This window comes from Triticum aestivum, chromosome 2D (assembly GCF_018294505.1).
Source record: "Triticum aestivum cultivar Chinese Spring chromosome 2D, IWGSC CS RefSeq v2.1, whole genome shotgun sequence".
Classification (NCBI taxonomy): domain Eukaryota; kingdom Viridiplantae; phylum Streptophyta; class Magnoliopsida; order Poales; family Poaceae; genus Triticum; species Triticum aestivum.
In genome coordinates, this window is record NC_057799.1 from 393,453,341 (window position 1) to 393,514,288 (window position 60,948).

Genomic DNA, 60,948 nt, shown 5'->3' on the forward strand with positions numbered 1-60,948 from the left:
GTGTGTGTGTGTGGACATGGCGGCCGGGGCAGGAGCTCACCGGCGAGGCGCGGCGACGGGGGGCTGCGACGGGGACGGAGACGGGCGGTGACGACGGGGATGGGGACGGGGCGGCGACGACGGGGACGGGGACGGGCCGGGCGGGGACGACGGGACGACGGGGCGGGGCACGGCGACGGGGACGACGGGGACGGGGACGGCCGGTGCGACGGACGGCGACGAGGACGGTGACGGGGGCGGCGGTGACGGGGCAGAGGAGAAAGAAGCAGAGGGAGAGATGAGAAACTAAATTTTTTTGAAGTGCTTTCTTATATAGAACACCCCTTTAGTACCGGTTGGAGCCACCAACCGGTACTAAAGGTCTGTTTTGGCCAGGCCAAGCGGCGGGAAGCGCACACCCTTTAGTACCGGGTGGTGGCTCCAACCGGTACTAAAGACCCCCCCTTTATTACCGGTTTGAGCCACCACCCGGTACTAAAGGGGGTGCGCTGGAGCAGGTGCAGTGCCTCATGTTTAGTCCCACCTCGCTAGCCGAGGGGCGTCCGCACTGGTTTATAAGACCCAGTGCGGTAGCTCTCTCGAGCTCCTCTCCAAAGCAGGCCTACTGGGCCTAAATGTTCTGTGCTGCCCTGTGGGCCTACTGGGCCTTTGCGGGCCTGCATCCTGGCCCAACAACAGGTTGGGTTTCTAGTCGTATGTAGGCCGCTGTGGCGCAGTAGGCGGGATTTTTTATTTTTTTATTTTTTTGCTTTATTTATTTTTGTTTTATTTATTTTTGAGTTGTTTTTTGCTGTATTTAGAGTTTCTTTGTGAATATTTTTGCTTTAGGTACAAAAAATTACAAACTTTCTATTAGTGCCGATAGTTTACAAATTTGAATAGTTTACATTTTGAATTATTTGAAATTTCTGTGAATCACTAGTTTGTGAATAACTTAACTTTGAAAATAGATTTTTCAGTGATTTTTTTTTATGTTTAATATTAGTGTGTTTTATCATTATATTCAATTTGTTAATGCTTAGATTATTTAAAAAATGAAATGCCTTTTGTAACGGATGAGTTTTCGTCCGAAACCCTAATACTTCGAAAGAGATTGTCCATTTTGTACACGAAGTGCATCCAGTTTTTGCGGTAACCCTCTCTACTTTTTTGCACATGCTATGTGGGTGAAATTATGATACCATGCCAACTTTCAACCTTTTCTGAGTTCATTTGAAATGCTTTTCAATTTCAGGGTCATTTAGCTGAAAAAATCAGTAAATGCATGAAATAATTTCTTTGCACATAAAATTTCTTCGCGTTTCAAATGCCAAAACACATAACTACCCTAACTATTACAGAGATTCCCTCCTGGGTGCGAAACACAGAAGAAAGTGATTATAGTGAAGCCGATCACATCCCAGACCTTTGGGTGTGAAACTTTTTCTTCGCGTGTGTCCCTTTGCGCCGTAGCCATGGAAAATCTTCATCATTTAACCGGATGCTCGGGTCAATATTCACTGTGAATGGAGCAATTTCATCAAACTTTTCATAATCTTTTGACATGTCTGTCTTGTCATCCACTCCCACGATGTTTCTCTTCCCAGAAAGAACTACGTGGCGCCTTGGCTCATCGTATGATGCATTCGCTTCCTTATCTTTTCTTTTTCTCGGCTTGGTAGACATATCCTTCACATAGAAAACCTGTGCCACATCATTAGCTAGGACGAATGGTTTGTCTGCATACGCAAGATTGTTGAGATCCACTGTTGTCATTCCATACTGCGGGTCTTCCGTTACCCCGCCTCGTGTCATATTCACCCATTTGCACCAAAACAAAGGGACCTTCAAACCACGTCCATAGTCAAGTTCCCATATCTCCTCTATGTAACCATGATATGTTTCTTTTCCCGTCTTGGTTGTTGCATCAAAGCGGACACCACTGTTTTGGTTGGTGCTCTTCTTATCTTGGGTGATCGTGTAAAATGTATTACCATTTATCTCGTACCCTTTGAAAGTCATTATATTCGAAGATGGTAACTGGGACAGCGAGTACATGTCATCTTCAATAGAGGCGTCATGCATGGTACGTGTCTGCAACCAGCCGGCGAAACTCCTGGTTTGTTCACGTGTAATCCAGTCATCAGACCGCTCCGGGTGTTTGGAGCGTAGAAAATTCTTGTGTTCGTCCATATACGGAGCCACCAAGGCAGAATTCTGTAGAACTGTGTAGTGTGCTTCAGTGAGAGAATGTCCGTCCATACATATTTTTTGATTCCCTCCTAGCATGCCTTTTCCATCCGGTCTGCCCTTATGCCGCGATTCAGGAACACCAATCGGCTTAAGATCAGGAAGAAAGTCAATACAAAACTCAATGACCTCCTCATTTTCATGGCCCTTGGAGATGCTTCCTTCTGGCCTAGCACGGTTATGAACATATTTCTTTAAGACTCCCATGAACCTCTCAAAGGGCAACATATTGTGTAGAAATACAGGACCCAAAACGTTAATCTCTTCGCATAGGTGAACTAGGACGTGCGTCATGATGTTGAAGAAGGATGGTGGGAACACCAACTCGAAACTGACAAGACATTGCACCAAATCATTCTTTAACCTTGGTATGATTTCTGGATCGATTACCTTCTGAGAGATTGCATTGAGGAATGCACATAGCTTCACAATGGCTAATCGAACGTTATCCGGTAGAAGCCCCCTCAATGCAACCGGAAGCAGTTGCATCATAATCACGTGGCAGTCATGAGACTTTAGGTTCTGGAACTTTTTCTCTGCCATGTTTATTATTCCCTTTATATTCGATGAGAAGCCAGACGGTACCTTAATACTGAGCAGGCATTCAAAGAAGATTTCCTTCTCTTCTTTGGTAAGAGCGTAGCTGGCATGACCCTGATGTATGCCGTCTTTTCCATGCATACGTTGCTGGTCCTCCCGTGCCTCAGGTGTATCTTTTTTCTTCCCATACACGCCCAAGAAGCCAAGCAGGGTCACACAAAGATTCTTCGTCACGTGCATCACATCGATTGCAGAGCGGACCTCTAGGTCTTTCCAATAGGGCAGGTCCCAAAATATAGATTTCTTCTTTCGCATGGGTGCGCGTTCGTCAGCGTCATTCAGAACAGGTTGTCCGTCAGGACCCTTTCCAAAGACTACCTTCAAATCCTTGACCATATCATGTACATCAGCACCAGTACGGTGGCGAGGCTTCGTCCGGTGATCCGCCTCACCTTTGAAATGCTTTCCTTTCTTTCTTACGGGATGCCGGCTCGGAAGAAATCGACGATGTCCCAGGTACACATTCTTCTTACAATTGTCCAAATATATACTGTCGGTATCATCCAAACAGTGCGTGCATGCGCGGTATCCCTTGTTTGTCTGTCTTCAAAGGTTACTGAGAGCAGGCCAATCATTGATGGTCACGAACAGCAAGGCCTTTAGGTCAAATTCTTCCCCCATGTGCTCATCCCACACACGTACACCTGTTCCATTCCATAGCTGTAAGAGTTCTTCAACTAATGGCCTTAGGTACACATCAATGTCGTTGCCGGGTTTCTTAGGGCCTTGGATGAGCACTGGCATCATAATGAACTTCCGCTTCATGCACAACCAAGGAGGAAGGTTATACAAACATAGATTCACAGGCCAGGTGCTATGATTGCTGCTCTGCTCCCCAAAAGGATTAATGCCATCTGCGCTTAGACCAAACCATATGTTCCTTGCGTCATCTGCAAACTCCTTCCCGTACTTTCTCTTGATTTTTATCCACTGCGACCCGTCAGCGGGTACTCTCAACTTTCCGTCTTTCTTACGGTCTTCTCTATGCCATCGCATTGCCTTGGCATGCTCTTTGTTTTGGAACAAAGGTTTCTACCGTGGTATTATAGGAGCATACCACATCACCTTGGCAGGAATCTTCTTCCTGGGGCGCTCGCCCTCGACATCACCAGGGTCATCGCGCCTGATCTTATAGCGCAATGCACCGCATACCGGGCAAGCGTTCAAATCCTCGTACTCACCGCGGTAGAGGATGCAGTCATTAGGGCATGCATGTAGCACCTCTAACCCTAGAGGGCAGACAACCTTCTTTGCTTCGTACGTACTCTCGGGCAATTCATTGTCCTTTGGAAGCATATTCTTTGTCATTACCAGCAACTTTCCAAATCCCTTGTCAGATACACCATTCTCTGCCTTCCATTGCAGCAATTCCAGTGCGGTGCCCAACTTTTTCTTGTCAACTTCGCAATTCGGGTACAACAATTTCTTGTGATCCTCTAACATGCGCTGCAACTTCTTCTTCTCCAAATCACTTGCGCAGTTTCTCTTTGCATCGGCAATGGCCCGACCTAGATCATCAGCGGGCTCATCTGATGCCTCTTCTTCAGCTTCTTCCCGCATTGCCGGCTCAGCTTCTTCCCCCATTGTTGTATCATCGTATTCAGGGAACTCATGGCCAGGATAGCTGTCGTCGTCCTCTTCTTCTTCATTGTCTTCCATCATAACCCCTCTTTCTCCGTGCTTGGTCCAAACATTATAGTGGGGCATGAAACCGGACTTAAACAGGTGGATGTGAATGGTTCTTGATGTAGAGTAACCGTGATCATTCTTACAGACTAAACATGAACAGGGTATAAAACCATCCGCCCGCTTGTTTGCCTCAGCCGCAAGCAGAAAAGTTTGCACGCCATTAATGAACTCGGGAGAGCATCGGTCATCGTACATCCATTGTCGGCTCATCTTCATTACACACACCGAAAAGACCAAATTAATACAAGTTCATAGGTAAAGTTCATACAAGACTTAAATGCAACAAACAAATAACTCTCTAACTAAAGCATTTAAATGCAACAACAAATGCGATCAAGATCGCAACTAAGGTAACAATTGATCCAACAACATAATGATACCAAGCCTCACTGTCAATGGCATATTTTCTAATCTTTCTAATCTGCAAGCGCATTTTCTCCATCTTGATCTTGTGATCATCGACGACATCGGCAACATGCAACTCCAATTCCATCTTCTCCCCCTCAATTATTTTCAATTTTTCTTTCAAATACTCGTTTTCTCTTTCAACTAAATTTAACCTCTCGACAATAGGGTCGATTGGAATTTCCGGTTCACAAACCTCCTAGACAAAAATATCTATGTCAACTTAATGGGCATAATTTGTCATAAACACGAAATGCAACAACTAGTTTTAAAAGAGAATATACCACATCCGAATCATAACAAGGACGAGGGCCGACGGGGACGGATATCAAAACCATGGCACTATGTATAACAAACAACGTACGGGTAAGATAATTATACGAGTAACTATATATCCAAATCACACAAACATTAATTTGGTAATGTAAAACATTCATGAACAAGAGGCTCACCACAAGGTGGTGCCGGCGACGGAACGGTGCGGGCGATCGACTGTGGTTACGACGGAGATTTAGAAGGCATTAAGTAAACCACACCTACATATGCAAACTAAGTGTTATTTTTTTACCTCAAATTGCATATAAATCAAATACTAGCACATATATTTCCTCCCAAATTACTAAACTCATAAATTAATCACTATACAAAGCATTGCAAGAGCTAATCTAGCAATGAGAGATGAAAGGACAAAGTTGCTAACCTTTGTGATCATTTGAATGGATGGGGGCCTTCAAATCTTGACAAATTTTGGGCAAAATGTGTGATGAGCTCGAGAGGAAGAGGGGAAGAACAGAGAGGAGAGGGGAAAGGGGAAGAACAGAGCGAGCTCGGGTGGACGAAGGGTTTATCTAAGACGACCTTTAGCACCGGTTCGTGCCACGAACCGGTACTAAAGGTGCTGGAGGGGCCCCAGACTGACAACATCCTGCCACCACTCATTTTAGTACCGGTCCGTGGCACGAACCGGTGCTAAAGGTTGGCCACGAACCGGTACTAATGAAAGCGGCCGGCTAGCCGTTGGAACCGGCACTAATGCACACATTAGTGCCGGCTCAAAAGCAAACCGGCACTAATGTGCTTGACATTTGACCCTTTTTCTAGTAGTGTACCCTCAAACCTATGTAAGGGGCGGGCCGTGGTCAATTTAGGACAAGGAGAAACACGCACCCATAACCATTAGCACTACTTCACTCGAGCACCACCAGAAGAAGATAACACACAAAGCGTAGAGAAGTAGAGATAGGAGTGCTCGGACACTCAAACTAGAACTTCGACCACCACTGGTCACACCCCGAGCCCCCATTTGTAACACTATTGCAGTTGTATCTCTCACTTTCATATCAATAAGAACAAGACGGAGGATTTACGCTATCAATGGCGCGTGAACCCGTCTAAAAATCCATGTGTTTCTTGCAATCTTCTCATAAGGAAACAAAGCGTTTTAACCCGTGACCAAGCTCAAAAATACAGGGCATCCTTGATCCTTGATGTCCTAAGTTTACATTCAGACAGTTATAGCGAACATTATTTCTAGCACGGTGCTGTGTGTGCAATGTAACTGATCAATTGCCGTTCCACTGGAACCGTTGCTCGCGTTTTCCATAATTTCTCGAACGGCGCTCTTCATCTGGCATCATTTGCTGATGATACTCGAAAGAGACCGGTCAACAAAGCTCAGCAGCAGAAAGGAATGTTTCGTCCGAAAGGAAAAAAAAAAAAGAACTTGCCCCATCTAGAAGATAGATACGTCCATGGGACCGGGCCGATCAAAGATGAAACCATTGGATAAACTACTAGCCCAAACATGCGGCACCCTCCACACGTGCATCTCAATCTCATACCTTCCGCTTGCTGCTGCATCACCTAACCTGAACCATATCCTTCACGGAGAAACGAACGGGGCCGTTACGCTTCAGGATCCACTGGTCAGAATGCGAGAGCCCGGCCACACCACATGGCAAACGTGGCGCGGTGACTAGTACCTCACACACACACAAAAATATTACTCCCTCCGTCCCATAATATAAGAACGTTTTTAACACTACTGTAGTGTTAAAAACGTTCTTATATTTTGGGACAGGCGGAGTAGAATGATCCGAGAGATCGAGACTGCAGTTCTTCTTTCAGAACGATATGCGACTGAAAGTTTTCTTCAGAACGTTCTGATAGCGGCTCTGTATCTGGTCCGGTAATTACAGCAGCGCAGACTTTGAACCGTCTCGTGCTACTGCTAGCTCGGTCATTCATGAGCTTGCTTGCTTGATTGATTGCTTGATCCGATCGAACTTTGAATCCTACTACTCCAGTACGTGCTCCGAAGCTGTTGCTTTCTGCTGACTACCACACTTGGCATCGAACTTTTGATTATCTTCACTGGGGCACTCATTATTTTCCTTTTTTGGTGTGGTTCCAGTAGCCAAGAAGTTAACTCTTAACTCGCTAGGGTCCAACACAAGAGCTTTTGACAATTGGGTTTACCTCACGATCCACGATAACTTTTCCGTTTTCTGCACGCCGATCTGGTCGGTCTCCCGGGTTTTTAACGCGGCCGGAGACACGATTTGAAATGACAGGGAGGAACGCACTCGCAAAATGCAGTAAGTTTCAGACTTTCAGTAGATTCATTGGACAAGTCAAGCACGTAATATGGTTGACGCCAAGTAGATTCATTGGAGTAATTTTTTTTTAAAAGACTATACTGTATAGTATATTTCAGTAAGTTCACGAGCATTACCACGAATTGAAGTATTTGCCTGCGGAACTCTTGCGTTTCAAGCATTTTTCTTAGGGACGGTTGCGTTTCAAACATGCTAAACGGAAAACAAAATTTGTGGTGGACGTCAAATTGTCGCTCCAGTGTGCGGTTGGGGTTGTGCAGTCCAGTCTTCGAAGTGTCGGCGTTGGCGGTAGTAGAGTTAAAAAAACGCGTGGAGTAACATTGCGGACGACAGACCAGCCATTCGTGCGTATATCCAATGAAAACGACTGACAAATACTGTACTTTACTTCTATTTTTCTTTTTGCTATTTGGTCTTAGAATTGCTATTTGTGGACAAGAGTGATCAAGAACCACCACGGAATAGTATCCGTCCGTGATAAGAGTGATATCTTTGCGCAGGTGCTCAGCTCCTCCCCTTCGGATGTATCATTTCGACTTGATATAGTTGACACCCATTTTACATCATGGCAACATCTATTACCCCGTTTGAATTTAGTTAAACTGGCACATGAACGGATGTATTTCTTTGGAATCCCACAACATCCAGACCATTCACAGTTGATTATATGTATTGTGCCCTTAACAACTCAGAGATTTATGTGGACAATAATAATAATATATGAAGATCAAAGATATTTTTAAAATTCAATATTGTCATGTGGTATCTTCATAGGAGAGGTTGAGATCTACTTGTCTCTCGAAATAAGCTTTCGCTCCGCTTTATAAATAAAGCAATCAACACATCCATACAACGAGTAGCGAAGCACTGAAATAACAAGCCTGTTGGGGCATCAGCACAAGCAAGCCCAAATACAACATAAAAGAAAGGCATAAAAAAGACCACCAAGTGAGCACATCATCAGGTGGACGCCGGCGAAGCGAGGCGACTTGCAGTGCCATGTAGCGCATCTAACATCTGCCCCAGCCGGTCGCAGTCCCGCTGCCTAGCCAGCGGGTGTGAGTGCTGCAAGAACGCAAGAAATTTGAAGAATGAGTCGGAGGCCCACCAAAGAAAGATCCACTCAATCACCATCTGATTACGCGTCTTCCAAAGTGTCCAAGCTAACACCGCAAAAACTAGCTAGAAGAGGCGCCTCTTCCTAGCAGTCTGGATAGCTCTGACTTGGAGGAAGCCGGCTAAGTCTGGAGCCTCCCAATCAGGCCTGAGAGCCTCCCTGACAAAACTTCAAAGCGCGCGACCCACTGTGCAAAAAAAGAGGATGTGGATCCCTGTCTCCGAAACTCCAGAGAGGGGACATGCCCATTACCCGGGTGATGGTGTCCTACATAGGGGGGGGTGCTAACCACATCGGCTCCCAGACATGGGCTGGGCCAAGGACCCCCAACCAAGGAACCAGTGGGCATGTTCGTCAGGCCTCATGGCGTACTCAAGATGGAATCTTCCGAAAGATTTGGCGTATACTCCAAGGCACAATGTAATCCTCGGCATGATTATCCCCAGATGTAACTGACCTAGGTGTAACCCTAGGTACCCCGGTGTCTGTATAAGCCGAGGGGTTTAGACTGTAGAAGTAGATTCATTCACACATACGATCTCGAGGTAGATCAACATGTACCCAGTACCCCATCCATAATCAATACAACAAAGCAAGACATAGGGTTTTACCTCTTCGAGAGGGCCTGAACTTGGGTAAAGATTGTATCCTTTCTTCGTCATGTTACCATCGTGCCAAGATCACCAGCTCAGGACCCCCTACCCGAGATCTACGGGTTCGACTCTCTCATTGGCGGCCCATACATGTCCCTCTGTGTGGTCACAGTGGCTTGATGGCTCACCTTTAGAATGATGACATCGTTGGTTGAGGCATGAATTTCTTCCCGACGCAACTCTTTGTCTTCGGGGGCGTCACGCTTTATGCCGATTCAACTGGCCACCTCGCCCAGATCGAAAACTTCGCTCAAGGGTAGACCATCAGATTTGGGAACCTGGAGTACGCTGTGGACTCCCACGGCGCGCTTGCGTTTTTGGGTTGGGTGTCAGATCAGGCCGAGGACCGCATCGATGCCTCCATCCAGATCCTGGATTCAATCCCAGACCAGGACCATGGCAGGAATCATACCTCGGATCTGTCCTTGGGCTCATAACCGAGCGCTACGACGATGGATCAGGCATCAAGCTTGACTGGCGAAGACCCCAAGACCATGTTAGATTGGATCTGGGGCAAACTCTAGCTGAGCCCAACTCTTAATCAAAATATGGGTGAGGCCGACAAAGCGCTTCTGAATGAGATGTTCGACCGGATTCAGAACCTGGCTATCTTGGACGATCACAATTCGTTTACGATCAGATTTTGGAAAAGCCCGAGGAAGCTAGAATTTTCAGCCCGCCCACCACCCACCTTGCCGCTACCGCCGAGGACTTAACCGACGTACTAGCCAGCGCCTCCGAGGAGGCAACCAACGTGGATGACGATGTCGGTGAAAATTCAGACACCACCTCGCCACCTATCGTCACCCACACCGGCAAGTGTGTCGCTATCTCCACCTATGATGTCTACATGGTAGACACCCCCAAGAACGGAGGAGGTGGAGGAAATTCAAAGCACCAACGCAAGGGCCGCCGAGCAAACGGGGGCATCGCAACGATGACGCAAGCAATTGCGCCACTGGGAACGAGGACACCGTCATTGGAGAGACGGCGGACAATGGCGTCGGTAATGATGGCATCAACAATGATGGCACTGGTAATGGCGGCACCGTAATAACGGCGCTGACAAGGTCGACGGGGACGACGACGTCCCTGACAACGATGACTATGACCCGGAGGTCGAGGAGGAGTGAAGCCTCTACCCCGACGAGTATGATGCTTTCGAGCAACCCCTTGAGGCGCCTTAGCTCGAGACCAACGCGTAAGCAATTGGCGACTACGTCCAAAAGCATCCAAAACAAGTCTCGGCGTCTTAAAGACAAAGAGGACAAAATAAACGACCGGTGGACCGAGCTCCTACGGGCCGAAAAGGCGTTCAAGGAAAAGCTACATCAAACTGGCGCGGCCGGTCTTACCCCCACATGAACTTGCTGGCCGAGATCGACGCAGAGGCCAAGGATAGTTTGTTATCTAAGCGTGAGTTGGGCAGAAAACCTCGATCGCCCTCCTCGAGGCTGAGACGGCCGACGGGCGAAAACAAATACATTCCCGAACTCCTTGGGCGCAGAGGCAGAGTAAATCCACCATGGACCTCCACGAAGTATGACGTGAAGGAGAAGCGGCCTTTAAGGCGAGAGGCTCCACCTCGATCAATCTACAAATCCAGGCAACGCCCACCTACTGGAAAGGCGGGATACCTAACTTGGTTAGCCAAAAATGGCGATGTACGTGATTATACGTGTGATCTCAATATGACCTCATCCAACGTGCGTCATGCTACTACTAGGTTCCAAGGAGCTGCCATCCCAGGTGCTTCATGGACGAGGTCATGAAGTACCAGTTCCCCGTTGGGTTTAAACCCACTAACATCAACCAGTATGATGGAACAATGGATTCGGCAGTCTGGATAGAGGATTTCCTCATGGTGGTACACATTGCAGGCGCAGATGACCTCCACTCCATTAAATACCTGCCATTAAAGCTCAAAGGCTCAGCTCGACACTGGCTCAACAGCTTTCCTGAGAACTCGAGCGGCGTCTGGGAAGACCTTGAGGATGAGTTCTGTGCCAATTTCCAAGGCACTTATGTCAGACCCCGGATGTCGATGACCTCGCGCACGTCATGCAAAAGCCGGAAGAATCGCTCCAAAAATTCTGGAATCGGTTCTTGACCAAAAAGAACCAGATAGTGTTGGGAATCGTTGCATGGAAAACAAAAAAATTCTACACACACGCAATGATCTATCCATGGAGATGCATAGCAGCGAGGGGGAGAGTGTGTCTACGTACCCTCGCAGACCATAAGCGGAAGCGTTTCTCAACGCGGTTGATGTAGTCGAACTTCTTCGCGTTTCAACTGATCAAGTACCGAACGCACGGCACCTCCGCGTTCTGCACACGTTCAGCTCGGTGACGTCCCTCGCCTTCTTGATCCAGCAAGACGTCGAGGTAGTAGATGAGTTCCGTCAGCACGACGGTGTGGTGACGATGATGGTGAAGTGATCCTCGCAGGGCTTCGCCTAAGCACTACGAAAATATGACCGAGGGTGTAAACGGTGGAGGGGGGCGCCGCACACGGCTAAACGATTGTCTGGTCTATGCTAGGCACGCCCCCTCCTCATATATATAGGTGCGAGGGAGAGGGGAGAGGCCAAGGGGCGTCCCAAGTAGGTCCGAAACCTACTTGGGCTGCTGCCCTTGGCCGCACCCCCCTGCCATGTTTGTCGGAGGGGGGATGAAAGAGGGGGGGGAGAGGAAAGGAAGTGGGAATCCTAATTCACACTTACCTTTCCCTTCTCCCCTTTCCTTCTCCTCCTTCGGCCGGCCCATATGGGGGGCACACCGGCCCCTTGTGGCTGGTGTGTTTCCCCTCTTGGCCCATAAGGCCAATATCTTTTGCCGGGGGTGCCCGGAACCCCTTCCAGTGACCCGTTAAGTACCCGGTACCCCCCGAAACACTTCCGGTGTCCGGATACTATCGTCCTATGTATCAATCTTTACCTCTCGACCATTTCGAGACTCCTCGTCATGTTCGTGATCTCATCCGGGACTCCGAACAACATTCGGTCACCAAATCACATAACTCATATAATACTATATCGTCATCGAACGTTGAGCGTGCAGACCCTACGGGTTCGAGAACTATGTAGACATGACCGAGACACCTCTCCGGTCAATAACCAATAGCGGAACCTCGATGCCCATATTGGCTCCTACATATTCTATGAAGATCTTTATCGGTCGAACCGTTATGACAACATACGCGATTCCCTTTGTCCATCGGTATGTTACTTGCCCGAGATTCGATCACCGGTATCTTCATACCTAGTTCAATCTCGTTACCGGCAAGTCTATTTACTCGTTGTGTAATACATCACCTCGTGACTAAATCCTTAGTCGTTTGCTTGCAAGCTTATGATGTGTATTACCGAGAGGGCCTAGAGATACCTCTCCGATACTCGGAGTGACAAATCCTAATCTCGATCTATGCCAACTCAACAAACACCTTCGGAGATACCTGTAGAGCATCTTTTTGATCGCCCAGTTACATTGTGATGTTTGATAGCACACAAGGCATTCCTCTGGTATCCGTGAGTTGCATAATCTCATAGTTGAAGGAATATGTATTTGACATGAAGAAAGCAATAGCAATAAAACTGAACGATCATTATGCTAAGCTAACGAATGGGTCTTGTCCATCACATCATTCTCCTAATGATGTGATCCCGTTATCGAATGATAACTCGTGTCAATGGTTAGGAAACATTAACCATCTTTGATCAACGAGCTAGTCTAGTAGAGGCTCACTAGGGACACAGTGTTTGTTTATGTATTCACACATGTATTTAGGTTTCCGATTAATACAATTCTAGCATGAATAATAAACCTTTATCATGAATAAGGAAATATAAAATAACAACTTCATTATTGCCTCTAGGGCATATTTCCTTCAGTCTCCCACTTGCACTAGAGTCAATAATCTAGTTCACATCGCCATGTGTTTTATCACCAATAGTTCACATCGTCATGTGATTAACACCCATAGCTCACATCGCCATGTGACCAACACCCAAAGGGTTTACTAGAGTCAATAATCTAGTTCACATCGCCATGTGATTAACACCCAAAGAGTACTAAGGTGTGATCATGTTTTGCTTGTGAGAGAAGTTTAGTCAACGGGTCTATCACATTCAGATCCGTATGTATTTTGCAAATTTTTATGTCTACAATGCTATGCATGAAGCTACTCTAGCTAATTGCTCCCACTTTCAATATTTATCCAGATTGAGACTCAGGGTCATCTGAATCGGTGTCAAAGCTTGCATCGACGTAACCCTTTACGACGAACTCTTTATCACGTCCATAACCAAGAAATATTTCCTTAGTCCTCTTAGGTAAGTAAGGATAATTTTTAACGTTGTCCAGTGATCCACTCCTGGATCACTATTGTATCCCCTTGCCAGACTCATGGCGAGGCACACACAATAGGTCTAGTACACAGCATGGCATACTTTATAGAACCTATGGCGTAGGGAATGACTTTCATTCTCTCTCTATCTTCTGCCTTGGTCTGGCTTTGAGTCTTACTCAACTTCACACCTTGTAACACAGGCAAGAACCCTTTCTTTGACAGATCCACTTTGAACTTCTTCAAAAACTTGTCAAGGTATGTGCTTTGTGAAAGTCCTATTAAGCGTCTCGATCTATCTCTATAGATCTTGATGTCCAATATATAAGCAGCTTCATCGATGTCTTTCATTGAAAAAATTCTTATTCAAGTATCCTTTTATGCTATCCAGAAATTCTATATCATTACCAATCAACAATATGTCATCCACATATAATATTAGAAATGCTACACAGCTCCCACTCACTTTCTTGTAAATACAGGCTTCATCATAAGTCTGTATAAAACCATATGTTTTGATCACCTCATCAAAGTGTATATTCCAACTCTGAGATGCTTGCACCAGTCCATAGATGGATCGCTGGAGCTTGCACACTTTGTTAGCACCTTTAGGATCGACAAAAACCTTCTGGTTGCATCATATACAACTCTTCTTTAAGAAATCCATTAAGGAATGCAGTTTTGACGTCCATTTGCCAAATTTCATAATTATAAAATGAGGCAATTGCTAACATGATTCAGACTGACTTAAGCATCGCTACGAGTGAGAAGGTCTCATCGCAGTCAACCCCTTGAACTTGTCGAAAATCTTTCGCGACAAGTCGACCTTTGTAGATAGTGACATTACTATCAGCGTCAGTCTTCTTCTTGAAGATCCATTTATTATCAATGGCTTGCCGGTCATCGGGCAAGTCCACCAAAGTCCTCACTTTGTTCTTATACATGGATCCTATCTCAGATTTCATGGCTTCAAGCCATCTATCGGAATCTGGGCTCATCATAGCTTCTTCATAGTTCGTAGGTTCGGCATGGTCTAGTAACATGACCTCCAGGACAGGATTATCATACCACTTTGGTGCGGAATGTGCTCTGTTCGACCTACGAGGTCCATTGTAACTTGATCTGAAGTTTCATGATCATCATCATTAACTTCCTCTCTAGTTGGTGTAGGCATCACGGGAACGGATTTCTCTGATGTGCTACTTTCCAAATTGAGAGAAGGTACAATTAGCTCATCAAGTTCTACTTTCCTCCCACTCACTTCTTTCGAGAGAAACTCCTTCTCTAGAAAGGTTCCATTCTTGGCAACAAAGATCTTGCCTTAGGATCTATGGTAGAAGGTGTACTCAATTGTTTCCTTAGGGTATCCTATGAAGACGCACTTCTCCGCTTTGGGTTCGAGCTTATCAGGTTGAAGCCTTTTGACATAAGTGTCGCATCCCCAAACTTTTAAGAAACAACAGCTTAGATTTCTAGCCAAACCACAGTCCATACGGTGTCATCTCAATGGATTTAGATGGTGCCCTATTTAACGTGAATGCGGCTGTCTCTAATGCATAACCCCAAAACGATAGTGGTAAATCTGTAAGAGACATCATAGAACGCACCATATCTAATAAAGTACGGTTATGACGTTCGGACACACCATTACGCTGTGGTGTTCCAGGTGGCATGAGTTGCGAAACAATTCCACATGTTTTAAATGAAGGCCAAACTCGTAACTCAAATATTTGCCCCCACGATCAGATTGTAGAAACTTTATTTTCTTGCTACGATGATTCTCCACTTCACTCTGAAATTCTTTGAACTTTTCAAATGTTTCAGACTTGTGTTTCATCAAGTAGATATACCCATACCTACTCAAATCATCTATGAAGGTCAGAAAATAATACTACCCGCCACGTGCTTCAACACTCATCGGACTACATACATCAGTATGCATTATTTCCAATAAGTCATTAGCTCGCTCCATTGTTCCGGAGAATGCAGTTTTAGTCATCTTGCCCATGAGGCATGGTTCACAAGTATCAAATGATTCATAATCAAGTGATTCCAAAATCCCATCTGCATGGAGTTTCTTCATGCGCTTTACACCAATATGACCTAAACGACACTGCCACAAGTATGTTGCACTATCATTATTAACTTTGCATCTTTTGGCATCAATACTATGAATATGTGTATCACTATGATCGAGATTCAATAAACCACTCACATTGGGTGTATGACCATAGAAGGTTTTATTCATGTAAATAGAACAACAATTATTCTTTGACTTAAATGAATAACCGTATTGCAATAAACATGATCAAATCACATTCATGCTCAACGCAAACACCAAATAACATTTATTTAGGTTCAACACAAAACCCGAAGGTAGAGGGAGTGTGCGATGGTGATCGTATCAACCTTGGAATCACTTCCAACACACATCGTCACCTCGCCCTTAACTAGTCTCTGTTTATTATGCAACTCCTGTTTTGAGTTACTAATATTAGGAACTGAGCCGGTATCAAATAACCAGGGGCTACTATTAATACTAGTAAGGTACACATCAATAACATGTATATCCAATATACCTCTGTTCACTTTGCCATCCTTCTTATCCGCCAAGTATTTGGGGCAGTTCCGTTTCCAGTTACCATTTCCTTTGCAGTAGAGGCACTCAGTTTCAGGCTTGGGTCCAGCTTTGGGGTTCTTCATGGGAGTGGCAACTTGCTTGCCATTCTTCTTGAAGTTCCTTCTCTTTCCCTTGCCCTTTTACTTGAAACTAGTGGTCTTGTTAACCATCAACACTTGACGCTCTTTCTTGATTTCTACCATCGCTGATTTCAGCACCGCGAAGAGCTCGAGAATCATTTTTGTCATCCCTTGCATATTATAGTTCATCGCGAAGTTCTAGTAGCTTGGTGATAGTGACTAGAGAACTTTGTCAATCACTATCTTATCTGGAAGATTAACTCCCACTTGATTCAAGCGATTGTACTACCCAGACATTCTGAGCACATGCTCACTGGTTGAGCTATTCTCCTCAATCTTGTAGGCAAATTACTTGTTAGAGGTCTCATACCTCTTGACACGGGCATGAGTATGAAATACCAATTTCAGCTCTTGGAACATCTCATATGCTCCGTGGCGTTCAAAACGTTTTTGAAGTCCTGGTTCTAAGCCGTAAAGCATGGCGCACTAAACTATTATGTAGTCATCATATCGAGCTTGCCAAACATTCATAACGTCTGCATCTGCTCCCGCAATAGGTCTGTCACCTAGCGGTGCATCAAGGACGTAATTCTTCCGTGCAGCAATGAGGATAATCCTCATATCACGGACCCAATCGACAGCATTGCTACTATCATCTTTCAACTTAGTTTTCTCTAGGAACATATAAAAAATAAGGGAGCTAAATCGCGAGCTATTGATCTACAACATAGATATGCAAAAACTATAAGACTAAGTTCATGATAAATTAAGTTCAATTAATCAAATTACTAATGAACTCCCACTTAAATCAACATCCCTCAAGTTGTCTAAGTGATACATGACCCATATCAACTAACCCATGTCCGATCATCACGTGAGATGGGGTAGTCATCAATGGTGAACATCTCTATGTTGATCATATCTACTATATGACTCATGTTCGACCTTTCGGTCTCTAGTGTTTCGAGGCCATATCTGTACATGCTAGGCTCGTCAAGTTTAACCCAAGTATACCGCGTGTGTAAATCTGGCTTACACCCATTGTATGTGAACGTAGAGTCTATCACACCTGATCATCACGTGGTGTCTCGAAACGATGAACTGTAGCAACGGTGCATACTTAAGGAGAACACTTTTACCTTGAAATTTAGTGAAGGGATCATCTTATAATGCTACCATCGTTCTAAGCAAAATAAGATGCATATAAGATAAACATCACATGCAATTAGAATATGTGACATGATATGGCCATCATCATCTTGTGCTTTTGATCTCCATCTTCAAAGCATCATCATGATCACCATCGTCACCGGCTCGACACTTTGATCTCCATCGTTGCGTCATGGTTGTCTCGTCAACTATTGCTTATACAACTATTGCTAACTCACAGCGATAAAGTAAAACAATTACATGGCGTTTGCACTTCATACAATAAAAGACAACCATAAGACTCCTGCCGGTTTCCTGATATCTTACAAAACATGATCATCTCATACAATAATGTATATCACATCATGTCTTGATCATATCACATCACAACATACCCTGCAAAAACAAGTTAGATGTCCTCTACTTTGTTGTTGCAAGTTTTTACGTGGCTACTATGGATTTCTAGCAAGAACCGTTCTTACCTACGGCAAAAACCACAACGGTGATTCGTCAAGTTTGTGGTTTTAACCTTCTTCAAGTACCGGCCGTAGTCAAATTCGATTCAACTAAAGTAGGAGAAATAGACACCCGCCAGCAACCTTTATGCAAAACTAGTAGCGTGTCAGTCGGTGAAACCGGTCTCATGTGCATGGCCATGTAAGGTTGGTCCGGGCCACTTCATCCCACAATACCGCCGAATCAAAATAAGACGTTGGTGGTAAGCAGTATGACTATCACCGCCCACAACTCTTTGTGTTCTACTAGTGCATATCATCTACGCATAGACCTGGCTCATGATGCCACTATTGGGAATCGTTGCATTGAAAACAAAAAATTTCTACGCACACGCAATGATCTATCCATGGAGATGCATAGCAACGAGAGGGAGAGTGTGTCTACGTACCCCCGTAGACCGTAAGTGGAAGCGTTTCTCAACGCGGTTGATGTAGTTGTACTTCTTCACGTTTCAACTGATCAAGTACGGAATGCACGTCACCTCCGCGTTCTACACACGTTCAGCTCGGTGACATCCCTTGCCTTCTTGATCCAGCAAGACGTCGAGGTAGTAGATGAGTTCCATTACCACGACGGCATGGTGACGGTGATGGTGAAGTGATCCTCGCAGGGCTTCGCCTAAGCACTACGAAAATATGACCGAGGGTGTAAACGGTGCAGGGGGGCGCCGCACACGGCTAAACGATTGTCTCGTCTGTGCTTGGCGCCCCACCTCCTCATATATATAGGTGGGAGGGAGAGGGAAGAGGCCAAGGGGCGCCCCAAGTAGGTCCGAATCCTACTTGGGCTCATGCCCTTGGCCGCGCCCCCTGCCATGTTTGTCGGAGCAGGAAGGAAAGAGGGGGGAGAGGGAAGGAAGTGGGAATCCTAATTCACACTTACCTTTTCCTTCTCCCCTTTCTTTCTCCTCCTTAGGCTGGCCCGTATGGGGGGCCCACCAGCCCCTTGTGGCTGGTGCGTTTCCCCTCTTGGCCCATAAGGCCCATATCTTTTGTCTGTCCGGAACCCCTTGCGGTGACCCGATAAGTACCCGGTACCCCCGGAAACTCTTCCGGTGTCCGAATACTATCGTCCTATATATCAATCTTTACATCTTGACCATTTTGAGACTCCTCGTCATGTCCGTGATCTCATCCGGGACTCCGAACAACATTCGGTCACCAAATCACATAATTCATATAATACTATATCATCATCGAATGTTAAGCGTGCGGACCCTACGGGTTCAAGAACTATGTAGACATGATCGAGACACCTCTCCGGTCAATAACCAATAGCGAAACCTGAATGCCCATATTGGCTCCTACATATTCTACGAAGATCTTTATCGGTCGAACCGTTATGACAATATACGTAATTCCCTTTGTCCATCGCTATGTTACTTGCCCGAGATTCGATCGTCGGTATCTTCATACCTAGTTCAATCTCGTTACCGGCAAGTCTCTTTACTCGTTCCGTAATACATCACCTCGTGACTAACTCCTTAGTCGTTTGCTTACAAGCTTACGACGTGTATTACCGAGAGGGCCCAGAGATACCTCTCCGATACTCGGAGTGACAAATCATAATCTCGATCTATACCAACTCAAAAAACACCTTCAGAGATACCTGTAGAGCATCTTTATGATCACCCAGTTACGGTGTGACGTTTGATAGCACACAAGGCATTCCTCCGGTATCCGGGAGTTGCATAATCTGATAGTCGAAGGAATATGTATTTGACATGAAGAAAGCAATAGCAATAAAACTGAACAATCATTATGCTAAGCTAAAGAATGGGTCTTGTCCATCACATCATTATCCTAATGATGTGATCCCGTTATCAAATTACAACTCATGTCAATGGTTAGGAAACCTTAACCATCTTTGATCAACGAGCTAGTCTAGTAGAGGCTCACTAGGGACATGTTGGTTGTTTATGTATTCACACATGTATTAAGGTTTCCGATCAATACAATTCTAGCATGAATAATAAACCTTTATCATGAATAAGGAAATATAAAATAACAACTTTATTATTGCCTCTAGGGCATATTTCCTTCAGATAGTGGACTACCCAGACGTCGAGCCCATCGCAACTTTCAAACACAATATCAGTGATGAGCGGTTTGCCAGAGAACTTGGACATGAAAAATCACGGACGATGGCGGGCCCTACGTAGCTCATGACTTGATTTTGCGTTGCTGTGTACCAGATCTATTGTATACCCTACACTGATTTTGGCAAGGGAGTACAATAGTGATCTAGGAGTAGATCACTGGACAGTGGTCAAAATTATCCTTACTGGAATAAGGATATGTTTCTCGATTATGGAAGTGACAAAAGGTTCGTCGTAAAGGGTTACGTCGATGCAAGTTTTGACACTAATCTAGATTACTCTAAGTCTCGGTCTAGATACATATTGAAAGTGGGAGCAACTAGCTAGAGTAGCTCCGTGCAGAGCATTGTAGACATAGAAATTTGCAAAATACTTACGGATCTGAATGTGACAGACCCATTGACTAAAATTATCTCACAATCAAAACATGATCACACCTTAGTACTCTTTGGGTGTTAATCACATAGCGATGTGAACTAGATTATTGACTCTAGTAAACCCTTTGGGTGTTGGTCACATGACAATGTGAACTATGGGTGTTAATCACATGGTGATGTGAATTATTGATGTTAAATCACATGGCGATGTGAACTAGATTATTGACTCTAGTGCAAGTGGGGGACTGAAGGAAATATGCCCTAGAGGCAATAATAAAGTTATTATTTATTTCCTTATATCATGATAAATGTTTATTATTCATGCTAGAATTGTATTAACCGGAAACATAATACATGTGTGAATACATAGACAAACAGAGTGTCACTAGTATGCCTCTACTTGACTAGCTCGTTGATCAAAGATGGTTAAGTTTCCTAGCCATTGACATGGATTGTCATTTGATTAACGGGATCGCCTCATTAGGAGAATGACATGATTGACTTGACCCATTCCGTTAGCTTAGCACTCGATCGTTTAGTATGTTGCTATTGCTTTCTTCATGACTTATACATGTTCCTATGACTATGAGATTATGCAACTCCCGTTTACCGGAGGAACACTTTGTGTGCTACCAAACGTCACAACGTAACTGGGTGATTATAAAGGTGCTCTACAGGTGTCTCCAAAGGTACTTGTTGGGTTGGCGTATTTCGAGATTAGGATTTGTCACTCCGATTGTCGAAGAGGTATCTCTGGGCCCACTCGGTAATGCACATCACTATAAGCCTTGCAAGCATTGTGACTAATGAGTTAGTTGCGGGATGATGTATTACGGAACGAGTAAAGAGACTTGCCGGTAACGAGATTGAACTAGGTATCGAGATACCGACGATCGAATCTCTGGCAAGTAACATACCGATGACAAAGGGAACAACGTATGTTGTTATGCGGTCTGACCGATAAAGATCTTCGTAGAATATGTGGGAACCAATATGAGCATCCAGATTCCGCTATTGGTTATTGACCGGAGAGGTGTCTCGGTCATGTCTACATAGTTCTCGAACCCGTAGGGTCCGCACGCTTAAAGTTACGATGACAGTTATATTATGACTTTATATGTTTTGATGTACCAAAGGTTGTTCGGAGTCCCGGATGTGATCACGGACATGACGAGGAGTCTCGAAATGGTCGAGACATAAAGATTGATATATTGGACGACTATATTCGAACACCGGAAGTGTTCCGGAGAAGTTTCGGATAAAACCGGAGTGCCGGAGGGGTTACCGGAACCCCCCGGGGAAGTATTGGGCCTTAGTGGGCCTGAGGGGAGAGAGAGGGCAGCAGCCCAGGAGGTGGCGCACCCCCTCCCATGGGGAGTCCGAATTGGACTAGGGGAGGGGGGCGCGGCCCCTCTTTCCCTCTCCCTCTCCCTCTCTTTCCTTCCCCCTTCTCTCTTCCTAGTTGGACTAGGAAAGGGGAGTCCTACTCCTACTAGGAGGAGGACTCCCCCCTCCTTGGCGCGCCGCAAGGGCCGGCCGGCCTCCCCCTTGCTCCTTTATATACGGGGGCAGGGGGCACCTCTGAACACACAATTGATATACGATATTTTAGCCGTGTGCGGTGCCCCCCTCCACCATATTACACCTCGATAATATCGTAGCGGAGCTTAGGCGAAGCCCTGCGTCGGTAGAACATCATCATCGTCACCACGCCATCGTGCTGACGAAACTCTCCCTCAACACTCGGCTGGATCGGAGTTCGAGGGACGTCATCGAGCTGAACGTGTGCTGAACTCGGAGGTGCCGTGCGTTCGGTACTTGATCGGTCGGATCGTTAAGACGTACGACTACATCAACCGCGTTGTGTTAACGCTTCCGCTTTCGGTCTACGAGGGTACGTGGACAACACTCTCCCCTCTCGTTGCTATGCATCACCATGATCTTGCGTGTGCGTAGGTATTTTTTTGAAATTACTACGTTCCCCAACATATGTACCAGTAGCTATGTGTTTGATCTCTCTCTCTCTCTCTCTCTCTCTCTCTCTCTCTCTCTCGTGTTCTTGATATGGCAGGATCTTGATGTATCGCGAGCTTTGCTATTATAGTTGGATCTTATGATGTTTCTCCCCCTCTACTCTCTTGTAATGGATTGAGTTTTCCCTTTGAAGTTATCTTATCGGATTGAGTCTTTAAGGATTTGAGAACACTTGATGTTTGTCTTGCATGTGCTTATCTGTGGTGACAATGGGATATTCACGTGATCTACTTGATGTATGTTTTGGTGATCAACTTGCGGGTTCAGTGACCTTGTGAACTTATGCATAGGGGTTGGCACACATTTTCGTCTTGACTCTCCGGTAGAAACTTTGGGGCACTCTTTGAAGTTCTTTGTGTTGGTTGAATAGATGAATCTGAGATTGTGTGATGCATATCGTATAATCATACCCATGGATACTTCAGGTGACATTGGAGTACCTAGGTGACATTAGGGTTTTGGTTGATTTGTGTCTTAAGGTGTTATTCTAGTACGAACTCTATGATAGATCGAACGGAAAGAATAGCTTCGTGTTATTTTACTACGGACTCTTGAATAGATCGATCGGAAAGGATAACTTTGAGGTGGTTTCGTACCCTACAATAATCTCTTTGTTTGTTCTCCGCTATTAGTGACTTTGGAGTGACTATGTTGAATGTTGAGGGATAGTTATATGATCCAATTATGTTATTATTGTTGAGAGAACTTGCACTAGCGAAAGTATGAACCCTAGGCCTTGTTTCCTAGCATTGCAATACCGTTTGTGCTCACTTTTATCATTAGTTACCTTGCTATTTTTATATTTTCAGATTACAAAAACCTATATCTACCATCCATATTGCACTTGTATCACCATCTCTTCGCGGAACTAGTGCACCTATACAATTTACCATTGTATTGGGTGTGTAGGGGACACAAGAGACTCTTTGTTATTTGGTTGCAGGGTTGTTTGAGAGATACCATCTTCATCCTACGCTTCCCACGGATTGATAAACCTTAGGTCATCCGCTTGAGGGAAATTTGCTACTCTCCTACAAACCTCTGCACTTGGAGGCCAACAATGTCTACAAAAAGAAGGTTGTGTAGTAGACATCAAGACCCGAAACATTCTTCCTCTGCAGCAAGCCTCTATTTTAACGAAATCCATTTTGAGCCCTGTTTTGGCACTATGCCGGAGGGAGGAATCATTGGGGAGGCTATCTTCATCAACCTTGCTGCCTCCATGATGACGTGTGAGTAGTTCCTTCAGGACCTACGAGTCCATAGTAGTAGCTAGATGGCTTTCTCTCTCTCTCTTTTGATCTTCAATACAATGATCTTCTCTAAGATCAATCCTATGTAATCTTTTGCGGTGTGTCTGTTTGGATCCGATGAATTGTGGGTTTATGATCAGATTATTCATTGAATTTATACTAGTCTCTTGAGATTTATTTGTTGCGAATTTTATAGCTTTGTATTTATCGCTGGTCTATTCGTCTACTTTATCGTCAGCGGGAGAGGTGTTTTGTGGTAGGTTTAATCTTGCAGTGATCTTGCCATGTGACAGGAGGGGTAAATGCACGTATTGTATTGTTGCTACTAAGGATAAAAAGATGGGGTTTGATCATATTGATTGATCTTATTTTTTTATATTATGTCATCTTGCTTAAAGCGTTACCCTGTTTGTCATGAACTTAATACTTTGGACGGTCTTGAGGTGGAGTAATAGTAGTAAATGCAGTTGGATTAACGGTCTACTTGTCATGGACGTAATGCTTATGTAATGATTATGCCACGGATGATCATCATAACTATGCTCAATTATGTCGATTGCCCAACAGTAATTTGTTTACCCACCGTTGTCATGCTTCTGAGAGAGATGTCACTAGTGAACCTATGGCCCCCGGGTCCATTCTCCATCAATACTAAGAATCCTACAATTGCTTGTTCGCTCTCTTTTATTTTTCCTTTTACTTTTTATTGCTTTGCCTATCACTATCAGTTTTAATCTTGCAACTAGCAAGAACAACGGGAGTGACGACCCCCTTGCCTTTGCTGGGTGCAAGAAATTGTTGTGTCTATGTGCAGGTACTGTTCATGTTGCTGGTGGGGTGCCTCCTACTGATTCGATAAATCTTGATTCTTAACTGAGGGAAATACTATCTGCTAATATACTGCTTCACCCTTCCTCTTTGGGGAAAGCCAACAACTCCATCGTGAGTAACAGAAGAATTTCTGGTGTCGTTATCAGGGAAACATCACCTACCAAATTAGGTGCCTTCACACAAACACATCACTTTTGCTTGTTTTATCTTATTTGCCTTTTTATTTGTCTTCTTCTTTTGTTTGCCAAAAAAATTGAAAAATACCAAAAAATATTCGTGTTACTATCTTTGCTTGAATTGTCACTATGTATACTCCATAAAATACTAAGCTATGTGATTTCTCAAGTACTAATAACAATGATCATTAATACTCCTATTGCTCCTCCCGCCACTAGTGTGGAGTCTTATGATATTAAAGTTGCCTTGCTAAATCTTGTTATAAAGAACAATTTGATGGTACTCCCAATGAAGATGATGCATCCCATCTTAATACTTTCATTGGAAAGATGTGGATAATGATATTGTTAAATTGATATTGTTGCCTTTCTCTCTAAGCGATTGAGCTAAAGCATGGTTTTCATCTTTACCGATAAATAGTATTGATTCATAGGCTAAGTGTAAAGATTCTTTTATTACCAAGTATTTTTCTCCCGCTAAAATAATATCTTTGAGGAATCAAATTATGAATTTTAAACAACATGACCAAGAACATGTTGCACAATCATGGGAAAAGATGAAATTTATGCTTAAAAATTGTCCCACACATGGATTAAGCCTTTGAATGATAGTGCAAAAAATATGTCGGACTAAACTTTGTTTCAAGAAACCTTCTGGATTCAGCTGCATGTGGTACGTTCATGGGGATAACACTGGAGAGTCCACAAAGCTTCTTGATAATATGACATCAAATTATTCCCAATGGCACACAAAGCGCTCTCCTACCGGTAAGAAGGTAAACTCCGTCGAAGAAATTTCCTCTCTAAATGAAAAGGTTGATGCTATTATGTCCATGCTTGTGATACTTCTCCAATGTATCTACTTCTTCTCATGCTTTTCCTCTTGTTTTGGACTCTAATTTGCATGATTTGAATGAAACTAACCCCGGACTGATGTTGTTTTTAGCAGAACTACCATGGTGTTGTTTTTGTGCCGAAATAAAAGTTCTCAGAATGGAACGAAACTTTGCGAGGATTTTTTATATCAATAATAAGAATTTCTGGAGCCAAGACCTGCCGGAGAGGGGCACCTGGGTGGGCACAACCCACCAGGGCGCGCCCCCTCTCCTGGCGCGCCCAGCTGGGTTGTACCCACCTGGTGGCCCCGCTGATGACCCCCCTGATACTATAAAATCACATTATTCCAGAAAAAATCAGGGAGAAAGAATTATCGCGATCCACAAGACGGAGCCGCCGCCAAGCCCTGTTCTTCCTCAGGAGGGCAGATTTGGAGTCCGTTTTGGGGCTCCGGAGAGGGGGGTCTTCGTTCTTCGTCATCACCAACCAATCTCCATCGCCAATTCCATGATGCTCCCCACCGGGAGTGAGTAATTCCTTCGTAGGCTCGCTGGTCGGTGAGGAGTTGGATGAGATTCATCATGTAATCGAGTTAATTTTGTTAGGGCCTGATCCCTAGTATCCACTATGTTCTAAGATTGATGTTGCTATGACTTTGCTATGCTTAATGCTTGTCACTTTGGGCCTGGGTGCCATGAACTCAGATCTGAACCGTTTATGAATTCATCATTATATCCATGTTTTAGATCCGATCTTGCAAGTTATAGTCACCTACTACGGTTATGATCCGACAACCCCGGAGTGACAACAACCGAGCCCACTCTCGGTGATGACCGTAGTTTGAGGAGTTCATGTATTCACTATGTGTTAATGCTTTCTTCCAGTTCTCTATTAAAAGGAGGCCTTAATATCCCTTAGTTTCCAATATGGACCCCACTGCCATGGGAGGGTAGGACAAAAGATGTCATGCAGGTTCTTTTAATAAAGCACGTATGACTATTTACGGAATACATGCCTACATTATATCGATGAACTGGAGCTAGTGCCGTATCGCCCTAGGTTATAACTGTCTCATGATGAATATCATCCAAGAAGTCACCGATCCAATGCCTACGAATTTATCCTTATTGATCTTGCTGCGTTACTATTGCTATCATCACTGTTACACTTGCTACAAAACTACTGCTATCACTGTTACTGTTACCGTTGCTGCTGTCACTATTATCAAAACTATCAAACTACTTTGCTACTGATCACTTTGCTGCAGATAATTATGTTGGAAATATGCCCTAGAGGCAATAATAAATTGGTTATTATTATATTTCCTTGTTCATGATAATCGTTTATGGTCCATGCTAGAATTGTATTGATAGGAAACTCAGATACATGTGTGGATACATAGACAACACCATGTCCCTAGTAAGCCTCTAGTTGACTAGCTCGTTGATCAATAGATGGTTATGGTTTCCTGACAATGGACATTGGATGTCGTTGATAACGGGATCACATCATTAGGAGAATGATGTGATGGACAAGACCCAATCCTAAGCATACCATAAAAGATCGTGTAGTTCGTTTGCTAGAGCTTTTCCAATGTCAAGTATCATTTCCTTAGACCATGAGATCGTGCAACTCCCGGATACCGTAGGAGTGCTTTGGGTGTACCAAACGTCACAACGTAACTGGGTGGCTATAAAGGTTCACTACGGGTATCTCCGAAAGTATCTGTTGGGTTGGCACGGATCGAGACTGGGATTTGTCACTCCGTATGACGGAGAGGTATCTCTGGGCCCACTCGGTAATGCATCATCATAATGAGCTCAATGTGACTAAGGAGTTAGCCACAGGATCATGCATTACGGTACGAGTAAAGTGACTTGCCGGTAACGAGATTGAACAAGGTATTGGGATACCGACGATCGAATCTCGGGCAAGTAACGTACCGATTGACAAAGGGAATTGTATACGGGATTGAATCCCCGACATCGTGGTTCATCTGATGAGATCATCGTGGAACATGTGGGAGCCAACATGGGTATCCAGATCCCGCTGTTGGTTATTGACCGGAGAGGCGTCTCGGTCATGTCTGCATGTCTCCCGAACCCGTAGGGTCTACACACTTAAGGTTCGGTGACGCTAGGGTTGTAGAGATATTAGTATGCGGAAACCCGAAAGTTGTTCGGAGTCCCGGATGAGATCCCGGACATCACGAGGAGTTCCGGAATGGTCCGGAGGTGAAGAATTATATATGGGAAGTCAAGTTTCGGCCACCGGGAAAGTTTCGGGGGTCACCGGTAGTGTACCGGGACCACCGGAAGGGTCCCGGGGGTCCACCGGGTGGGGCCACCTATCCCGGAGGGCCCCATGGGCTGAAGTGGGAAGGGAACCAGCCCTTAGTGGGCTGGGGCGCCCCCCATGGGCCTTCCCCCTGTGCCTAGGGTTGGAAACCCTAGGGTGGGGGGGGGGGGCGCCCCACTTGCCTTGGGGGGTAAGTTTCCCCCTGGCCGCCCGCCCCCCCCCCCTTGCAGATGGGATCCAGGCCGGTGCCCCCCCCCCTCCCAGGGGGGCTATATATAGTGGGGGAGGGAGGGCAGCAAGATGACAGCCCCTGGCGCCTCCCTCTCCCCCTGCAACACCTCTCCCTCTCGCAGAAGCTTGGCGAAGCCCTGCCGAGATCCCGCTACTTCCACCACCACGCCGTCGTGCTGCTGGATCTCCATCAACCTCTCCTCCCCCCTTGCTGGATCAAGAAGGAGGAGACATCGCTTCTCCGTACGTGTGTTGAACGCGGAGGTGCCGTCCGTTCGGCACTCGGCCATCGGTGATTTGGATCACGGTGAGTACGACTCTATCAACCCCGTTCATTGGAACGCTTCCGCTCGCGATCTACAAGGGTATGTAGATGCACTCCTTTCCCCTCGTTGCTAGTATACTCCATAGATGGATCTTGGTGATGCGTAGAAAAATTTTAAATTGTGCTACGATCCCCAACAGTGGCATCATGAGCTAGGCCTATGCGTAGTTACTATGCACGAGTAGAACACAAAGCAGTTGTGGGTGTTGATGTTGCCAATTCTTCTTGCCGTTACTAGTCTTATCTTGATTCGGCGGCATCGTGGGATGAAGCGGCCCGGACCGACCTTACACGTACTATTACGTGAGACAGGTTCCACCGACTGACATGCACTAGTTGCATAAGGTGGCTAGCGGGTGTCTGTCTCTCCCACTTTAGTCGGATCGGATTCAATGAAAAGGGTCCTTATGAAGGGTAAATAGAAATTGGCATATCACGTTGTGGCTTTTGTGTAGGTAAGAAACGTTCTTGCTAGAAACCCATAGCAGCCACGTAAAACATGCAACAACAATTAGAGGACGTCTAACTTGTTTTTGCAGGGTATGCTATGTGATGTGATATGGCCCAAAAGGATGTGATGAATGATATATGTGATGTATGAGATTGATCATGTTCTTGTAATAGGAATCACGACTTGCATGTCGATGAGAATGACAACCGGCAGGAGCCATAGGAGTTGTCTTAATTTATTGTATGACCTGCGTGTCAATGAAAACGCCATGTAATTACTTTACTTTATTGCTAACCGTTAGCCATAGTAGTAGAAGTAATAGTTGGCGAGACAACTTCATGAAGACACAATGATGGAGATCATGATGATGGAGATCATGGTGTCATGCCGGTGACGAAGGTGATCATGCCGCGCCTCAAAGATGGAGATCAAAGGCACAAGATGATATTGGCCATATCATGTCACTTTATGATTTGCATGTGATGTTTATCATGTTTACATCTTATTTGCTTAGAACGACGGTAGCATAAATAAGATGATCCCTCACTAAAATTTCAAGAGACGTGTTCCCCCTAACTTTGCACCGTTGCAAAGGTTCATTGTTTCGAAGCACCACGTGATGATCGGGTGTGACAGATTCTAACGTTCGAATACAACGGGTGTTGATGAGCCTAGCATGTACAGACATGGCCTCGGAACACATGCGAAACACTTAGGTTGACTTGACGAGCCTAGCATGTACAGACATGGCCTCGGAACACAAGAGATCGAAAGGTCGAACATGAGTCGTATAGTAGATACGATCAACATGGAGATGTTCACCGATGATGACTAGTCCGTCTCACGTGATGATCGGACACGGCCTAGTTTGACTCGGATCATGTATCACTTAGATGACTAGAGGGATGTCTATCTGAGTGGGAGTTCATTAATCAGATGAACTTAATTATCATGAACATAGTCAGAAGGTCTTTGCAAATTATGTCATAGCTTGCGCTTTAGTTCTACTGGTTAAGATATGTTCCTAGATAAAATTTAGTTGAAAGGTGGTAGTAGCAATTATGCGGACTGGGTCCGTAAACTGAGGATTGTCCTCATTGCTGCACAGAAGGCTTATGTCCTTAATGCACCGCTCGGTGTGCTGAACCTCGGCGTCGTCTGTAGATGTTGCGAAACATCTGACATACACGTTTTGATGACTACGTGATAGTTCAGTGCGTAATGCTAACAGTTTAGAATTTTGGCACCAAAGACGGTTTTTGAAACGTCGCAGAACATATGAGATGTTCCGAAGACTGAAATTGGGATTTCGGACTAGTGCCCACGTCAAGAGGTATGAGACCTCTGACAAGTTTCTTAAGCCTGCAAACTGAGGGAGAAAAGCTCAATCGTTGAGCATGTGCTCAGATTGTCTGAGTACCACAATCGCTTGAATCAAGTGGGAGTTAATCTTCTAGATGAGATAGTGATGGTTCTCCATAGTCACTGCCACCAAGCTATTAGAGCTTCGTGATGAACTATAACATATCAGGGATAGACATGACGATCCTTGAGCAACTCGCGATGTTTGACACCGCGAAAGTAGAAATCAAGAAGGAGCATCAATTGTTGATGGTTAGTAAAACCACTAGTTTCTAGAAGGGCAAGGGCAAGAAGGGATACTTCATGAAACAGCAAATCATTTGCTGCTCTAGCGAAGAATCCCAAAGTTAAAACCAAACCCGAGACTAAGTGCTCCTGTAATGAGGGGAACGGTCACTGAAGCAGAACTACCCTAGATACTTGGTAGATGAGAAGGCAGGCAAGGTCGATAGAAGTATATTGGATATACATTAAATGAATGTGTACTTTACTAGTACTCCTAGCAACACCAGGGTATTAGATACCGGTTCGGTTGCTAAGTGTTAGTAACTCGAAATAAAAGCTGCGGAATAAACGAAGACTAGCTAAAGGTGAGATGACGATATGTGTTGGAAGTGTTTCCAAGGTTGATGTGATCAAGCATCGCATGCTCCCTCTACCATCGAGATTTGGTGTTTGCGTTGAGCATGATTGGATTATGTTTATCGCAATACGGTTATTCATTTAAGGAGAATAATGGTTACTCTGTTTATTTGAATAATACCTTCAATGGTCTTGCACCTAAAATGAATCTCGATCGTAGTGATACACATGTTCGTGCCAAAAGATATAAAATAGTAATGATAGTTCCACATACTTGTGGCACTGCCATTTGAGTCATATTGGTATAGAACGCATGAAGAAGCTCCATGTAGATGGATCTTTGGACTCACTCGTTTTTGAAAAGATTGAGACATGCGAACCATGTCTATTGGTATATATGCATGAAGAAACTCCATGCAAATGGATCGTTTGTACTCACTTGATTTTGAATCACTTGAGACATGCAAATCATACCACATGGGCAAGATGACTGAAAGGCCTCGTTTTCAGTAAGATGGAACAAGAGAGCAACTTATTGGAAGTAATACATTTTGATGTATGTAGTCCAATGAGTGCTGAGGCATGCAGTGGATATCGTTATGTTCTTACTTCACAGATGATTTGAGTAGATACTGAGAATATTTACTTGATGAAACACAAGTCTGAATTATTGAAAGGTTCAAGTAATTTCAGAGTGAAGTTGAAGATCGTCGTGACAAGAGGATAAAATGTCTATGATATGACCATAGAGATATCTGAGTTACGAGTTTGGCACACAATTAAAACATTGTGGAAAGTGTTTCACATTAATACCGCCTGGAACACCACAGTGTGATGGTGTGTCCGAACATCATAACTGCACCCTATTGGATATGGTGCATGCCATGATGTCTCTTATCGAATTACCACTATCGTTTACAGGTTAAGCATTAGAGACAACCGCATTCACTTTAAATAGGGCACCATGCAATTCCGTTGAGACGACACCGTTTAGAGAAACCTGAGTTGTCGTTTCTTAAAAGTTTGGGGCAGCGATGCTTATGTGAAAAAGTTTCAGGCTGATAAGCTCGAACCCAAAGCGGATAAATGCATCTTCATAGAAAACCCAAAACAGTTGGGTATACCTCCTATTTCAGATCTGGAAGCAAAAGTAATTGCTTCTAGAAACGAGTCCTTTCTCGAGGAAAAGTTTCTCTCGAAAGAATTGAGTGGGAGGGTGGTGGAGACTTGATGAGGTTATTGAACCATAACTTCAACTAGTGTGTAGCAGGGCACAGGAAGTTGTTCCTGTGGCACCTACACCAATTGAAGTGGAAGCTTATGATAGTGATCATGAAACTTCGGATCAAGTCACTACCAAACCTCGTAGGTCGACAAGGATATGTACTACTCCTGAGTGGTACGGTAATCCTGTCTTAGATATCATGTTGTTAGACAACAATGAACCTACGAGCTATGGAGAAGCAATGGTGGGGCCATATTCCGACAAATGGTTAGAAACCATAAAATCTGAGATAGAATCCATATATCAGAACAAAGCATGGACTTTGGTGAACTTGCCCGATGATCGGCAAGCCATTGAGATAAATGGATCTTTAAGAAGAAGACGGACGTGGACGGTAATGTTACCGTCTATGAAGCTCGACTTGTGGCAAAGAGTGTTTTCACAGGTTCAAGGAGTTGACTACGATGAGATTCTCTCATCCGTAGCGATGCTTAAGTCCGTCGGAATCATGTTAGCATTAGCTGCATTTATGAAATCTGGCAGATGGATGTCAAAACAAGTTTCCTTACCAGTTTTCGTAAGGAAAGGTTGTATGTGATACAATCAGAAAGGTTTTGTCGATCCGAAGGATGCTAAAAGGTATGCTAGCTCCAGCGATCCTTCCATGGATTAAAGCAAGCATCTCGGAGTCAGAATATATGCTTTGATGGATTGATCAAAGTTTTGGGTTTATACAAAGTTTGTTAGAAACTTGTATTTACAATAAAGTGAGTGGGAGCGCTACAACATTTCTGATAAATATATGTGAATGACATATTGTTGATCCGAAATGATGTAAAATTTCTGGAAAGCATAAAGGGTTGTTTGAAAGGAGTTTTTCAAAGGAAGACCTGGATAAAGCTGCTTACGTATTGGGCATCAAGATCTATAGAGATAGATCAAGACGTCTGATGATACTTTCAAAGAACGCACACCTTGACATGATTTTGAAAGAGTTCAAAATAGATCAGCAAAGAAGGAGTTTTTGGCTGTGTTGCAAGGTGTGAGTATTGAGTAAGACTCAAGACCTGACCACAGCAGAAGAGAGAGAAAGGACGAAGGTCGTCCCCTATGCTTTAGACGTAGGCTCTACAGTATGCTATGCTGTGTACCGCACATGAAGTGTGCCTTGCCATGAGTTGGTCAAGGGGTACAATAGTGATCCGGGAACGGATCACATGACAGCGGTCGAACTTGTCCTTAGTATCTAGTGGACTAAGGAATTTTCTCGATTATGGAGGTGAAAAGGAGTTCGTCGTAAAGGGTTACGTCGATGCGAACTTTGACACTAATCCGGATGACTCTGAGTAGTAAACCGGATTCGTATAGTAGAGCAGTTATTTGAAATGGCTCCAAGTAGCGCGTGGTAGCATCCACAAGATGACATAGATATTCGTAAAGCACACACGGATCTGAAAGGTTCAGACCCGTTGACTAATAACCTCTCTCACAAGCATGACATGATCAAACCAGAACTCATTGAGTGTTAATCACATAATGATGTGAACTAGATTGTTGACTCTAGTGAACTCTTTGGATGTTGGTCACATGGTGATGTGACCTGTGAGTGTTAATCACATGGTGATGTGAACTAGATTATTGACTCTAGTGCAAGTGGGAGACTGTTGGAAATATGCCCTAGAGGCAATAATAAATTGGTTATTATTATATTTCCTTGTTCATGATAATCGTTTATGGTCCATGCTAGAATTGTATTGATAGGAAACTCAGATACATGTGTGGATACATAGACAACACCATGTCCCTAGTAAGCCTCTAGTTGACTAGCTCGTTGATCAATAGATGGTTACGGTTTCCTGACCATAGACATTGGATGTCGTTGATAACGGGATCACATCATTAGGAGAATGATGTGATGGACAAGACCCAATCCTAAGCATAGGATAAAAGATCGTGTAGTTCGTTTGCTAAAGCTTTTCCAATGTCAAGTATCATTTCCTTAGACCATGAGATCGTGCAACTCCCGGATACCGTAGGAGTGCTTTAGGTGTACCAAACGTCACAACGTAACTGGGTGGCTATAAAGGTTCACTACGGGTATCTCCAAAAGTATCTGTTGGGTTGGCACGGATCGAGACTGGGATTTGTCACTCCGTATGACGGAGAGGTATCTCTGGGCCCACTCGGTAATGCATCATCATAATGAGCTCAATGTGACTAAGGAGTTAGCCACGGGATCATGCATTACAGTACGAGTAAAGTGACTTGCCGGTAACGAGATTGAACAAGGTATTGGGATACCGACGATCGAATCTCGGGCAAGTAACGTACCGATTGACAAAGGAAATTGTATACGGGATTGATTGAATCCTCGACATCGTGGTTCATCCGATGAGATCATCGTGGAACATGTGGGAGCCAACATGGGTATCCAGATCCCGCTGTTGGTTATTGACCGGAGAGGCGTCTCGGTCATGTCTGCATGTCTCCCGAACCCGTAGGGTCTACACACTTAAGGTTCGGTGACGCTAGGGTTGTAGAGATATTAGTATGCGGAAACCCGAAAGTTGTTCGGAGTCCCGGATGAGATCCCGGACGTCACGAGGAGTTCCGGAATGGTCTAGAGGTGAAGAATTATATATGGGAAGTCAAGTTTCGGCCACCGGGGAAGTTTCGGGGGTCACCGGTAGTGTACCGGGACCACCGGAAGGGTCCCGGGGGTCCACCGGGTGGGGCCACCTATCCCGGAGGGCCCCATGGGCTGAAGTGGGAAGGGAACCAGCCCTTAGTGGGCTGGGGCGCCCCCCATGGGCCTTCCCCCTGCGCCTAGGGTTGGAAACCCTAGGGTGGGGGGGCGCCCCACTTGCCTTGGGGGGTAAGTTTCCCCCTGGCCGCCCCCCCCCTTGCAGATGGGATCCAGGCCAGCGCCCCCCCTCCCAGGGGGCCTATATATAGTGGGGGGAGGGAGGGCAGCAAGATGACAGCCCCTGGCGCCTCCCTCTCCCCCTGCAACACCTCTCCCTCTCGCAGAAGCTTGGCGAAGCCCTGCCGAGATCCCGCAACTTCCACCACCACGCCGTCGTGCTGCTAGATCTCCATCAACCTCTCCTCCCCCCTTGCTGGATCAAGAAGGAGGAGACGTCGCTGCTCCGTACGTGTGTTGAACGCGGAGGTGCCATCCGTTCGGCACTCGGTCATTGGTGATTTGGATCACGGCGAGTACGACTCTATCAACCCCGTTCATTGGAACGCTTTCGCTCGCGATCTACAAGGGTATGTAGATGCACTCCTTTCCCCTCGTTGCTAGTATACTCCATAGATGGATCTTGGTGATGCGTAGAAAAAATTTAAATTCTGCTACGATCCCCAACAAATTAATCTCCAGGTGTGGTTGAATTGACAACTCAGCTGCTAATACCTTCAAATATTCTTTGGCTCCCCTTGTGTCGAATCTATAAATTTGGGTTGAATACTCTACCCTCGAAAACTGTTGTGATCCCCTATACTTGTGGGTTATCAAGACCTTTTTCTGGCGCCGTTGCCGGGGAGCATAGCTATATTTGTTGAGTCACTTGGGATTATTATCATATTATCACTATGAAGAATCTGAAGGATCCAAAGACTAAGATATTTCCTTCAAAGACGAGGGGAGGTAAGGAACTGCCATCCAGTTTTGCTTTAGATTCACCTTCTGTTTTGAGTAAACTTGCAACACCACCACATGCTATCAATTATAATATGTCGCAAGTTATTGATGATGCTACTTCTACTATGAATGATGCTTATGATGATGCTAGTACCTTGCTTGCTAATTATAATGTGCCACTTGGTGATTTTCTTGATGCACAAATTGCTAGAGTAATACAACATGATGTTGTTGAATCTAATGATGAGCTTGAGACTGAAACTCCTAAAACACCTGCTAGAACTATCCTTCCTAGATATGAATTGCCTAAGGCACCGGAAGGTTATGTTATGAGTGAAGAAGCAACTAGAGATATTCTTGCTTGCAATGATAGAGATGATCTACAGAAATTACTACAAAAGTATAAAGAAAAATCTCTAAATGCTAGAATGAAATGTGATCCTAAGTTTGCTACTTCACCTATCTTTATTGTTGATAAGGATTATGAATTCTCTGTCGACCCAGAGTTAATTACTTTGGTTGAATCTGATCCTTTCCATGGTTATGAAACTGAAACTGTTGTGGCACATCTTACTAAGTTGAATGATATAGCCACCCTTTTTACTCATGATGAGAAAACTCGCTATTACTTTATTCTCAAATTATTTCCTTTCCCATTAAAGGGTGATGCTAAAGCTTGGTACAATACTCTTGCTCCTGGTTGTGTGCGTAGTCCCCAGGATATGATTTATTACTTCTCTGAAAAATATTTTCCTGCTCATAAGAAACAAGTTGCCTTGCAGGAAATATTTAACTTTGTGCAAACTAGAGAAGAGAGTCTCCCACAAGCTTGGGGGAGGCTTTGCCAGTTACTTACTGCTTTGCCTGATCATCCTCTTAAGAAAAATGAAATACTTGATATCTTCTATAATGGACTAACCGATGCTTCTAGGGACTTCCTAGATAGTTGTGCTGGTTGTGTTTTCAGGGAACAAACTGTTGCTCATGCTGAAGAATTATTGAATAACATACTGAAAAATTATGATGATTGGACTCTTCCTGAACCACCGGCTAAACCCACTCCAAAGAAGAGGGGTATATTATATCTCAGTCCTGAAGATATGCAAGAGGCAAAGAAATCTATGAAGGAAAAGGGTATTAAAGCTAAGGATGTTAAAAATTTACCTCCTATTGAAGAAATACATGGGCTTAATACACCACCAATGCCTAAGGTGGTAGAGGTAAATTCTCTCATGAAGTTCAATGTAAATGATAATCCTCACAATATGCATCCTAGTCAATGCATGTATGAGTTTGAAAACTATATTAGAAAATAAGATCACTTCAATGCAAATGTTATGAAACAATTGAAATACAATTCTGATATGATTGCTCGCTTGAGTGACTTGTTATTTAGAATCTTAAATGATGTTAGAGGTGTTGGAAAACATGCTTCTATGGTTCAAACTCAGATAGAACAAGTTGCTAAATCACAAAGAGAATTACTTGATGAAATGAATCATAATATGCATGACTTTGTTGTTAGAGTTGCAACTAGAGGAGGTAAAATGATTCAGGAACCACTTTATCCTGAGGGACACCCAAAAATAATTCAACAAGATTCACAGAGAAATAACACTAGTGCACCTAGTCCTTCTAAAAGGAAGAAGAAGAAGAAGAAAAATGAAGGACTTTGCACACTTCTAGTGAACCTGAAATAGAAAAACCTCCTGATAATGATAATGAAACTTCTATCTCAGATGCTGAAACTCAATCTGCTAATGAACACTCACCTCATGATAATGAAAAAGAAAATGATGAGGTTCATGAAGACACTCAACCAAATAATGAAAAAGAACCAGATAACGATGTTGAGATAGAACCACCTGTTGATCTTGATAACCCACAACCTAAGAATAAAAAGTATGATAAAAGAGACTTTGTGGCTAGGAAACACAGTAAAGAAGGAGAATCGTGGGTTCAAAAACCTATGCCTTTTCCACCAAGTCAACTAAAAAGAATGATGATGAAGAATTTGAACGCTTTGCTGAAATGCTGAGGCTAGTCTTTTTGCGTACTCGCTTGACTGATATCTTGAAAATGCCTCCTTATGCAAAGTATATGAAATACATCATCACAAATAAGAGAAAAATACCGGAAGCTGGAATATCCACTATGCTTGCTAATTATACTTTCAAAGATGGAGTACCTAAAAAACTTGGAGATCAGGGAATACCAACTATACCTTGCTCTATCAAAAAGAATTACGTGAAAACTGCTTTGTGTGATTTAGGAGCTGGTGTTAGTGTTATGCCTTTCTCTTCATATAAACGACTTGACTTGAATAAACTCAGACCTACTGAAATATCATTGCAAATGGCTGACAAATCAACTTCCATACCTATCGGTATCTGTGAGGATGTGCCCGTTCTTGTTACTAATGTTACTAATTTGACTGACTTTGTTATACTTGAGATGCCCGAGGACGACAACATGTCGATTATCCTTGGGGAAATGCATATCGGAGTGACAACAACCGGGCCCACTCTCGGTGATGACCGTAGTTTGAGGAGTTCATGTATTCACTATGTGTTAATGCTCTATTCCGGTTATCTATTAAAAGGAGGCCTTAATATCCCTTAGTTTCCAATATGGACCCCAATGCCACGGGAGGGTAGGACAAAAGATGTCATGCAAGTTCTTTTAATAAAGCACGTATGACTATTTACGGAATACATGCCTACATTATATCGATGAATTGGAGCTAGTGCCGTATCGCCCTAGGTTATAACTGTCTCATGATGAATATCATCCAAGAAGTCACCAATCCAATGCCTACGAATTTATTCTTATTGATCTTGTTCCGTTACTATTGCTATCATCACTGTTACACTTGCTACAAAACTACTGCTATCACTGTTACTGTTACCGTTGCTGCTGTCACTATTATCAAAACTATCAAACCACTTTGCTACTGATCACTTTACTGTAGATAATTAATCTCCAGGTGTGGTTGAATTGACAACTCAGCTGCTAATACCTTCAAATATTCTTTGGCTCCCCTTGTGTCGAATCTATAAATTTGGGTTGAATACTCTACCCTCGAAAACTATTGCGATCCCCTATACTTGTGGGTTATCAGCTTGCTATTAAGAGTGCTCTATTGATCCCAATGATATTCCTTTGTCTACTTTGATTGAGCAAAATAATGAGGTTATTGATGTGAATTTTATTTTGAGGAGCAATTTCAGTGATAATGCTTATAGAGGGAACTTCAATAATCCTAGATCGTATCCCGACAATCCCTATAATAATAATAATTTTAATAATAATAATAATAATAATAGGATGCCTATTGAACTTAAGAACACCATTAAAGAATATATTAGTTCTCAGAAAGTTTTCAATGCTATGGTTGAAGAGAAGTTGAGTAAATTTGATGATATGTCTAGAAATATGGATAGGCTTGTGCATGATGTGGATAGTCTTACAATTAAAATTTTGCCAGCAAATAAGGATGAAATGCCTGGATCTCTAAAAGTCATCCATGTCTCCATACATTACAATAGAAAAATCAATGATATGCTAAGAGCTACAAGAGAACGAGAGGAAAAGGAGGCTGAATTGATTTTTCTAGCTAATAATGATGGAGATGTTAAACTATTGGTGTGTCAGCTATTGAATCTTTATTTAGAAATATCAAAGTTGATAATGAAGGGACTGAAGAAGACTCAACTTTATAACTTTCGATACTCTGCTTCCAAATGTGATTGTGGGTCATATGGTACCTTCGCGTGTAATTGGACACTATCGAGAAGATGCTTTTCCCGCGTGATGATTCAAATATTGAACGTGCATGGTAATTTTAGGGTGGTGTTTGAAACTTCTAGGCATGTACCCACTCTGTAAATATAAGATGTTTTGGCAGTTTAATACAGAGGGAGTAGCTTTTGTGCCCAACGGTCATATTTTTGGGATCTCTATTTATAGGACCCCCGTACCCCTTGAGATGGATGTTGAAACTTGAGAAGGTTGAACCCTTACTGAAGCAGACCCTTACTTTGTGCTTCACCTCTCTTTATCTTATTCTACCCATTTGATCCCCAAGAGAGAAGATGGAGATTCCATTGGTTCTTGAGCATATATTTTTCATCTTGTGGGGAGTTCATCCTAATGAGATGGTGCTTTACTTGTTACTCTTGGAGAGTACGCTCTTACTAGACACTTAGGTCACTTGGTTCAAGTTGTTGAGGATCCTTAGTGGCCATGGTGGGATAGGTGGGCTTCATCCTTGGAGGTCGGAAAGTTGAGACCTTTGAGATCTTGGGACTTTGCTCTGGATCTCCACCAACGTGAACATATGGTTGTGCCAACAATCTAAACTTTGGGATACATCTCCATGTCTATGATTCCTTTCTCTTACTTTTTTATTTATTGAAGTTTTTCTTTCACATTGCACTACAGAAATTGCATGTTAGGATGTTTTAGGAGACTAAATCTTTACGTGCTAAAACTTGACAAATCGTCTATTCAACCCACCCCCTCCAGACACATAGAGAAGGTTGCATGTCATTATTGTTGGGAATCGTAGCATAATTTTAAAATTTTCCTACACTCACCAAGATGCATCTATGGAGTGTACTAGCAACGAGGGGAAAGGAGTGCATCTACATACCCTTGTAGATCGCGAGCGGAAGCGTTCCAATGAACGTGGATGACGGAGTCGTACTCGCCGTGATCCAAATCACCGATGACCGAGTGCCGAACGGACGGCACCTCCGCGTTCAACACACGTACGGTGCAGCGACGTCTCCTCCTTCTTGATCCAGCAAGGGGGAAGGAGAGGTTGATGGAGATCCAGCAGCACGACGGCGTGGTGGTGGATGTAGCGGGTCTCCGGCAGGGCTTCGCCAAGCTTCTGCGAGAGAGAGAGAGAGGTGTTGCAGGGGAGGAGGGAGGCGCCCAAGGCTGTAGGTTGCTGCCCTCCCTCCCCCCCTTTATATAGGCCCCCTTGGGAGGGGGGCGGCCAAAACCCATCTAGGGTTGGGGGGGGCGGCGGCCAAGGGGTGGAAGGGGTTGCCTTGCCCCCCAAGCCAAGGGGGAAGCCCCCCACCCTAGGGTTCCCAACCCTAGGCGCATGGGGGGAGGCCCATGGGGGGGCGCCCAGCCCACTAGGGGCTGGTTCCCTTCCACTTTCAGCCCATGGGGCCCTCCGGGATAGGTGGCCCCACCCGGTGGACCCCCGGGACCCTTCCGGTGGTCCCGGTACAATACCGGTAACCCCCGAAACTTTCCCGGTGGCCGAAACTTGACTTCCTATATATAATTCTTCACCTCCGGACCATTCCGGAACCTCTCGTGACGTCCGGGATCTCATTCGGGACTCCGAACAACTTTCGGGTTTCCGCATACACATATCTCTACAACCCTAGCGTCACCGAACCTTAAGTGTGTAGACCCTACGGGTTCGGGAGACATGCAGACATGACCGAGACGCCTCTCCGGTCAATAACCAACAGCGGGATCTGGATACCCATGTTGGCTCCCACATGTTCCACGATGATCTCATCGGATGAACCACGATGTCGAGGATTCAATCAATCCCGTATACAATTCCCTTTGTCAATCGGTATGTTACTTGCCCGAGATTCAATCGTCGGTATCCCAATACCTTGTTCAATCTCGTTACCGGCAAGTCTCTTTACTCGTACCGCAATGCATGATCCCGTGACTAACGCCTTAGTCACATTGAGCTCATTATGATGATGCATTACCGAGTGGGCCCAGAGATACCTCTCCGTCACACGGAGTGACAAATCCCAGTCTCGATCCGTGCCAACCCAACAGACACTTTCGGAGATACCCGTAGTGCACCTTTATAGTCACCCAGTTACGTTGTGACGTTTGGCACACCCAAAGCACTCCTACGGTATCCGGGAGTTGCACGATCTCATGGTCTAAGGAAAAGATACTTGACATTGGAAAAGCTCTAGCAAATGAAACTACACGATCTTTTATGCTATGCTTAGGATTGGGTCTTGTCCATCACATCATTCTCCTAATGATGTGATCCCGTTATCAATGACATCCAATGTCCATAGTCAGGAAACCATGACTATCTGTTGATCAACGAGCTAGTCAACTAGAGGCTTACTAGGGACACGTTGTGGTCTATGTATTCACACATGTATTACGATTTCCGGACAATACAATTATAGCATGAATAATAGACGATTATCATGAACAAAGAAATATAATAATAACCATTTATTATTGCCTCTAGGGAATATTTCCAACAGTCTCCCACTTGCACTAGAGTCAATAATCTAGTTACATTGTGATGAATCGAACACCCATTGCGTCCTGGTGTTGATCATGTTTTGCCCTAGGGAGAGGTTTAGTCAACGGATCTGCTACATTCAGGTCCGTATGTACTTTACAAATATCTATGTCTCCATTTTGAACACTTTCACGAATGGAGTTGAAGCGACGCTTGATATGCCTGGTCTTCCTGTGAAACCTGGGCTCCTTCGCAAGGGCAATAGCTCCAGTGTTGTCATACAAGAGAGTCATCAGGCCCGACGCATTGGGAATCACCCCTAGGTCGGTAATGAACTCCTTCATCCAGACTGCTTCCTGTGCTGCCTCCGAGGCTGCCATGTACTCCGCTTCACATGTAGATCCCGCCACGATGCTTTGCTTGCAACTGCACCAGCTTACTGCTCCTCCATTCAAAATATACATGTATCCGGTTTGTGACTTCGAGTCATCCAGATCTGTGTCGAAGCTAGTGTCGACGTAACCCTTTACGACGAGCTCTTCGTCACCTCCATAAACGAGAAACATATCCTTAGTCCTTTTCAGGTACTTCAGGATATTATTGACCGCTGTCCAGTGTTCCATGCCGGGATTACTTTGGTATCTTCCTACCAAACTTACGGCAAGGTTTACATCAGGTCTGGTACACAGCATGGCATACATAATAGACCCTATGGCCGAGGCATAGGGGATGACACTCATCTTTTCTATATCTTCTGCCGTGGTCGGGCATTGAGCCGTGCTCAATTGCACACCTTGCAATACAGGCAAGAACCCCTTCTTGGACTGATCCATACTGAACTTCTTCAATATCTTGTCAAGGTATGTACTCTGTGAAAGACCAATGAGGCGTCTTGATCTATCTCTATAGATCTTGATGCCTAATATATAAGCAGCTTATCCAAGGTCCTTCATTGAAAAACACTTATTCAAATAGGCCTTTATACTTTCCAAGAATTCTATATCATTTCCCATCAATAGTATGTCATCCACATATAATATGAGAAATGCTACAGAGCTCCCACTCACTTTCTTGTAAACACAGGCTTCTCCATAAGTCTGTGTAAACCCAAACGCTTTGATCATCTCATCAAAGCGAATGTTCCAACTCCGAGATGCTTGCACCAGCCCATAGATTGAGCGCTGGAGCTTGCATACTTCGTTAGCATTCTTAGGATCGACAAAACCTTCCGGCTGCATCATATACAACTCTTCCTTAAGGAAGCCGTTAAGGAATGCCGTTTTGACGTCCATATGCCATATCTCATAATCATAGTATGCGGCAATTGCTAACATGATTCGGACGGACTTCAGCTTCGCTACGGGTGAGAAAGTCTCATCGTAGTCAACCCCTTGAACTTGTCGATAACCCTTAGCGACAAGTCGAGCTTTGTAGATGGTCACATTACCATCTGCGTCCGTCTTCTTCTTAAAGATCCATTTGTTTTCTATGGCTCGGCGCTCATCGGGCAAGTCAGTCAAAGTCCATACTTTGTTTTCATACATGGATTCTATCTCGGATTTCATGGCTTCTAGCCATTTGTCGGAATCCGGGCCCGCCATCGCTTCTTCATAGTTCGAAGGTTCACCGTTGTCTAACAACATGATTTCCAGGACAGGGTTGTCGTACCACTCTGGTGCGGAACGTGTCCTTGTGGACCTACGAAGTTCAGTAACTTGATCCGAAGCTTCATGATCATCATCATTAACTTCCTCCCCAGTCGGTGTAGGCACCACAGGAACATTTTCCCGCGCTGCGCTACTTTCCGGTTCGGACGGGGTGACTATCACCTCATCAAGTTCCACTTTCCTCCCACTCAATTCTTTCGAGAGAAACTCCTTCTCCAGAAAGGACCCGTTCTTGGCAACGAAGATCTTGCCTTCGGATCTGAGGTAGAAGGTATACCCAATAGTTTCCTTAGGGTATCCTATGAAGACGCATTTTTCCGATTTGGGTTCGAGCTTTTCAGGTTGAAGTTTCTTGACATAAGCATCGCATCCCCAAACTTTTAGAAACGACAGCTTAGGTTTCTTCCCAAACCATAATTCATACGGTGTTGTCTCAACGGATTTCGACGGAGCCCTATTTAAAGTGAATGCGGCAGTCTCTAAAGCATAACCCCAAAATGAGAGCGGTAAATCGGTAAGAGACATCATAGATCGCACCATATCCAATAGAGTGCGATTACGACGTTCGGACACACCATTTCTCTGAGGTGTTCCAGGCGGCGTGAGTTATGAAACTATTCCACATTTCCTTAAGTGTGCACCAAACTCGTGACTTAAATATTCTCCACCACGATCCGATCGTAAGAATTTTATTCTCCTGTCACGTTGATTCTCGACCTCACTCTGAAATTCCTTGAACTTTTCAAAGGTTTCAGACTTGTGTTTCATTAGGTAGACATACCCATATCTACTTAAATCATCAGTGAGAGTGAGAACATAACGATATCCTCCGCGAGCCTCAACACTCATTGGACCGCACACATCGGTATGTATGATTTCCAATAAGTTGGTTGCTCGCTCCATTGTTTCGGAGAACGGAGTCTTGGTCATCTTACCCACGAGGCATGGTTCGCACGTGTCAAATGATTCGTAATAAAGAGACTCCAAAAGTCCATCTGCATGGAGCTTCTTCATGCGCTTTACACCAATGTGACCAAGGCGACAGTGCCACAAGTATGTGGGACTATCGTTATCAACTTTACATCTTTTGGTATTCACTCTATGAACATGTGTAACATCACGTTCGAGATTCATCAAAAATAAACCATTGACCTGCGGGGCATGACCATAAAACATATCTCTCAAATAAATAGAACAACCATTATTCTCGGATTTAAATGAGTAGCCATCTCGAATTAAACGAGATCCAGATACAATGTTCATGCTCAAAGCTGGCACTAAATAACAATTATTGAGGTTTAAAACTAATCCCGTGGGTAGATGCAGAGGTAGCGTGCCGACGGCGATCACATCGACCTTGGAACCATTCCCGACGCGCATCGTCACCTCGTCCTTCGCCAGTCTCCGTTTATTCCGTAGTTCCTGTTTTGAGTTACAAATATGAGCAACCGCACCGGTATCAAATACCCAGGAGCTACTACGAGTACTGGTAAGGTACACATCAATTACATGTATATCACATATACCTTTGGTGTTGCCGGCCTTCTTCTTGTCCGCTAAGTATTTGGGGCAGTTCCGCTTCCAGTGACCACTTCCCTTGCAATAAAAGCACTCAGTCTCGGGCTTGGGTCCATTCTTTGACTTCTTCCCGGTAACTGGCTTACCGGGCGTGGCAACTCCCTTGCCGTCCTTCTTGAAGTTCTTCTTACCCTTGCCCTTCTTGAACTTAGTGGTTTTATTCACCATCAACACTTGATGTTCTTTTCTGATCTCTACCTCAGCTGATTTCAGCATTGAATATACCTCGGGAATGGTCTTTTCCATCCCCTGCATATTGTAGTTCATCACAAAGCTCTTGTAGCTTGGTGGAAGCGACTGGAGGATTCTGTCAATGACCGCGTCATCCGGGAGATTAACTCCCAGCTGAGACAAGCGGTTGTGCAACCCAGACATTCTGAGTATGTGCTCACTAACAGAACTGTTCTCCTCCATTTTACAGCTGAAGAACTGGTCGAAGACATCATATCTCTCGACCCGGGCATGAGCTTGAAAAACCAGTTTCAGCTCCTCGAACATCTCATATGCTCCATGTTTCTCAAAACGCTTTTGGAGACCCGATTCTAAGCTGTAAAGCATGCCGCACTGAACGAGGGAGTAATCATCAGCACGCTGCTGCCAAGCGTTCATAATGTCTTGGTTCTCAGGGATTGGTGCTTCACCTAGCGGTGCTTCTAAGACATAATCTTTCTTGGCTGCTATGAGGATGATCCTCAGGTTCCGGACCCAGTCCGTATAGTTGCTGCCATCATCTTTCAGCTTGGTTTTCTCTAGGAACGCGTTGAAATTGAGGACAACGTGGGCCATTTGATCTACAATAAATAGTGTAAAGATTTAGACTAAGTTCATGATAATTAAGTTCATATAATCAAATTATTTAATGAACTCCCACTCAGATAGACATCCCTCTAGTCATCTAAGTGAAACATGATCCGAATTCGACTAGGCCGTGTCCGATCATCACGTGAGACAGACTAGTCAAGATCGGTGAACATCTCCATGTTGATCGTATCTTCTATACGACTCATGCTCGACCTTTCGGTCCTCCGTGTTCCGAGGCCATCTCTGTACATGCTAGGCTCGTCAAGTGAACCTAAGTGTATTGCGTGTGTTCCGAGGCCATGTCTGTACATGCTAGGCTCGTCAACACCCGTTGTATTCGAACGTTAGAATCTATCACACCCGATCATCACGTGGTGCTTCGAAACAACGAACCTTCGCAACGGTGCACAGTTAGGGTGAACACTTTCTTGAAATTATTATAAGGGATCATCCTACTTGCTACCGTCGTTCTAAGCAAATAAGATGCAAAAACATGATAAACATCACATGCAATCAAATAGTGACATGATATGGCCAATATCATCATGCTCCTTTGATCTCCATCTTCGGGGCACCATGATCATCTTCGTCACCGGCATGACACCATGATCTCCATCATCATGATCTCCATCATTGTGTCTTCATGAAGTCGTCACGCCAACGATTACTTCTACTTCTATGGCTAACGCGTTTAGCAACAAAGTAAAGTAATTTACATGGCGTTATTCAATGACACGCAGGTCATACAAAATAATAAAGACAACTCCTATGGCTCCTGCCGGTTGTCATACTCATCGACATGCAAGTCGTGATTCCTATTACAAGAATATGATCAATCTCATACATCACATATATCATTCATCACATCTTTTGGCCATATCACATCACATAGCACTTGCTGCAAAAACAAGTTAGACGTCCTCTAATTGTTGTTGCAAGTTTTTACGTGGTTTGCAGGTTTCTAGCAAGAACGTTTTCTTACCTACGTATGACCACAACGTGATTTGCCAATTTCTATTTACCCTTCATAAGGACCCCTTTCAGCGAATCCGTTCCGACTAAAGTAGGAGAGACAGACACCCGCTAGCCACCTTATGCAACTAGTGCATGTCAGTCGGTGGAACCTGTCTCACGTAAGCGTACGTGTAAGGTCGGTCCGGGCCGCTTCATCCTACAATGCCGCCGAAACAAGAAACGACTAGTAGCGGCAAGAAGAATTGGCAACATCAACGCCCACAACTTCTTTGTGTTCTACTCGTGCATAGTAACTACGCATAGGCCTGGCTCATGATGCCACTGTTGGGAATCGTAGCATAATTTTAAAATTTTCCTATGCTCACCAAGATGCATCTATGGAGTGTGCTAGCAACAAGGGGAAAGGAGTGCATCTACATACCCTTGTAGATCGCGAGCGGAAGCGTTCCAATGAACGTGGATGACGGAGTCGTACTCGCCGTGATCCAAATCACCGATGACCGAGTGCCGAACGGACGGCACCTCCGCGTTCAACACACGTACGGTGCAGCGACGTCTCCTCCTTCTTGATCCAGCAAGGGGGAAGGAGAGGTTGATGGAGATCCAGCAGCACGACGGTGTGGTGGTGGATGTAGCGGGTCTCCGGCAGGGCTTCGCCAAGCTTCTGCGAGAGAGAGAGAGGTGTTGCAGGGGAGGAGGGAGGCGCCCAAGGCTGTAGGTTGCTGCCCTCCCTCCCCCCCTTTATATAGGCCCCCTTGGGAGGGGGGGCCAGCCAAAACCCATCTAGGGTTGGGGGGGCGGCGGCCAAGGGGTGGAAGGGGTTGCCTTGCCCCCCAAGCCAAGGGGGAAGCCCCCCCCACCCTAGGGTTCCCAACCCTAGGCGCATGGGGGGAGGCCCATGGGGGGGCGCCCAGCCCACTAGGGGCTGGTTCCCTTCCACTTTCAGCCCATGGGGCCCTCCGGGATAGGTGGCCCCACCCGGTGGACCCCCGGGACCCTTCCGGTGGTCCCGGTACAATACCGGTAACCCCTGAAACTTTCCCGGTGGCCGAAACTTGACTTCCTATATATAATTCTTCACCTCCGGACCATTCCGGAACCTCTCATGACGTCCGGGATCTCATCCGGGACTCCGAACAACTTTCGGGTTTCCGCATACACATATCTCTACAACCCTAGTGTCACCGAACCTTAAGTGTGTAGACCCTACGGGTTCGGGAGACATGCAGACATGACCGAGACGCCTCTCCGGTCAATAACCAACAGCGGGATCTGGATACCCATGTTGGCTCCCACATGTTCCACGATGATCTCATCAGATGAACCACGATGTCGAGGATTCAATCAATCCCGTATACAATTCCCTTTGTCAATCGGTATGTTACTTGCCCGAGATTCGATCGTCGGTATCCCAATACCTTGTTCAATCTCGTTACCGGCAAGTCTCTTTACTCGTACCGCAATGCATGATCCCGTGACTAACGCCTTAGTCACATTGAGCTCATTATGATGATGCATTACCGAGTGGGCCCAGAGATACCTCTCTGTCACACGGAGTGACAAATCCCAGTCTCGATCCGTGCCAACCCAACAGACACTTTCGGAGATACCCGTAGTGCACCTTTATAGTCACCCAGTTACGTTGTGACGTTTGGCACACCCAAAGCACTCCTACGGTATCCGGGAGTTGCACGATCTCATGGTCTAAGGAAAAGATACTTGACATTGGAAAAGCTCTAGCAAACGAAACTACACGATCTTTTATGCTATGCTTAGGCTTGGGTCTTGTCCATCACATCATTCTCCTAATGATGTGATCCCGTTATCAATGACATACAATGTCCATAGTCAGGAAACCATGACTATCTGTTGATCAACGAGCTAGTCAACTAGAGGCTTACTAGGGACACGTTGTGGTCTATGTATTCACACATGTATTACGATTTCCGGACAATACAATTATAGCATGAATAATAGACGATTATCATGAACAAAGAAATATAATAATAACCATTTATTATTGCCTCTAGGGCATATTTCCAACAATTATTGTGAGCATGACCGCATGGGATATCAATGTTGACCCCAATCGAGGGCAAAAATAATTGCAAACTTGCAACTTTGTGGCCACAGCATTTTGACCGAGAGTCGACGCCAATCCTTGCTACACATGGCATGACCTAGTTTTCGGGTCCGGACCATAGGCCGGGCAAAAAGGACGAGCATCCCGGGCCGCCGAAAGGGAGGTCCCAAAATTCTAACAAATTGTATGAGTAAACACTATATAATTATAAATTACATTTGAAATATTATTAAATACATAAAAGAGAGCCGAAGTTTGTAGGAGCTCAATTTGAGGAAGTTCGGAGATCATGAGAAACATATACACATAGCCATCTCATGTGTCGCATCATTTTTGGGTTAAAACCCTAGGCATTCACGACTGTTGCTGGGACCTTTGGGCTCCTGAAGTGAGAGTCTGCTCTCTAGACAGCCCGGGTCCCCGGGCTCTCTGACCCTCAGTTCTTTGAGTGTGTTATCACCTCGGGTGACCTTGGGTACCCATACCCTTTAACGTAAGTCCCTAGAGTCCCCTCTGAAGCAACAATCACTTTGGCCTTGGGGGTATAAATAGCCACCCTTCTCCTTCCTCCAACTCAAATCTTTGACTTGAGCTTCTCCACCATTTTCAACTCTAAATCTCGATTACTCTTCATCCCTCCACTCAAAACTCCACCAAACTTTGAGGACTGAAAGAGAACCACTCAATCGACACTTTCACCAAACCAAAGATGTGAACTTTGGGATACAAATCGCATATCCGACTTGTTTGGTTTATCATTTTCATACTTCTAATTATGTTTTCTTGCTAGCTAGCTTGATGTTCTTGCTTACATAGTGTGTTAGCTTTCTTGCCATATAGTTTGTTCTCATCGTAGTTTGCATATCTAGAGAACTTACTTTATCCCTAAGATTGGAAGTTATGCTAAAAAATTATAGTCTCCTATTCACCCCCTCCCCCCCCCCTCTAGTCGACCTCTCGATCCCTTTAGTGGGCCGTGGAGTCACGTGTACGGACAGTTGGGAGGTGCTTTGTCATGATGCATGGTTAATGGCGCTACGATGTGAATGCAGCAAGAGTTAGTGCAAGGTGGTCGTCCCATTGTTCCAGTCTTTGAGAGTAGTTCGCTTGACGTGTAAGTGGAGGTGTTTTAATAAATTTCTTTTTTCTTAGTGAATAGGCAAAGCTCTTGCTGGTTTCTTAAGGAAAAAACTTCATATCCGCTAAAGTGTTCTCCATGACGAGGTATGTAATCAATGGCTTGTGACACTAGGATGCCCATAACATGCAATCCTAACCCTCACCCCTAAACCTATTGCATATTCTCCCCAATTACACAACCTTCGTGTTTTTGCTAGCATCCATTGTTAGATCAAGCATCAATATAAATCTTGTTCCCTCCCAACTCCGATGAACACCCCCAAACTGCAACCCTACCCCTCCTAACTTATTGCCACCCCAGCAACATCTCTCACTTGGTTGCGCCTGCGATCCAAACGACCTAGACAAGCTCACCTCCCTTGGTTCCATCGCTATTTCCGCTCATGCATCACCGGCGGCTTCGCCTTGCAACCCTAACCATTCCAACAAGTTGGTAAGGCAGGGGAAGCACAAGGATCTCGAAGCAAATCCATTAATTCAACATACATATGGTGTGTTTGGCTTGAGCCCATGACAACTCTACCAAAAATTTGGTTTGCAAATATTCTGGTCAATGATTCGATCGCCCGGGTTTTGGCAATGTTAGTATGAAAATAAATTCGAGTAAAATAAAGGGTATGTGCAATCCAAAATATTGGCAACCATCCCAGCAAAAACTAAAATTTTGCCACGGCCATGTCCAAAACATACAAAGTATATGGTGTACTCACTTTGTAAACAAATATAAGATGTTTTATATCACTACTTTAGTTATCTAAAATGTCTTATATTAGTTTACAGAGGGAGTATTACAATAGTTTTTTTGTCCTTAGGGCAAGAAGAACAATTACGTACATAATGAACATTTCTAGTGACAACTGTACTGGATTTGCCACCAGTACTGGTGCTCATGCCCTCTGGCTTGTCTCATTTAGATCCCGTCTCATATGATCATCAGCGCATCAAGGGCACCATCCTAGCCTAGCCCTAGAGAGCCCCTTAATTCTGGCAATCCTGCTGGCCATTACAGGCTACACTGCCTAAAAGTCTAGTGTAACCCAAGACTTTTGCACTGTCATAGCCGCATTAAGCTGCCATTAGCACCTACGGAATTGCATTGTTTACTCTTAGTGGGTCGCTCGAGGAGTTTCTTAGTTTCAACTGTGCAGATCATACTTTAGTATACTGATCTTTGTCTTGTTAAGAAAGATTCTCTCTCTCTGTCGTGGAGCTGCAGCACAACTGTTGCTGCTGTCGCAACATTTTCTGACAAACCGGACCAAAACAATAATGTTATTATAATTCAGATTCACCAAAAATGAAGGGCAAGGAAGGATCTAACGGATTAGCCCTGTTTCTGTCATAATGTCAATTTTTAGGTCATTATAGCGTACTGTACACTAATAACAGTCATTAAATGTACTCATGACCCATGTAGAGTAGGGAGGAAAAGGTTACCGCTGAAGAGTTGAGAGTTCAGAGTAGTCCACAGTTGGCAAACAGTGACACCACACAAATGTAGACAGTAACACCAAAGACATTTACCCCACAGATGAGAAGAGAAACATTTACCCATTCCATTATACTTTCAAGGCATGATCTCCTTTGGCCCCTAATTTCTCTGAACCTTGCAAGCTGCAGGATAGTATGCAAAACAGCAGTCAAATTGCTGGCAGAGCGGGCGTTCAGCCTCTTATTAATCCATTTTTAAAATGGTGCAGCCTCTCAAGTTGGCCGTTCCAAGCTGCACATTGCATTCCGGCCAGTCCCCAACTCTGACCGCCCCCATGTTTCCTTCCAGTATTCAACTTTCCTCGCTCATGGCGTGTACTGGTCCAATCACCAGACCAATCCCTTTCAAAGACTACCACCAAAAGAGAAAGTTCTCCAGCCGCTGCGGCTGCCTTTATCTTGCCATGACCATCGCACACACCTCCTCCTCTCTCGTCCTCCTCGCTCCTCCTCCCCCTCCTCTCTCTCCTCCAAGACAGAGAGACACACACAGAGAGAGCCCATATCATTTCCAGTACTGCCTGTGACACTTGTGCTGCTGCGACTCCTGTTGTTTGGCCAGCCTTGTGCCCATCATCTGCATCAAGTACGGCCATCATAGGGGCCGGGGCCGGCATCCCACGCAGTGACCGACCCTGCTGCGGTCACTTCACGGGTTTCGTCTGCCGCTGTTACATTACATCGCCATGGATTCTTGATGGGAGTGGCATGGGAGTGAGTGCCTCCAACCTCCAACGAGTTAAAAAAAAGCTTTCTGTGTGACCGCATTCCTCGAAATAAGTCGATCGCGGCCTACAAAGGCTTCTCCACCGATCGGCCGGAGCTGCAGATTTGTTTGCCATCTTTTGGGGTTTTCTTGATGAGTTCTTGGTTGGTATGAGTGGAGTGGTTTGCGATTCTCTTTTTCCTGCTTGGAGGAAGGATTAGGTTCTTCCATTTCTTGCTGGGTCCGTGCTCTTGTGTGGGCGTCTAGCTTCTTCCATTTCTTGTTGCATTCCTGCTGATCTCTGTGGGTGCCAGAGATGAGCGTACCGCACCTGTTCCGGTGTCCGATCAGCCTGGACATCTTCACGGACCCGGTGACGCTCTGCACGGGGCAGACGTACGACCGTCAATGCATCGAGCGGTGGCTCGCTGACGGCCACCGCACCTGCCCCGTCACAATGCAGGCCCTCGGCGACGCCGACACCACCGTGCTCGTGCCCAACCGCACCCTGCGCCACCTCATCGAGCGCTGGCTCTCCGCCGCCACCGACCACAGCCTCCCGGAGTCGGCGGACGACGATCCATCGCTTGCGGCGCTCAAGCGGTGCCTCCAGTCCGACGCCACCTCCGCCGCCGCCAAGATCGGCGCGCTCAAGAAGGTCTTGGCGCTGGCGTCCGAGTCCGACGTCGGCCGCGCGTGCATGCTGCAGCTGGGGTTCCTCTGCGTGCTCCTGCCGCTCGTCTTCCACGCCGCGCCGACCGCGCCAGCGCAGCGCCACGCGGAGGCGGAGGAGCTCGCGCTGCAGTGCGCGCTCAGCCTCATGCCGTCGAACGCCGCCGCGCCGCAGCTGGACTGCCTCAACATGCTCAAGAAGGAGGACAACCTGGCGTCCTTCGTCCGGCTGCTGGGGCGAGGCAGCGGCCGGGCCAAGGCAGGCCTGTGCCGCCTCCTGGAGACCGTCGCCACGGCCGCGGCGACGCGGGACCTGGCGCTCGTCGTGGCCGCCTCGCCGCGCGTGTGGCAGGCGCTCCTGCCGCTCCTGCAGCAGCACGCCGGCCCGGCCCCCGACGCGCGCGCCTCGGAGGCTGCGGTGCGCGCGATCGCTGCGGTCTGCGCGGCCGAGCCGGCGCGTGGCAGCGCCATCCACCACGGCGCGGTCGGCGCGCTCTTCAGGCACCTGTCGTGGTGGGCGTACGGCAAGGGCGGCGGGGCCGTGTCCAGCGCGCTGGCGGCGGTGGAGGCGCTGGCGGAGACGGAGGCCGGCCGGAGGGCGGTGGCGCGCGCGCCCGGCGCAACGCGGATTCTCGTGAGGCACGTGTTCATGATGTCATCGAGCAACGACGGGAGCGAGCACGCGGCGGCGGCGCTGCTAGCCGTGTGCAGGGAGTCGCGGGCGGCGCGGAGCGAGGCGGTGGGCGCCGGGGTGGTGACGCAGCTGCTGCTGCTGCTTCAGAGCCAGTGCGGCGCCAGGGCTAAGGCCAAGGCGAGGGCGCTGCTGAAGCTGCTCAAATCCAGGTGAACTAGAGCTGAGTACTCATTAGAGTTAGCGAGGATTTAGATGTTCTTGTAAGCTGTAAGTTTCTGCGTCAAGAATGTCTGCCAATGACATGGTATTCAATTCCGTGCAATTTATGTAGTAACTCTGTGAGATTAAATTGCCCGGACGTATTGTGGTGATTCTCTTGATTTGAACTGTTTTGTTACTGGAAACAGCAAGATGTAGGCGTACCATTAATCTGGAAAGATTGTTCGATTTAAGTAGTCTAACAGTTGCCCACTTTTAAATAGGAAAGTACAAAATACTTGACAGAATAGCGGGGATAGCTCAGTTGGGAGAGCGTCAGACTGAAGATCTGAAGGTCGCGTGTTCGATCCACGCTCACCGCATTCTCTTCTTTTTATTGAAATTTAAATTTAGTCTTCTAACTCATTCAAAATTGTTTCTAGATTTTGCACTTGATTTGTGAACTGCCTAACCAATCACTTTTTTAAAATCTGAAAATGGTATTCTATCGCCTGAGTTTTTTTCATAAGGCTGAATTCTTAAATAAATGAGGTGGCAGAATTTTGTGCGCTGAAACCAAACTTTTACTTTTTTTAACACACTACAGACACAAGCGCTCATATACATGCGCGTACACTCACCTCTATGAAGGCACACATGCACACCCTATCGCTATAAGCACTTCCGAAAGATTGAGCCGGCATATCATCTTGCACTTGATTTGTGAACTGCCTAACCAATCACTTTTTCAAAATCTGAAAATGGTATTCTATCGCCTGAGTTTTTTTCACAAGGCTGAATTCTTAAATAAATGATGTGGCAGAATTTTGTGCGCTGAAACCAAACTTTTATTTTTTTTAACACACTACAGACGCAAGCGCTCATATACACGCGCATACACTCACCCCTATGAAGGCACACACGCACACCCTACCGCTATGAGCACTTCCGAAAGATTGAGCCGGCATATCATCTTGAAATTTACGAAGTCACCTTAGGCACCTCGGTTGGGGAACGTAGTAATTTCAAAAAAAAATCCTACGCACATGCAAGATCATGGTGATGCATAGTAACGAGAGGGGAGAGTGTCGTCCACGTACCCTCGTAGACAGTTAAGCGGAAGCGTTATGACAACGCGGTTGATGTAGTCGTACGTCTTCACAGTCGACCGATCCTTAGTACCGAACGTACGGCACCTCCGCGTTCAGCACACGTTCAGCTCGGTGACGTCCCGCGATCTCACGATCCAGTAGAGCTCGAGGGAGAGTTTCGTCAGCACGACGGCGTGGTGACGATGTTGATGAAGCTACCGTCGCAGGGCTTCGCCTAAGCACCGTTACGATAGACCGAGGTGGATTATGGTGGAGGGGGCACCGCACACGGCTAAAAGATCAATGATCAATTGTTGTGTCTATGGGGTGCCCCCCTGCCCCCGTATATAAAGGAGCTAGGGGGGAGGCGGCCGGCCAGGAGGAGGGCGCGCCAAGGGGGGAGTCCTACTCCCGGGGAGTAGGACTCCTCCTTTCCTAGTAGGAGTAGGAGAAGGGAAGGAAGGGAGAGAGGAAGAGAAAGAAAAAGGGGGGCGCCCCCCCCCCCCTCCTTGTCCAATTCGGACTAGAGGGGGAGGGGGCGCGCGGCTGCCCTGGCCGCCCCTCCTCTTCTCCCACTAAGGCCCATTAGGCCCAATATACTCCCCAGGGGGTTCTGGTAACCCCCCGGTACTCCGGTATATGTCCGAAACCTCCCAAAACCTTTCCGGTGTCCGAACATAGTCGTCCAATATATCAATCTTTACGTCTCGACCATTTCGAGACTCCTCGTCATGTCCGTGATCATATCCGGGACTCCGAACTACCTTCGGTACATCAAAACACAAAAACTCATAATACCAATCGTCACAGAACTTTAAGCGTGCGGACCCTACGGGTTCGAGAACTATGTAGACATGACCGAGACACGTCTCCGGTCAATAACCAATAGCGGAACCTGGATGCTCATATTGGCTCCTACATATTCTACGAAGACCTTTATCGGTCAAACCGCATAACAACATACGTTGTTCCCTTTGTCATCGGTATGTTACTTGCCCGAGATTCGATCGTCGGTATCTCAATACCTAGCTCAATCTCGTTACCGGCAAGTCTCTTTACTCGTTACGTAATGCATAATCCCGCAACTAACTCATTAGTCACATTGCTTGCAAGGCTTATTGTGATGTGCATTACCGAGAGGGCCCAGAGATACCTCTCCGACAATCGGAGTGACAAATCCTAATCTCGATCTATGCCAACTTAACAAGTACCACCGGAGACACCTGTAGAGCACCTTTATAATCACTCAGTTACGTTATGACGTTTGGTAGCACACAAAGTGTTCCTCCGGTAATCGGGAGTAGCATAATCTCATATTCATAGGAACATGTACAAGTCATGAAGAAAGCAATAGCAGTAAACTAAGCGATCAATTGCTAAGCTAACGGAATGGGTCAAGTCAATCACATCATTCTCATAATGATGTGATCCCGTTAATCAAATGACAACTCATGTCCATGGCTAAGAAACTCAACCATCTTTGATTAACGAGCTAGTCAAGTAGAGGCATACTAGTGACACTATGTTTGTCTATGTATTCACACATGTACTAAGTTTCCGGTTAATACAATTCTAGCATGAATAATAAACATTTATCATGATATAAGGAAATATAAATAACAACTTTATTATTGCCTCTAGGGCATATTTCCTTCAGTCTCCCACTTGCACTAGAGTCAATAATCTAGTTCACATCGCCATGTGATTTAACACCAATAGTTCACATCACCATGTGATTAATATCCATAGTTCACATCGCCATGTGGCCCACACTCAAAGGGTTTACTAGAGTCAGTAATCTAGCTCACATCGCCATGTGATTAACACCCAAAGAGTACTAAGGTGTGATCATGTTTTTCTTGTGAGAGAAGTTTCGTCAACGGGTCTGCCAAATTCAGATCCGTATGTATTTTGCAAATTTCTATGTCTACAATGCTCTGCACGGAGCTACTTTAGCTAATTGCTCACTACAGGAAACTGCTAGTTTGCCGTCTGTGGATAACAGACGGCAAAGACGTAAATCCAGACGGCAAAGAGTTTGCCGTCAGGAAGAAGACGACAAAGTCAGACGGCAAAGGTAAATCGGCAAAGAATACTTTGCCGTCTGCTATTTTTTCTGGTCGACGGCAACGACTTTGCTGTCAGTCTATACCTTGCATCGACGTAACCCTTTACGACGAACCTTTTGTCACTTTCAATATGTATCCAGATTGAGACTTAGAGTCATCTGGATCAGTGTCAAAACTTGCATCGACGTAACCCTTTACGACAAACCTTTTGTCACCTCCATCATCGAGAAACATATCCTTATTCCACTAAGGATAATTTTGACCGCTGTTCAGTGATCTACTCCTAGATCACTATTGTACTCCCTTGCCAAAATCAGTATAGGGTATACAATAGATCTGGTACACAGCATGGCATACTTTATAGAACCTATGGCTGAGGCATAGGGAATGACTTTCATTCTCTTTCTATCTTCTGCCGTGGTCGGGCTTTGAGTCTTACTCAATTTCACACCTTGTAACACAAGCAAGAACTCTTTCTTTGACTGTTCCATTTTGAACTACTTCAAAATCTTGTCAAGGTATGTACTCCTTGAAAAACCTATCAAGCGTCTTGATCTATCTCTATAGATCTTGATGCTCAATATGTAAGCAGCTTCACCGAGGTCTTTCTTTGAAAAACTCCTTTCAAATACTCCTTTATGCTTTCTAGAGAAATCCTACATTATTTCCGATCATCAATATGTCATTCACATATACTTATCAGAAATGTTGTAGTGCTCCCACTCACTTTCTTGTAAATACAGGCTTCATCGCAAGTCTGTATAAAACTACATGCTTTGATCAACTCATCAAAGCGTATATTCCAGCTCCGAGAAGCTTGCACCAGTCCATAGATGGATCGCTGGAGCTTGCACATTTTGTTAGCACCTTTAGGATCGACAAAACCTTCTGGTTGCATCATATACAACTCTTCTTTAAGAAATCCATTAAGGAATGTAGTTTTGACATCCATTTGCTAGATTTCATAAAATGCGGCAATTTGCTAACATGATTCGGACAGACTTAAGCATCGCTACGAGTGAGAAAATCTCATCATAGTCAACACCTTGATCTTTGTCAAAAACCTTTTTCGACAAGTCTAGCTTTGTAGATAGTAACACTACTATCAGTGTCTGTCTTCCTCTTGAAGATCCATTTATTTTCTATGGCTTGCCGATCATCGGGCAAGTCAACCAAAGTCCACACTTTGTTCTCATATATGGATCCCATCTCAGATTTCATGGCCTCAAGCCATTTTGCGGAATCTGGGCTCATCATCGCTTCCTCATAGTTTGTAGGTTCGTCATGGTCAAGTAACATGACTTCCAGAACAGGATTACCGTACCACACTGGTGCGGATCTTACTCTGGTTGACCTACGAGGTTCAGTAGTAACTTGATCTGAAGTTACATGATCATCATCATTAGCTTCCTCACTAATTGGTGTAGGAGTCATAGGAACAGATTTCTGTGATGAACTACTTTCCAATAAGGGAGCAGGTACAGTTACCTCATCAAGTTCTACTTTTCTCCCACTCACTTCTTTCGAGAGAAACTCCTTCTCTAGAAAGGATCCATTCTTAGCAACGAATGGCTTGCCTTCGGATCTGTGATAGAAGGTGTACCCAACAGTTTCCTTGGGTATCCTATGAAGACACATTTCTCCGATTTGGGTTCGAGCTTCTCAGGTTGAAGCTTTTTCACATAAGCATCGCAGCCCCAAACTTTAAGAAGCGACAACTTTGGTTTCTTGCCAAACCACAGTTCATAAGGCGTCGTCTCAACGGATTTCGATGGTGCCCTATTTAACGTGAATGCGGCCGTCTCTAAAGCATAACCCCAAAACGATAGCGGTAAATCAGTAAGAGACATCATAGATCGCACCATATCTAGTAAAGTACGATTACAACGTTCGGACACACCATTACGTTGTGGTGTTCCGGGTGGCGTGAGTTGCGAAACTATTCCGCATTATTTCAAATGTAGACCAAACTCGTAACTCAAATATTCTCCTCCACGATCATATCGTAGAAACTTTATTTTCTTGTTACGATGATTTTCCACTTCACTCTGAAATTATTTGAAATTTTTAAATGTTTCAGATTTATGTTTCATGAAGTAGATATACCCATATCTGCTCAAATTATCTGTGAAGGTCAGAAAATAACGATACCTGCCGCGAGCCTCAACATCCATCGGACTGCATACATCAGTATGTATTATTTCCAACAAGTTAGTTGCTCGCTTCATTGTTCCAGAGAACGGAGTCTTAGTCATCTAGCCCATGAGGCATGGTTCGCAAGCATCCACTGATTCATAATCAAGTGATTCCAAAAGCCCATCAGCATGGATTTTTTTCATGCGCTTTACACCAATATGACCTAAACGGCAGTGCCACAAATAAGTTGCACTATCATTATTAACTTTGCATCTTTTGGCTTCAATATTATGAATATGTGTATCACTACGATCGAGATTCAATAAACCATTCACCTTGGGTGTATGACCATTGAAGGTTTTATTCATGTAAATAGAACAACAATTATTCTCTGACTTTAAATGAATAACCGTATTGCAATAAACATGATCAAATCATATTCATGCTTAACGCAAACACCAAATAATATTTATTTAGGTTCAACACTAATCCCGAAAGTATAGGGAGTGTGCGATGATGATCATATCAATCTTGGAACCACTTCCAACCCATATCGTCACTTCACCCTCAACTAGTTTCTGTTCATTTTGCAACTCCCGTTTTGAGTTACTACTCTTCAGTAACTGAACCAGTATCAAATACCGAGGGGCTGCTATAAACACTAGTAAAGTACACATAAATAACATGTATATCAAATATACCTTTGTTCACTTTGCCATCCTTCTTATCCGCCAAGTATCTAGGGCAGTTCCACTTTCAGTGACCATTTCCTTTGCAGTAAAAGCACTTAGTTTCAGGCTTGGGTCTAGCTTTGGGCTTCTTCATGGGAGTGGCAACTAGCTTGCCATTCTTCTTAAAGTTCCCTTTCTTTCCCTTGCCCTTTTACTTGAAACTAATGGTCTTGTCAGCCACCAACACTTGATGCTTTTTCTTGATTTCTACCTTCGCTGATTTCAGCATTGCGAAGAGCTTGGGAATTGTTTCTGTTATCCCTTGCATATTATAGTTCATCACGAAGTTCTAGTAACTTGGTGATGGTGACTAGAGAATTCTGTCAATCACTATTTTATCTAGAAGATTAACTCCCACTTGATTCAAGCGATTGTAGTACCCAGATAATCTGAGCACATGCTCACTGCTTGAGCTATTCTCCTCCATCTTTTAGCTATAGAACTCGTTGGAGACTTCATATCTCTCAACTCGGATATTTGCTTGAAATATTAACTTCAACTCCTGGAACATCTCATATGGTCCATGACTTTCAAAACGTCTTTGAAGTCCCGATTCTAAGCCGTTAAGCATGGTGCACTAAACTATCAAGTAGTCATCATATTGAGCTAGCCAAACGTTCATAACGTCTACATTTGCTCCTGCAATAGGTCTGTCACCTAGCGGTGCATCAAGGACATAATTCTTCTGTGCAGCAATGAGGATAAACCTCAGATCACGGATCCAGTCCGCATCATTGTTACTATCATCTTTCAACTTAGTTTTCTCTAGGAACATATCAAAAATAAAACAGGGGAGCTAAATGCGAGCTATTGATCTACAACATAGATATGCTAATACTAACAGGACTAAGTTCATGATAAATTTAAGTTCAGTTAATCATATTACTTAAGAACTCCCACTTAGATAGACATCGCTCTAATCATCTAAGTGATCACGTGATCTAAATCAACTAAACCATGTCCGATCA

The 60,948-nt window shown here is 45.0% G+C and overlaps 1 protein-coding gene and 1 non-coding gene across 2 annotated transcripts; both read left to right on the forward strand.

Annotated features, from left to right (window-relative positions):
* Positions 1–51,918: 51,918 nt before the first annotated feature.
* On the forward strand, positions 51,919–54,202 carry LOC123049398 (U-box domain-containing protein 26). The gene has a single exon (XM_044472323.1). The coding sequence runs from the start codon at positions 52,766–52,768 to the stop codon at positions 53,966–53,968; it is 1,203 nt and encodes a 400-aa protein (XP_044328258.1). The 5' UTR covers positions 51,919–52,765; the 3' UTR covers positions 53,969–54,202.
* Positions 54,203–54,263: 61 nt separating this feature from the next.
* On the forward strand, positions 54,264–54,336 carry TRNAF-GAA (transfer RNA phenylalanine (anticodon GAA)). The gene has a single exon. It is a non-coding gene; the product is annotated as a tRNA-Phe (tRNA).
* The last annotated feature ends 6,612 nt before the right edge of the window (positions 54,337–60,948 follow it).

Bases quoted from the DNA above. Each gene is read 5' to 3' on its own strand.
- LOC123049398 (XM_044472323.1), top strand. From the start codon at position 52,766: ATGAGCGTACCGCACCTGTTCCGGTGTCCGATCAGCCTGGACATCTTC.